Genomic DNA, 71,536 nt, shown 5'->3' with positions numbered 1-71,536 from the left:
AGGCTGTGTGGCCATTGTGTTCTAGTAACACTCACCTGTCATGTTTGCAGGTGAAATGTCAGGAGAAAATGCTGCTACAACACATTAGCCATATAGCCCAGAAACCATGCAACATCCCACTTTCTTGACTGTTTCAAAGGCTTCAGTGGGATGTTGTTGTGTGGTTTCCAGGCTGTGTGGCTATTGTGTTCTAGTAACACTCACCCGTCATGTTTGCAGGTGAAACGTCAGGAGAAAATGCTGCTACAACACATTGGCCATACAGCCCGGAAACCATGCAACACCCCACTTTCTTGACTGTTTCAAAGGCTTCAGTGGGATGTTGTTGTGTGGTTTCCGGGCTGTGTGGCTATTGTGTTCTAGTAACACTCACCCGTCATGTTTGCAGGTGAAACGTCAGGAGAAAATGCTGCCAGAACACATTGGCCCTACAGCCCAGAAACCATGCAACACCCCACTTTCTTGACTGTTTCAAAGGCTTCAGTGGGATGTTGTTGTGTGGTTTCCGGGCTGTGTGGCTATTGTGTTCTAGTAACACTCACCCGTCATGTTTGCAGGTGAAACGTCAGGAGAAAATGCTGCTACAACACATTGGCCATACAGCCCGGAAACCATGCAACACCCCACTTTCTTGACTGTTTCAAAGGCTTCAGTGGGATGTTGTTGTGTGGTTTCCAGGCTGTGTGGCCATTGTGTTCTAGTAACACTCACCCGTCATGTTTGCAGGTGAAACGTCAGGAGATAATGCTACTACAACACATTGGCCATACAGCCCAGAAACCATGCAACACCCCACTTTCCTGACTGTTTACCCAGGCATGGGTCAACTTTGGCCCTCCCTCCAGGTGTTTTGGACTTCAACTCCCACTATTCCTAACAGCCTCGAGCCTTTTTCCCTTTCCTTTTCTGTTTAAGCGGCTGAGGGGAAGAAGGAAGGGGGCTGGGGCTGTTAGGAATTGTCCAAGTTGTAATCCAAAAAACTTTGAGAGCTTCTGTTCAACCATGTCAAAGCTCCTTGCTTGAGCGGTGATCAGGGGCGGCTCGTCCATTACGCGAAGTAAGCGGTCGCAGAACACTTTTTTTTTTGCCAGGGGTGCAGAGGCACCTCTGTAAATGCCCCTCGACCGCCACTTGAGGACGAGCGCCCCCTCAGCTCACAACAGCCCTCTCCTCTCCCCAATCCGTGGGTGGGCCAAGGGGCGGAGCTGCCACGCCTGGCCCGCTTTGGGTCCGGAGGCGTGTCTGAAGACCCCAGCGTGCGCACCAAAAGTCGCCTCTTCTCCTGACTTTCTCTTCAGCCATTGGGACCGAGAGAGAGAGAGAGAGAGAGAGAGAGCCCCTCCGGCTGGAGGTATCTCCCACCTCCGCTCCCTCCTTTGTTTTTGCGCCTACCTTCAGGAAAGGTGGGCATTTCCACCTCTCTCTCTCTCTCTCTCTCTCTCTCTCTTGGTCCCAATGGCTGAGGAGAAAGGCAGGAGAAGAGGTGACTTGGGTGCAGGGGCGGCTCGTCCATTATGTGAAGTAAGCGGTCGCAGAACACTTTGGGTCCGGAGGCATATCTGAAGACCCCAGTGTGTGCACCAAAAGCCACCTCTTCTCCTGATTTTCTCTTCAGCCATTGGGACCAAGAGAGAGAGAGAGAGAGAGAGAGAGAGAGAGCCCCTCCGGCTGGAGGTATCTCCCACCGCCGCTCCCTCCTTTGTTTTTGCGCCTACCTTCAGGAAAGGTGGGCATCTCCACCTCTTTCTCTCTCTCTCTCTCTCTCTTGGTCCCAATGGCTGAGGAGAAAGGCAGGAGAAGAGGTGACTTGGGTGCAGGGGCGGCTCATCCATTATGTGAAGTAAGCGGTCGCAGAACACTTTGGGTCCGGAGGCATATCTGAAGACCCCAGTGTGTGCACCAAAAGCCACCTCTTCTCCTGACTTTCTCTACAGCCATTGGGACCAAGAGAGAGAGAGAGAGAGAGAGAGAGAGAGAGAGAGCCCCTCCGGCTGGAGGTATCTCCCACCTCCGCTCCCTCCTTTGTTTTTGCGCCTACCTTCAGGAAAGGTGGGCATCTCCACCTCTCTCTCTCTCTCTCTCTCTTGGTCCCAATGGCTGAGGAGAAAGGCAGGAGAAGAGGTGACTTGGGTGCAGGGGCGGCTCGTCCATTATGTGAAGTAAGCGGTCGCAGAACACTTTGGGTCTGGAGGCATATTTGAAGACCCCGGTGTGTACACCAAAAGCCACCTCTTCTCCTGACTTTCTCTACAGCCATTGGGACCAAGAGAGAGAGAGAGAGAGAGAGAGAGAGCCCCTCCGGCTGGAAGTATCTCCCACCTCCGCTCCCTCCTTTGTTTTTGTGCCTACCTTCAGGAAAGGTGGGCATTTCCACCTCTCTCTCTCTCTCTTGGTCCCAATGGCTGAGGAGAAAGTCAGGAGAAGAGGTGACTTTTGCTGCACACGCCGGGGTCTTCAGGCACACCTCCAGACCCAAAGCGGGCCAGGCAAGGGAGCAAGTGCGGCAAGTGTAGTTACTGGGATGTATAGTTCACCTACAATCAAAGAGCATTCTGAACTCCACCAAGGATGGAATTGAACCAAATATGGCACACAGAACTCCCACGACGAACAGAAAATACATATCAATGATTGGTTGAGGGGGGCGCCAAAATACTGTTTGCTTACTGTTGAAAATTACCTAGGGCCACCTCTGGCGGTGATGGCATGATCGTCAGCATAGATGAAACTCTCTGTCCCAAAGTTTGCCCATGCCTGGTTTATCCTCAACAGAAATTGAGGCAAGGAGTGGGGAACGCTCTGCAAATGTCTCTCTTTTGTGGAGCCTTCCAGACTCCGTTTTGCCGTTTTGTTAAGCACCCAAACGGAGACGTTTCACCAAAGCCCAGGGGTCAGCCGCTGCCTTGATTTTCTTGACCACTCAGCTGAAAACATGGGCTTTTTGCAAATTTTGGGGGTCAATCGCCTTTGATTCCCCTCATGTGCTTCTCCGGTCTTCCAAAGACACCGGCCAGTGTTGCCAACGGGCATCAGGGATTCTGCGAAATGGAAGTCCAAAACAGCGGATGGGTCAGCGGTTGGCCTGCAAGAGTGTTTGGGGGGTCAGCCATCGGCCTTGATTTTCTTGACCACTCAACTGAAAACATAGGGCAATTTGCAAATTTTGGGGGTCAATCACCTTTGAGTCCCCTCACATGCTTCTCCGGTCTTCCAAAAACACTAGCCAGCGTTGCCAACGGGCATCAGGGATCCTGCGAGATGGAAGTCCAAAGCAGCGGGTGGGTCAGCGGTTGGCCTGCAAGAGTGTTTGGGGGGTCAGCCACTGGCTTTGATTTTCTTGACCACTCAACTGAAAACATGGGGCTATTTGCAAATTTTGGGGGTCAATCACCTTTGATTCTGCTCACATGCTTCTCTGGTCAGGGATCCTGCAAGATGGAAGTCCAAAGCAGCGGGTGGGTCAGCGGTTGGCCTGCAAGAGTGTTTGGGTGGGGGGTCAGCTGCCGGCCTTGATTTTCTTGACCACTCAGCTGAAAACATGGGACTACTTGCTAATTTCAGGGGGTCAATCACCTTTGATTCCCCTCACATGCTTCTCCAGTCTTCCAAAAACACCAGCGTTGCCAACGGGCATCAGGGAATCTGCGAGATGGAAATGCAAAGCAGCGGGTGGGTCAGCGGTTAGCCTGCAAGAGTGTTTGTGGGGTCAGCTGCCGGCCTTGATTTTCTTGACCACTCAACTGAAAACATAGGGCTATTTGCAAATTTTGGGGGTCAATCACCTTTGAGTCCCCTCACATGCTTCTCTGGTCAGAGATCCTGCGAGATGGAAGTCCAAAGCAGCGGGTGGGTCAGTGGTTGGCCTGCAAGAGTGTTTGGGGGGTCAGCCACCAGCTTTGATTTTCTTGACCACTCAGCTGAAAACATGGGGCTATTTGCAAATTTTGGGGGTCAATCACCTTTGAGTCCCCTCACACGCTTCTCCGGTCTTCCAAAAACACCAGCGTTGCCAACGGGCATCAGGGATTCTACGAAATGGAAGTCCAAAGCAGCGGATGGGTCAGCAGTTGGCCTGCAAGAGTTTTGGGGGTCAATCACCTTTGAGTCCCCTCACATGCTTCTCCGGTCTTACTAGAAGCACCAGTCAGCGGGTTGGTCAGCGGTTGTCCTGCAAGAGTGTTTGGAGGGTGCACATGGCATTGCAGAAAGCCCTCCTCTATTTATTTTTGCAAGTGCCACTGGGCTGTGTGGGCAGAGGGGGGGGGGGCTTGTCTTCCTTCCTGTGCCCCCTCCCCTTTCTACACCTGGAATATTGTTATTTATGTTTTATAAAGACGAGATCTTTTGTGAACCTCTCTGTCTCTCTGTGTATGTGTGGATTGCCACTTTCCTGGGCTGGGATTTGGGGAGGGGAGGGGGGGGCTGAGGGAAGGGAAAAGGCCAGGGAGCAAGCCAGGTGCGTTGGGCTCCCCTCAGGTGACCTCCTTCCCGGCTTCACCTGCCTGGGATCTGTAGTGCAACGTGTCTGGGGGAGACTGATCTCCTCCCAGGAACGAGCAGCTGCTTTCCAAGACCTCAGGCGGAGGAAGGAAAGAAAGGAGGGAGAGAAGGAGGGAGGGCGCCCCTTTCTTCTTCTCTTTCTTCTCCTCCTTCCTCCTTTCTTCTCCCCGCCTGCCTTTGCTTTGAATTCCTGGAGAGACGGGTCTGGCACGGTGCGTGCGTGCAAAGCCAAGCCAAGCAAGGGGTGGGTGTTTCCTCAGGATTTCAAGGGGGGGGGGCATGGCGGGTGGAAGAGGGAGGTTCAAAGGGCCGGGGAGGGAGCCTGGCTGGGGCACCTGAGGCCAAGGCCTCGCTCTACCTGCCTTGCCCTCACCCAGCAAGACCTGCCGCTTTTCCCTTCCAAAAAAGGTAACGGAAGCCTAGGCTCAGAAGCGACCCCAAAGGGCCATCCAGCCCACCCCATTCGGCGAGGCAGGGACCCCCGTCAACACCCGGGAGAACCAGCTCTTCGTAGAACCATGGTGTTGGAAGAGATCCCAAGGGCCACCTAGTCCAACCCTGTTCTACCTTACAGAGGAAGACATGACCCAAGTGTCCCCCCAGCTCCCCTGGGCAACAGATAGTAGCAGATAGAATCAGATTCCACAGCTAAGCAGCTCTAACCACTGCTAGATTGTAGGGCTGGTCAATTCGTTTCGTTAATTCGTAATTCGTTAAAAAATTTGTTAATTTTTGATTTACGAAACGATTACAAAACTTTTTTTTTAACCTGGAAGTGTTTTTAAATATCGAAACGGCAGGCGCCAAAAAATTTTGTATTTCCGTCCATTTCGGAAATACGTAAGATGGCCGCCTGCCGATGCTTGCTGAGAGGGGCAAGCGAGCGGCGAGCGAGAGGGGCGGAAGCACTCTCTCCTGACATTTCACCCACATCTATGGCAGGCATCCTCAGAGGTTGTGAGGTCTGTTGGAAACTAGGCAAGTGGGGTTGATATATCTGTGGAATAATGTTCAGGGTGGGAGGAAGAACTCTTGTCTGCTGGAGGCAAGCGTGAATGTTGCAGCTGGCCAGCTTGATGAGCATCGAATGGCCTTGCAGCTTCATGGTCTGGCTGCTTCCTGCCTGAATGTTGCAATTGGCCAGCTTGCTTAGCATTGCCTATTAATAATAATAGCGAGCGGCGAGCAAGAGGGGAGAGCGAGCGGCGAGCGAGAGGGGCGAGCGAGCGGCGAGCGAGAGGGGCGGAAGCACTCTCTCCTGACATTTCACCCACATCTATGGCAGGCATCCTCAGAGGTTGTGAGGTCTGTTGGAAACTAGGCAAGTGGGGTTGATATATCTGTGGAATAATGTTCAGGGTGGGAGGAAGAACTCTTGTCTGCTGGAGCGAGAGGGGCGAGCGAGCGGCGAGCGAGAGGGCCCGCCAGAGTGAGTGCCTGCCTTCCCTCCTTAATAATAATTAATAATAATTAATCCCTATTCTACTAAATTAATAATTAAATTTAAAAAATATTTAAAAAATATTGGAAAAAAAAAGGGCGCCATCTTTACAAAATGTTTTGTAAATATTTACGAAATTTCGTAAATACCGAAACTTTTTTTTGGGAAAGTTTTGTAATTATTTTAAATATCGAAACAAAAAAAAAAACCCCAATTACAAATCGATTTTAGAAACAAATTTTTGCGTTGTTACCCAGGCCTACTAGATTGGACTATTGTAATTCACTCTACATGGGGCTGCCCTTGGAAACAGCCCGGTGGCCAGGATGTTAACTGGTGCTCCTTACAAGGAGAGGTCAACCCTCTCGTTTAAGGAGCTCCGTTGGCTGCCATTCATTTTCCGGTCCCAATTCAAGGTGCAGGTGCTTACCTACAAAGCCCTAAACGGTTTGGGACCCACCTACCTGCATGACTGCATTTTTGTATACGAACCCACACGATCTCTTAGATCTTCTGGAGAGGCCCTGCTCGCGATCCCACCTGCATCGCAAGCGCGATTGGTGGGGACGAGGGACAGGGCCTTCTTGGTGGTGGCCCCTCAACTCTGGAACTCACTCTCCAAGGACATCTGGCATGCACCAACACAGCAGTCTTTTGGAGGAGCTTGAAAACATGGTTGTTCCAGTGTGCCTTCCCAGAATAAGGGAACTCCAAGCAATTTGTCCCGAATGCACTTTATTAGAGATCTAGGATTGTCTGCACACCCCACCTATCTTCAAAATACCTATCCTATTCCACCTGGTCATGCCCAGCATTTTTTAACAATTATAATTATTACACTTGGCCCTGCCATAGGTTCTTTTAATGCGTTATGGTGTTATTGTTGATGTTTACCGCTTGTTTATGAGTTTATTTATTGTTGTATTGTTGTTGTTTTACTGATGTATTTGGGCTCGGCCTCTTGTAAGCCGCACCGAGTCCTTCAGGAATTGGTAGCGGGGTACAAATAAAGGATTAGTATTATTATTATTATTATTATTATTATTATTATTATTACCATCAGAGGAGCCCCCGGTGGCGCAGTGGGTTAAAGCGCTGAGCTGAGCGCTGAGCTTGTTGATCGAAAGGCCGCAGGTTCGATTCCGGGGAGCGGTGTGAGCTTCCGCTGTCAGCCCTAGCTTCTGCCAACGTAGCAGTTCGAAAACATGCAAATGTGACTAGATCAATAGGTACCGCTCCGGCGGGAAGGTAACGGCGCTCCATGCAGTCATGCTGGCCACATGACCTTGGAGGTGTCTACGGACAACACTGGCTCTTCGGCTTAGAAATGGAGATGAGCACCACACCCCAGAGTCAGGCATGACTGGACTTAATGTCAGGGGACTACCTTTTATTACCATCAGAACATTCTTCCTCGTGCTCACGTGGAATCCCTTTCCTTGCCATTTGAACCCATGTCTCCATTGTGTCCTAGGGCACTTCCAGACAGCACCAAACCACGCACATTAGTCAGAGGCCAAAAAAACCAGGACTTGAGAAGATGTCCAGATAGAGACCCAAAAGGAGGATCCAGGACACCTGGCAAGACAGCAAGCACCAAGGAAGATTTCCCCCTAATTTTCCCAAAATAAAGTCTCACCAAGTTGAAGGAAAGCCACCAAGAAATGTATTTAATTCCAGCTGGAACAGATGACGACCACAGTTATCTGCCCAGGAGCCGACATAACCCACTGGGCAGAGAAATACAATATTTATAGGAATACAAACTTCCCGCACCCGTCCCCTGAGCCAGCTCCTCACTGATTGGTTGGAATATCAGCTGGCCAGGAGGAGCAGCCAGGAGAGGCTGCGTTCTGTCCAATCAGAGCGCCAGCCCCGCTTTGGCCGCTCAGCCAATGAGGAAGCAGGAATTGGGCCAGTCGGGAAACAATCAAAGAAATGAGTGAATGATAGGATTAAGATGACTGGTATTTATATTCCGCCCTTCTCACCCCGCAGGGGACTCAGGGCAGATTACAATGCACATAAACATGGCAAACATTCAATGCCATGTAGACATACAACATATATAGACAGGCACAGAGGCAATTTAACATTCCAGCTTTTCCGGCTTCATGAGAGTATGCTCGATTCCGGCCACAGGGGGAGCTGCTGCTTCACTGTCCATTTGTGACACTGGATCCTTTGATGGAGTACTTCCTCATTCTTCTGCACGCTGCTGGAAGGTTTTATGGCATCGTAAATTAGTTAAATTAGCTTCCCCCCATAAAGCGGTACCCAAATTTCCTATGTGACAGATGCAACTTGTGTACCAAGTCCTTGATAGAGTACTTCCTTATTCTTCTGCACGCTGCTGGAAGGTTTTATGGCATCGTAAATTAGTTAAATTAGCCTCCCCGCATAAAGCGGTACCCAAATTTCCTACGTGACAGATGCAACTTGTGTACCAAGTCCTTGGAGTACTTCCTTATTCTTCTGCACACTGCTAGAAGGTTTATAGCATCGTAAATTAGCTAAATCACAGGGGTCAATTCAGCAGAAATTAAGATAGTGGTTAGTCTTAGAATTGGCCCAGATTAAAGGATCGCACCGGTTTGGAGTCGATCAGTTGACCCGCGGATACGGGGAATCGGTGGGTTTCCATATCCGCGGTTCAAAGGATCGCAGTTTCGGCTTCCCTGGGACGTTGCGGGAGCATCCCAGGTGAGCCAAGGATTAGCCTCCTCGCACAAAGGGGCACCTGAATTTCCTACTTGACAGATGCATCTGTCTTTCGGGCTGCAATGGGTCGACAGCAAGCTAGACTAATGACTGGAAGCTCACTCTGACCCAGGCATCGTAAATTAGTTAAATTAGCTTCCCCGCATAAAGCGGTACCCACATTTCCTACCTGACAGATGCAACTTGTGTACCAAGTCCTTGATGGAGTACTTCCTTATTCTTCTGCACACTGCTGGAAGTTTTTATGGCATCGTAAATTGGTTAAATTAGCCTCCTCACATAAAGCGGTACCCAAATTTCCTACGTGACAGATGCAACTTGTGTACCAAGTCCTTGATGGAATACTTCCTCATTCTTCTGCACACTGCTGGAAGGTTTTATGGCATTGTAAATTAGTTAAATTAGCTTCCCCGCAGAAAGCAGTACCCAAATTTCCTACGTGACAGATGCAACTTGTGCACCGAGTCCTTGATGGAGTACTTCCTTATTCTTCTGCACACTGCTGGAAAGTTTTATGGCATTGTAAATTAGTTAAATTAGCCTCCCTACATAAAGCAGTACCCAAATTTCCTACGTGACAGATGCAACTTGTGCACCAAGTCCTTGATGGAGTACTTCCTTATTCTTCTGCACGCTGCTGGAAGGTTTTATGGCATTGTAAATTAGTTAAATTAGCCTCCTCGCATAAAGGGGCACCTGAATTTCCTACTTGACAGATGCAACTGTCTTTCGGGCTGCATGGGTCGACAGCAAGCTAGACTAATGGCTGGAAGCTCAGTCTGGCTTCAAACTCATGACTAGTGATTTAATGCAGCTGGCTATCAGCTAGGTGTGCCACAGCCTGGTCCACAGGTATATGATAGGCTCCACCTGCTTGACCACCATCAGGTCTTCAGAGGATGCCAGCCACATTGGCCATATAGCCTAGAAACCACATAATACCCCTAGTTAAAATTGGGCCTGGATCATAAGCCAGACCCCAGCTCACCCTGTGGGTTTGCAACCTGGCCCCTCCTCCTCCTCCTCCTCATTTTGTGGGGCTGACGTGGCTTGGAGGGGGGGGGTCCTCGTTTTGGAAGCACCTGGAGGCCCCCAGGATGGGAAGCAAAGGAAGAGAGGGTGTGATTGGAGGAGGGGGGTGTTCTGCGTCTCTCACCTTGGCTGCCTGCCAGGAGCCTCTCCCACCTGCGTCCTGCCTTCACCTCAACCTCTTCCCTCTCTGGGCAAGGGGCCAAGTGGGGAAAGGGGGCTTGCAAGGCTTTGGGGGGCTCGCACAGCAGCCCCGCTTCCCAAGCAATGTCTTCCTGGGAGGCCTTCTCCAGGGACCATTTGGGGGAAAGGTATGAAGACAGGTAATGCTGGGAATATGCCTTCAGTTAGCAAAGTCCTCTTCGAGGCAGGCCTCACCTGAGTTCCCTTCCTGACTCTCAAACCAAACCAGGTGAGGCTTCTGGTGGGATTGCACCCATGTATAAGCACGGAACCCATGACCCGAACCAATGGATGAGAAGATTCTCTTACAATCTTAGAGCCAGCCATCCATCCATCCATCCAACCCCCTTCTGCCAAACTGGAAGACACAATCAAAGCCCTCCCAACAGGTGGCCATCCAGTCTCTCTGCTCAAAAACCTCCAGGGAAAGAGACCCCCAAGGAGGAGACCCCCTAATTCTCAGGTGGAATTGAACCCTAGAATCCTAGAGTTGGAAGAGACCTGGTGGGCCATCATCCAGTCTAATCCCATTCTGTCAAGAAGCAGGGCAATCGCGTTCAAAGCAGCCCCAACAGATGACCATCCAGCCTCTATTTAAAAGCCTCCATAGAGCCTCCACCACACTCCGGGGCAGAGAGTTCCACTGCTGAATGGCTCTTTCTCACAGTCTGGAAGTTCTTCCTCATGTTCAGGTGGAATCTCCTTCCTTTCCTGTCGTTTGAAGCCATGGCTCCATTGTGTCCTAGTCTTTCTCCAGGGTAGCAGAAAATGAGCTTGCTCCCTCCTCCCTGTGGCTTCCCCTTCTGAAGGTTAAACATGCCCAGCTCTTTAAACTGCTCCTCATAGGGCTTGTTCTCCAGAGCCCTGATCATTTGAGTCGCCCTCTTTCTCTGGACACATTCCAACTTAAGAGTCAACATCTCCCTTCAATTGTGCTCTCGAGCCAGGCATCATCGTCCCACATTCTGTCTCTTTGCATTTCGTTTTTCCTGTCAAAGTGGAGTATCTTGCATTTGTCCCTGTTGAACTTCATTTTGTTAGTTTTGGCCATTCATCTCTCTCATCTGTGGAGATCCCTTTGAATCCTGCTCCTGTCCTCTGGAGTCTTGGCTCTCCCTCCCAATTTGGTCCCGTCTGCAAACTGGATGATCCTGCCTTCTAAGCCTTCATCAAAGTCATTAATATTTATTGATTGATTTGCAGTATTTGTATCCTGCCCTTCTCAACCCCGAAGTTCTCAGTGGATCCATCACTCCATCGTATCCTCATCTCTGGAAGAAAGCCCCCAAGTTAAAAGTGTGATATGGCAGCCGAAAAGTCCAATGCAATTCTATGCCGGAGGCATCAATAGGAATCTAGTGTCTCCATCGTCCCTTGGTCGGACCTTTCCACCGGGAATAATAACACCATCTCTGGATCTGGGGTCCCTTCTGCATTGCCAAATAAAATCCAGATTAAGGGCTTTGAACTGGATTATTTGGCAGTATAGCCTCATAGAGAAGGCATGGGGCCCTCCTGCCATATGAAGGTCCATAAGATGCAGTGTTATTCCAGAAGAGAGAACGCTAGACACGCTTCCTGATGCGACCTAGAATGGCATTGGCCTTTTTAGCTGCTGCATCACACTCTTGACTCCTGTTCGCCTGGTCATGTACTAAACCCCCTTCTGTGGCCCCTTCTACACTGTCTTCCTATCCCAGATTATTATTTATCCCAGATTATCTGGCAGTGGAGACTCATATTGTGACGGCGTGAGTGGCGCAACCTATGTGTAGAACTGTTAGTTGCAAGATTTAAACTCAGTTCTTGTGGGTTTTTTCGGGCTATATGGCCATGTTCTAGAGGCATTTCTCCTGACGTTTCGCCTGCATCTGTGGCAAGCATCCTCAGAAGATGCTCACCTCTGAGGATGCTTGCCATAGATGTAGGCGAAACGTCAGGAGAAATGACTCTAGAACATGGCCATATAGCCCGAAAAAAAACCCCACAAGAACTGAGTGATTCCAGCCATGAAAGCCTTCGACAAAAGATTTAAACTGTTGTCTCATGCTTAATCCTGCCTTTTTACCCTGCTTATGTATAGTTGGATTGATTGGTTATTTATAGCTGTCAATCAGTGTTGTTTGCACCAGTTGAATTGCTTTCTCAAGCTCAATTATTTGGCTCCACCTCTTCCTGGAGGAGGGGAGTGCTTCCCTCTTTCATTCCACCATCAGATTTTCTACCAGATGGACGTGAGTAAGAGACTTGGCTCTAAAAGCCCCTGCTTAAATTACCTCTCAGCACCAATTCTAAGGTTTTTTACCCTTGGGACTCATGCTTATTGTCCTGGACAACATTGAGGAGACCCAAGAGCCTTCAAACCGGTTCTTTTGGCACCAGAGGAAGGTCTTGTCCCTTCAACATAGGCCTTTGGACTGGGGTTGTGTTTATTCCGATATTCACAGCCATTGAGGAAAGAGTAAACAGGAAATGCTTCTCAGCTGCAAACTCCTTGGACTTCAGAGATTTATCCCTGTTGAAACATCAAGCTTATGCCTGAGAAAGATAACTCATTGTGAACAATAAATACCATTTCGAGTTATCTGTTGTGTTTTGGTCTTTGGAAGTTCTAGTTTCCTATAGGAGCGTAAGAAGCAATCCCCTAGGGATTGATGCCACATCCATGCCTCTTTCACTAAGAGTTATAGCCCCCAGGCGCAACGGCACACATATAATCCAGTTCAAAGCAGATAACCTGGTAATCAGATCTTGGGATACAGAGACAGTGTGGAAAGGACCTAGGCCAAGGTTTTCCCTGACATGAAGTCCAGCCGTGTCTGACTCTGGTGCCCATCGCCATTTCTAAGCCAAAGAGCTGATGTTTTCCGTAGACACCTCCAAGGTCATGTGGCCACTGGCATGACTGCGTGGACCTCCGTTATATGGAAGGTGCCTACACGCCATGTAATCCAGATGATCAAAGCGTCTGCACTGAGTCTACGCTGCCATATATAATCCAGTTCAAAGCAGATGATCTGGGTTATTGTATATGGCAGTGTAGAAGGGGCCCATCAGTTTGCAGCCAGGTAGACAGGTGAGCGGCTGGGATGACGTCACAGGGTCAGGCGAGGACAGGTGAGTGCCTGCAGACCCCCGGCACTACCTGGGAAAAGCTGGCGAGCGGCCAGGTGAGGGGAGGAAGGGGAGAGGGAGGGGGTTACCTGCCTGCCCCACCTCCCCGCTCCTCAGGTGCCTTCCCCGGGGAGCTCACCTGGCCTGGCGGGGGGCCAAAGCACTCAAAGAGGGGGAGGGGGAGACAGAAGGGGCGCCTTACCTCGCATGACCCCCCTCCCAGGGGAGAAGGAAGCGGGTGGGCTAGGGGGCCTTTGGGCTATTTCTCTTTAATTAAAAAATACTCAAAGTGCCATTACAGGTAGACTGAGAAATGCGCTTGATGGCTGAGGAAGGGGTCAAGGATGCCAAGACTGCCTTTCAAGAAGTGCTGAAGGCCGCACTCAGCAGTGTGTTTCAGACCATCTCTACTCCTGGCTTGAAGTGGGTGGCAGAATAATTAGAACACATAAAAATACCATGAATACACATATTAAAATATATTTCGATAAAAGATACACATTAAAGTGTATTTCTATGTGGAAAAGATCTTGGAATCCTAGTGAACAACAAGTTAAACATGAGCCAGGAATGGGATGCGGCAGCCTAGTGCCTTGATCCAGGGAAGTCATGTGCCCCATGCTCTGTTCTGCCTTGGTCAGACCACACTATGTCCACTTCTGGGCACCACAATGGAAGAGAGAGATTGACTCTAAGTTGGAATGTGTCCAGACGAGGGAGACCAAAAGATGAAGGGTCTGGAGAACATCCCTATGAGGAGTGGCTTGAAGAGCTGGGCATGTTTTGCCTGCAGAAGAGAAGGCTGAGAGGAGACATGATGAGGGCCATGTATAAATATGTGAGAGGAAGCCACAGGGAGGAGGAGGGAGCAAGCTTGTTTTCTGCTTCCCTGGAGAAAAGGACGCAATGGAACAATGGCTTCGAACTACAAGAGAGGAGATTCCATCTGAACATGAGGAAGACCTGACTGTGAGAGGCGTTCAGCAGTGGAACTCTCTGCCCCAGGGGGAGTGTGGTGGAGGCTCCTTCTTTGGAGGCTTTGAATGGAGAAAGACTAGGATGCAATGGAGCCATGGCTTCAAACTACAAGAGAGGAGATTCCATCTGAACATGAGGAAGAACTTCCTGACTGTGAGAGCCGTTCAGCAGTGGAACTCTCTGCCCCGGAGTGTGATGGAGGCTCCTTCTTTGGAGGCTTTGAATGGAGAAAGACTAGGATGCAATGGAACAATGGCTTCAAACTACAAGAGAGGAGATTCCATCTGAACATGAGGAAGAACTTCCTGACTGTGAGAGCCGTTCAGCAGTGGAACTCTCTGCCCCGGAGTGTGGTGGAGGCTCCTTCTTTGGAGGCTTTGAATGGAGAAAGACTAGGATGCAATGGAACAATGGCTTCAAACTACAAGAGAGGAGATTCCATCTGAACATGAGGAAGAACTTCCTGACTGTGAGAGCCGTTCAGCAGTGGAACTCTCTGCCCCGGAGTGTGATGGAGGCTCCTTCTTTGGAGGCTTTGAATGGAGAAAGACTAGGATGCAATGGAACAATGGCTTCAAACTACAAGAGAGGAGATTCCATCTGAACATGAGGAAGAACTTCCTGACTGTGAGAGCCGTTCAGCAGTGGAACTCTCTGCCCCGGAGTGTGGTGGAGGCTCCTTCTTTGGAGGCTTTGAATGGAGAAAGACTAGGATGCAATGGAACAATGGCTTCAAACTACAAGAGAGGAGATTCCATCTGAACATGAGGAAGAACTTCCTGACTGTGAGAGCCATTCAGCAGTGGAACTCTCTGCCCCGGAGTGTGGTGGAGGCTCCTTCTTTGGAGGCTTTTAAACAGAGGCTGGATGGCCATCTGTCAGGGGTGATTTAAATGCAATATTCCTGCTTCTTGGCAGAATGGGGTTGGACTGGATGGTGGCCCAGGAGGTCTCTTCCAACTCTTTGATTCTAGGATTCTATGATTCTAAGAACTTCCTGTCTGTGAGAGCTGTTCAGCAGTGGAACTCTCTGCCCTGAAGTGTGGTGGAGGCTCCTTCTTTGGAGGCTTTGAAACAGAGGCTGGATGGCCATCTGTCAGGGGTGCTTTGAACGTGATTGTCCTGCTTCTTGGTAGAATGGGGATGGACTGGATGGTCCATGAGGTCTCTTCCAACTCTAGGATTCTATGATTCAGAGACTGGATGGCCATCCGTTGGGGGTGCTTTGAACGTGATTGTCCTGCTTCTTGGTAGAATGGGGATGGACTGGTTGATGGGCCACCAGGTCTCTTCCAACTCTAGGATTCTATTAAAATACACAAAGCACAAGGCCTTGCAGGAACCGCAACTCCCACAGCATTAAGCCCTGGAAGTTAAAGTGATGGCAAGCTGAGTTTGGGGCGCTCCCTATAAAGGTCTGCATGGACAACTCACTCAAAAGAAGACTGAACTGCGTGGCTGGATGGCCTTGAGGAGCCCCTTAGAATCATAGAATCAAAGAGTTGGAAGAGACCTCCTGGGCCACCATCCAGTCCAACCCCATTCTGCCAAGAAGCAGGAATAGTGCATTCAAATCACCCCTGACAGATGGCCATCCAGCCTCATAGAATCCTAGAATCCAAGAGTTGGAAGAGACCTCCTGGGCCATCCAGTCCAACCCCATTCTGCCAAGAAGCAGGAATATTGCATTCAAATCACCCCTGACAGATGGCCATCCAGCCTCATAGAATCCTAGAATCAAAGAGTTGGGAGAGACCTCCTGGGCCATCATCCAGTCCAACCCCATTCTGCCAAGAAGCAGGAATATTGCATTCAAAGCACTCCCGACAGATGGCCATCCAGCCTCATAGAATCCTAGAATCAAAGAGTTGGGAGAGACCTCCTGGGCCATCCAGTCCAACCCCATTCTGCCAAGAAGCAGGAATATTGCATTCAAATCACCCCTGACAGATGGCCATCCAGCCTCATAGAATCCTAGAATCCAAGAGTTGGAAGAGACCTCCTGGGCCATCCAGTCCAACCCCATTCTGCCAAGAAGCAGGAATATTGCATTCAAATCACCCCTGACAGATGGCCACCCAGCCTCTGCTTCAAAGCCTCAAAGAAGGAGCCTCCACCACACTCCCTCCGGGAAGGCAGAGAGTTCCACCGCTGAACGGCTCTCACAGTCAGGAAGTTCTTCCTAATGTTCAGATGGAATCTCCTCTCTTGTAGTTTGAAGCCACTGTTCCATTGCGTCCTAGTCTCCTTCCAATGTGAGGGGTCAATGGGAGAGCTTCCCTGTGGAAATCCACGCTGCTGTGGGTGGGTGGGTGGGGCGCAGGTGCATGCCAGCTCTGAAGAAATGCCCATCAGTTGTGCAACGTGCCACAAACAGGCTTCGAGATGGTGATCGTAATAATTAAAAGAGGTGCTGTTCCTCAACTAAGAGGTGCACCAGACCTCTATCTCCTTCTCCTCCCCGAAGTGCCAGCAGCGCCTTGGCTTCTCTGCCCAAAAAGTGGCATGCCAGCCGTGACTCAGAGCGCCTTCCTGCCCGTCGCCCGGTTCTCCCTGTTTCCTGCCTTCGCCTTCTTCCTCCTCTTCGCCTTGCATACATTATCCCAGAATTATCTTCTCCCCATCAAGCAGGGCTGTTCACGCTTTTCCAAGAGGGACTTTGTCTCCCTCTGAGGCTGAGAGAGTGGGACTTGCCTGAAGCCACCCCATTGGGTCTAGAGACATAATCCAAAGTTCAACCCAATAAAACACACTTTCTGAATTCCTTCTCTCTTTCCTTTTTTTCTCCCTTTCCTTCCTTCTTTCCTATTTCCCTCCCATCCTCTTCCTCCTTTTCCTTCTTCTCCCTTTCCAGTGTCCTTCCCTACTTCCTTCCTTCCCCTTTTTAATTCCCTTTTGCTTTCCTTACCTCCCTTCTTTTTCCTTCTGTTTTCCCTCCGTCCTTCCTTCCTTCCGTCTACCTTCCCTTCCCTCCTTTCTCTCCTTGGTTTTCCTTCCCTTCTTCCTTTCTTGCCTTTCTTTCTCTCCTGTTTTCCTTCCCTCTCTTCCTTTCCTTTCCTCCCTTCTTTTTCCTTCCTTGGTTTTCCTTCCCTCCTTCCTTGTCTTTCACTCCTGTTTTCCTTCCCTCCTTTCCTTCTCTTCCTCCTTTACTTTCCTTCCCTCTCTTCCTTTCCTTCCTCCCTTTCTTTCTCTGCCTTTCCTTCCCTCTCTCCTTTCCTTCCCTTCCTTCCCTCTCTTCTTTTTCCTTCCTTGGTTTTCCTTCCCTCCTTCCTTCCTTGCCTTTTTCTCCTGTTTACCTTTCCTTCTCTTCCTCCTTTACTTTCCTTCCCTCTCTTCCTTTCCTTCCTCCTTTTCTTTCCTTGGTTTTCCTTCCCTTCTTTCTTCCTTTCTCTACTGTTTTCCTTCCCTCCTTCCTTCTCTCCCTTTCCTTCCCCCTCTCCCTTTCCTTCCCTCTCTCCTTTCCTTTCCTTCCTTCTCTTCTTTTTCCTTCCTTGGTTTTCCTTCCTTCCTTGCCTTTCTCTCCTTTTTGCTTCCCCTCTTCCCTTCTCTTCCTACTTTCCTTTCCGCCTTTCTTTGCTTTCCTTCCTTTGCTTTTTCCTTCCCTCCGTACTTTCTTTCCTTCTTTCCTTCCTTTACTTTCCTTCCCTCCCTTCTCTTTCCTTGGTTTTCCTTCCTTCCTTCCCTCCCTGCCTTTTCTTTCCTTTCCCTCTCCATTCCTTCCCTCCCTCCATCCTTTCCTTCCTTGCCTACCTTCTCTTCCTCCTTTCCTTCCTGCCTTTCTTTCCTTCCTTCCCTAACTCCTTCCCTTTTCATATATTTCTTATGGCCAAGCTCTGGGGAATGGGCGAGAGGACGAGGGTTTTTCCTCCGCTCCTTCTCTTCCTCCTTGCATCACCCACTCCCGCATTCTTGCTCCCAATTACTCATCTGACAGGGAAAGGGTCTGATTCAGAGGTGTCAGGAGAGGAAGGCGTGTGCGGTGAGACCCCCGGCATGGAGAGCTGCAATCAGGACCCAAAATGACCTTCACCGGTGGAGAGCCCATTGGCCCAGAGTAACACAATGCATTCCCGCCGGGAGAAATGTACGGTGGGACACTTTGGCAATGAACATGAAGTGCTCAGAGATTGGGGGGGGGGGGGGGGGCTTGCCTTGAAAACAGCCCCTGTGGACTGGATAACGAGGAGTCTTTGTCAATGACAAGTCAAACATGAGCCAAGAGTGTGACATGGCAGCTGAAAAAGCTAGTGTGATCCTAGGCCACATTGAAAGGGAAGAGATCGAGGGAAGTCATAGCCACTCACTTCCATTTTGGACCAAAACCCATCCAGTTCTCTTAATGCTCTTGTATTGTCGTAGGCTTTCATGGCTGGAATCACTGGGTTGCTGCAGGTTTTTCGGGCTATATGGCCATGTTCTAGAAGCATTCTCTCTTGACATTTCGCCTTGACATTCCTATGGATGCTTGCCATAGATGCAGGCAAAACGTCAGGAGAGAATGCTTCTAGAACATGGCCATATAGCCCGAAAAACCTACAATAACCCAGAAAACCCTCTCGTTTGTCATGTTTTAAAGTCCCATGGAGCCTCCTTCCTTCGCCGGAGGTTTTTAAACAGAGGCTGGGTGGATGGCCCTCTGTCAGGAGGGCTTGGATGGTATCCAAAGGGACTTGATTGGTCTGCAGGGCCCTTGGGGGTCCTGCAAATCTCTTGGAAAAATCCTGCAAATCTCTTGGGAAGACAAGCGGGGAAATGTCAGCGTGCTGAAAGAAGCAAAGACCACCAGCATTGAAGCGATGGTCCTCCACCATCAATTCCTTTAGACCGGCCACATTGTCCGGATGCCTGACCACCGTCTCCCAAAGCCGTTGCTCTACTCCGAACTCAAGAACGGAAAACGGAATGTTGGAGGGCAGGAAAAGAGATTGAAAGATGGGCTCAAAGCCAACCTTAAAAACTGTGGCATAGTCATTGAGAACTGGGAAGCCCTGGCCCTTGAGCACTCCAGCTGGAGGTCAGCTGTGACCAGCAGTGCTGTAGAAGTGTCACAAATGGGAGGGCGAAAGAGAGAAATGTGCCAAGAGGAAGGTGCATCAAGGCAAACCTGACTGGGACCATCTTCCACCTGCCCTCACAGTGAGAGAACATGCAGGTCAAGAATAGGGCTCCACAGTCACCTACCAACCCACCGCCAGGACACCCAACTTGGAGGACAGTCCTACTCGGGATCACCTAAGTAGTAGTAGTAGTAGTACATTGGCAGAAATAGCCTTCCTTTGAGGCTGAGAGAGTGCGACTTGCCCAAGGCCAAGTGGGGATTTGAACCCAGTCTAAGACTGAAATCTTGACTCCAGCTTCCTCCCCGGGGGTCAAAATTCAGGAATTATACCACGTGGATCTGGAAAAAGACCCTCTGGCAGTTTTTATTGGTGAAAAATATATATATTTATATCTCTTTAGCCCCTGAGAGGCGTTTGCTCTGCACGGGACTCAGCCATTCTCCATCCAAGCCCAGGATGGAGACCCTGTCCACAAGGAACTTGGGAGTCTTGGTGCCAAGGAGGGGTCAACTGGGCACCTCTCGCCCTACCAAGGTCCCGGTCGGAGGAAGAGGCCTCTCTCTTTGGGCCAAAGGCCCCTCTTGGCTTCTCTGCCCATCACAAAGACCTCCAGAGAGAAGGTTGGGGATCAGGAGGCCACCCTGGTTTCCAGGAAGCTGCTCTGGGTTGCAGACCCCCCAAGTCCTGCCAGTAGTCCAAGTGTCCGGAGGAGGAAGAAGAGGAAAGGGGGGTCTTTGGCCTCTCTTTGGCCCCTTGCTTCCTTCCTTCCTTCCTTCCTCTCTCTCTTCCAAGGCAGATCAGCTCTCGAACCACTTGCCCCGCTTGGCCGGCAGTCCGCTCCGGCCACTGCCCAGGATGCGGCGCTTGTACTGCTCCACCAGCTGCTCAAAACGGGCCTCGGCCTGGCTGCCTCTCGCTTGCCGCTGCTTCTTCTTGGGCATCTGGAAGGGAGAGCAGTGGTAGGGAAATTGCTTCCAAAAGGGCATGGGAAAACTTGGGTCCTCTGGGTGTTTTGGGCTTCAACTCCCACCATTCCTAGCAGCTTCAGGCCCCTTCCTTTTCACACTGAGGCCTTCTCATACTGAGGCCTTCCTCACACTGAGGTCTCTCTCAGACCAACACTTCTCTCCGGGTGTTTTGGGGCCCTTCCTTTTCACACTGAGACCTTCCTCACACTGAGGCCTCTCTCAGACCAACATTTCTCTCCAGATGTTTTAGGCCCCTTCCTTTTCACACTGAGGCCTTCCTCACACTGAGGCCTCTCTCAGACCAACACTTATCTCCAGGTGTTTTGGGCCCCTTCCTTTTCACACTGAGGCCTCTCTCAGACCAACACTTCTCTCCGGGTGTTTTGGGCCCTTTCCTTTTCACACTGAGGCCTTCCTCACACTGAGGCCTCTCTCAAACCAACACTTTTCTCTGGATGTTTAGGGCTTCAACTCCCACCATTCCTAGCAGATTCAGGCCCCTTCCTTTTCACACTGAGGCCTTCTCATACTGAGGCCTCGCTCAGACCAACACTTTCCTCTGGGTGTTTTGGGCCCCTTCCTTTTCACACTGAGGCCTTCTCATACTGACGCCTTCCTCACACTAAGGCCTCTCTCAGACCAAAACTTCTCTCCGGGTGTTTTGAGCCCCTTCCTTTTCACACTGAGGCCTCTCTCAGACCAACACTTATCTCTGAGTGTTTTGGGTCCCTTCCTTTTCACACTGAGGCCTTCCTCACACTGAGGCCTCTCTCAGACCAACACTTTTCTCTGGATGTTTAGGGCTTCAACTCCCACCATTCCTAGCAGCTTCAGGCCCCTTCCTTTTCACACTAAGGCCTTCTCATACTGAGGCCTTCCTCACACTGAGGCCTCTCTCAGACCAACATTTCTCTCCAGATGTTTTAGGCTCCTTCCTTTTCACACTGAGGCCTTCCTCACACTGAGGCCTCTCTCAGACCAACACTTATCTCCGGGTGTTTTGGGCCCCTTCCTTTTCACACTGAGGCCTTCCTCACACTGAGGCCTCTCTCAGACCAACACTTATCTCCGGATGTTTTGGGTCCCTTTTCACACTGAGGCCTTCCTCACACTGAGGCCTCTCTCAGACCAACACTTTTCTCTGGATGTTTAGGGCTTCAACTCCCACCATTCCTAGCAGATTCAGGCCCCTTCCTTTTCACACTGAGGCCTTCTCATACTGAGGCCTCGCTCAGACCAACACTTTCCTCTGGGTGTTTTGGGCCCCTTCCTTTTCACACTGAGGCCTTCTCATACTGAAGCCTTCCTCACACTAAGGCCTCTCTCAGATCAACACTTCTCTTCAGGTGTTTTGGGCCCCTTCCTTTTCATACTGAGGCCTTCCTCACACTGAGACCACTCTCAGACCAACACCTCTCCAGGTGTTTTGGGCCCCTTCCTTTTCACACCGAGGCCTTCTCATACTGAGGCCTTCCTCACACTGAGGCCTCTCTCAGACTGACCTCTCTGGGTGTTTTGGGTCCCTTTCTTTTCACACTGAGGCCTTCTCATACTGAGGCCTTCCTCACACTGAGGCCTCTCTCAGACCAACACTTCTCTCCAGGTGTTTTGAGCTTCCAACATTCTTAGCAGTTTCAGGCCCCTTCCTTTTCACACTGAGGCCTTCTCATACTGAGGCCTTCCTCGCCCTGAGGCCTCTCTCAGACCAACACTTCTTTCCGGGTGTTTTGGGCCCCTTCCTTTTCACACCAAGGCCTTCTTATACTGAGGCCTTCCTCACACTGAGGCCTCTCTCAGACCAACACTTCTTTCCAAGTGTTTTGGGCCCCTTCCTTTTCACACCAAGGCCTTCTTATACTGAGGCCTTCCTCACACTGAAGCCTCTCTCAGATCAACACTTCCCTCCGGGAGTTTTGGACTTCAACTCCCACTATTCCTAGCAGTTTCAGGCCCCTTCCTTTTCACACTGAGGCCTTCCTCACACTGAGGCCTCTCTAAGATTGACACCTCTCTCACACGGAGGTGAACTAACACTGAGGCCTACCTCACACTGAGGCCTTCTTCCCACTGAGGGTTCTCTGACTGACACATCTCTCACACTAAGGTGAATTAACCCTGAAGTCTTCTCATACTGAGGCCTTCCTCACACTCAGGGCTCTCTCAGACTGACATTTCTCTCACACTGAGGTGAACTAACACTGAGGCCTTTTCATACTGAAACCTACCTCACACTGAGGCCTACCTCACACTGAGGCCTCCCTCAGACTGAGGCAAACTAACACTGAGGCCTTCTCATACGAAGACCGTAACTTAGCAAACTTTTGGTTAAGGAAACAGGAATGTTCAGGATTTTGTTTAGGACAAACTATCATTTAGTTCACACAGCATGCTGCCATGTTTTGTAAATGAAGCTAGGCATGAATTCCCAGAGCTACTGGATGTAGGAGAGCCAGCATGATGTATTAGTTTGGGTGTCAGTGGTGAGAAAGGGAAAGGGCCTGAGGCTGTCAGGAATTGTGGGAGTTGTAGTCCAAAACACCCGGAAGGCCCAAGTTTGCCTACAGCGCATTCAACTGACTGGCCCTCAGCTTTCTCTCTCACTCCACGACTTCTCTAAGTTCAAACAAAAGGGGGAAAAATGTCTCCAAAGATTACTTTTTTCCCCATTCAGACACAACTAGAGAGAGGCACAGACCGAAAAGGAGGTGAAGGAAGGAATGGCCACGAGGTCACAAACAAACAACATGTGTCCCGAAGAAGTTGCATTTTCCGTCACGAGTGAGGATGGGAGAAAAAAGAACAGAGAAAACAAACACAACAACAATCAGCATTCAGGGATGAGGGGGAAATAAGGGATTCCCTCGGCCTAGCTTAGTTCTAGCTACCTGCTCCTCATTGAGGACTAGAAACTTGAGCAGAGTGCGGTTGAATTCCAACAACCAGCCCCTGAGAGTCTGTGCCAGGTGAGGGGGGCAGCAGAGTGACCCCCAGGCCTCCCCCTTTCCCCCCTCCAGCCGACTCACCTGCTTGGGCTCCTCCTGGGACGCCTTCGGCCTCTGCGGCCGGGTGGGGACGGCCACCTTCTTTGCCGGGGGCAGCTTCACTTTGCCCTTATCGCGCTGCCTGTCGAGAGAGAGGTCACTCCGAGTCAGAAGGGCCGCCACAGCCAGGGTTTCCTCCCTGCCGGACCCAGGGCACAAGACCAAATGCCCCGGAAACAGACGCCAGGGAGGCATGTGTCCGTATAGAATAATAGAATCAAAGAGTTGGAAGAGACCTCCTGGGCCATCTAGTCCAACCTCATTCTGCCAAGAAGCAGGAATATTGCATTCAAAGCACCCCCGACAGATGGCCATCCAGCCTCTGCTTAAAAGCTTCCAAAGAAGGAGCCTCCACCACACTCCGGGGCAGAGAGTTCCACTGCTGAACGGCTCTCACAGTCAGGAAGTTCTTCCTCATGTTCAGGTGGAATCTCCTCTCTTGTAGTTTGAAGCCATGGCTCCATTGCGTCCTAGTCTCCAAGGAAGCAGAAAACAAGCTTGCTCCCTCCTCCTCCTCCCTGTGGCTTCCTCTCACATATTTATACATGGCCCTCATCATGTCTCCTCTCAGCCTTCTCTTCTTCAGGCTAAACATGCCCAGCTCCTTAAGCCACTCCTCATAGGGCTTGTTCTCCAGACCCTAGTCTCCAGGGAAGCGGAAAGGAAGCTTGCTCCCTCCTTCTCCTCCCTGTGGCTTCCTCTCACATATTTATACATGGCCCTCATCATGTCTCCTCTCAGCCTTCTCTTCTTCAGGCTAAACATGCCCAGCTCCTTAAGCCACTCCTCATAGGGCTTGTTCTCCAGACCCTAGTCTCCAGGGAAGCAGAAAACAAGCTTGCTCCCTCCACCTCCCTGTGGCTTCCTTTCACATATTTATACATGGCCCTCATCATGTCTCCTCTCAGCCTTCTCTTCTTCAGGCTAAACATGCCCAGCTCCTTAAGCCACTCCTCATAGGGCTTGTTCTCCAGACCCTAGTCTCCAGGGAAGCAGAAAACAAGCTTGCTCCCTCCACCTCCCTGTGGCTTCCTTTCACATATTTATACATGGCCCTCATCATGTCTCCTCTCAGCCTTCTCTTCTTCAGGCTAAACATGCCCAGCTCCTTAAGCTGCTCCTCATAGGGCTTGTTCTCCAGACCTTTTATCATTTTAGTCGCTCTCCTCTGGACACCCCCCATGCACATATGGGGCACCCCCCATGCACATGATCCTTCTCTGGGAGGAGGTGGGAAGGGGGGGGGGTTAGGTAAAGAGCAGATGGTCCTCTGTTGGGGAGATTTTATTGTAAAGGCGGAAGGCCACTATAGACCAAAAATAATACAGCTATATACTCACAAAATAATTCAGCTAGATACTCACAACCATGTCTCTCATATCTATGCTTGTAATACTAACACATTCAGTGTACTGGCATCTACTACAAAGTATACTCCATGCAATTCTTGTGTTCTTGGCTCTCCCAGCAGCCTTGGACACAGTTGACCACCATCTTCTGACCCACTGCCTTGCTGCTGTTGGGGTGAGTCAGGGGGAGAGCTTTAAACTGGCCGTCCTCCTTCCTTCACAACCGTGGACAGTGAGTGGGGAGGGGAGGCCTGGTCTCCGAGAGGTCCCCCCCCCCTCTCTCTCTCTCTCTTGTGGGGTTCCTCCTCAGGGGGCCATCCTCTCCCCTCTGTTGTTGTTTAACATCGATATGCGACCACTTGCTCAGCTGGTCCAATGTTTTGGGTTTGGCTCGAGAGCAGTACGTGTGAAAAAGATCTTGGAGTCCTCGTGGACAACAAGTTAAACATGAGCCAGGAATGTGATGTGGCGGCAAAAAAAGCCAATGGGATTTTGGCCTCAGGCATCAAGAGGAGCATAGTGTCTAGATCTAGGGAAGTCATGCTACCCCTCTATTCTGCTTTAGTTAGACCACATCTGGAATATTGTGTCCAATTCCGGGCACCACAATTCAAGAGAGATATTGACTCTAAGCTGGAATGTGTCCAGAGGAGGGCGACTCAAATGATCAAGGGTCTGGAGAACAAGCTCTATGAGGAGCGGCTTAAGGAGCTGGGCATGTTTAGCCTGAAGAAGAGAAGGCTCAGAGGAGATATGATAGCCATGTATAAATATGTGAGAGGAAGCCACAGGGAGGAGGAGGGAGCAAGCTTCCTTTCTGCTTCCTTGGAGACTAGGATGCAATGGGACCATGGCTTCAAACTACAAGAGAGGAGATTCCATCTGAGCATTAGGAAGAACTTCCTGACTGTGAGAGCCGTTCAGCAGTGGAACTCTCTGCCCCGGAGTGTGGTAGAGGCTCCTTCTTTGGAAGCTTTGAAGCAGAGGCAGGATGGCCATCTGTCAGGGGTGCTTTGAATGCAATATTCCTGCTTCTTGGCAGAATGGGGTTGGACTGGATGATGGCCCAGGAGGGCTCTTCCAACTCTAGGATTCTATGATTCTATTATTCTAATTGGCGACTCAAGGTGGTTTCCAACAAATCAGTATACATAAAAGGCATCAATCTGAGAGAGCCCTCAGTGTGAGAAGGCCTCAGTGAGAGAAAGGCCTCAGAGTGAGGTCTCTTCCAACTCTTTGATTCTAGGATTCTACCCTGCTATACATTTATGGGGAGGGTCTTTGGTTAATAAGCCCACTTGCCCAGAATGCCTTTCTGCTTGGACTGGACAGCCCATGGGGGCTCTTCCAGTTCTATAATTCACACACACAACACATGACAAGGCAACAGGAGAAGCAGGAAATGGGGGAACATATCCTCAGGAAGTGGGAGCAGGCATCCTTCCTGCTGCCCTGGAGATGAGGACTCAATGGGTTCAAACAACAGGGAAGGAGATTCCATTGAACATCAGAAATAACTTCCTGACTAAAAGAAGAATCATAGAATCAAAGAGTTGGAAGAAACATCATGGGCCATCCAGTCCAGAGCTGTTCAGAAGTGGAACTCTCTGCCTCAGAGTCTGGTGGAAACTCCTTCCTTGGGGGCTTTTAAACAGAGGCTGGATGGCCATCTGCCAGAGGGGCTTTGAGGGTGCTTTCCCTGCATGGCAGAAGGGGGTTGGACTGGATGACCTTTGAGGGGGTCTCTCTCAACTCTATTAGTCAATGTTTCCAAGGTAGGAAGAGCCCCAAGGAGACCCCCCAACCCCACCTTGCTCCAGAGCCCCCACCTGCTGCTGAGCAGAGTCCCGAGAGAGAGTGTCCCTCCCTACCTGATTTTGGGGCCCCGGTGGGAGGGCAGGGCCAGGACCTTGCGCCGCTTCTTGCCGTCGGGCAGCTCCACCTGCTCCACCACTCCGCGTGTCTGGAACCCGGACCACGGCGTGGCGGGGCCTCCTTTTGCAGGAGGGGGCTTCCCCACAGAGGTCTCCTCCCTGGGCCTCTTTGCGGCTGGGCCCCTCTGCTCGGTGGCGACGGAAGGGGGTCCCTTGGGGCCCTGAGGAGCCCGCTCTGCTCCTTTTTGCTTCCTTTTCCACTTCTTTGGCCCCGGAGTTGTGCTGTTTGTGGGCGCTGGTTCAGGGGCCCCAGTGGGGCCCCGAGCGGCTTCCTTCTGCCTCAGCTTTTGCTGTCGAGAGAGAAGAAGTGTAAGGGCACATCAGTGCAATTTGCGGGCCAACTTGCTTCTTATCATAGAATCAAAGAGTTGGAAGAGACCTCCTGGGCCATCACCCAGTCCAACCCCATTCTGCCAAGAAGCAGGAATATTGCATTCAAAGCACCCCTGACAGATGGCCATCCAGCCTCTGCTTCAAAGCTTCCAAAGAAGGAGCCTCCACCACACTCCCTCCGGGGCAGAGAGTTCCACTTCTGAACGGCTCTCACAGTCAGGAAGTTCTTCCTCATGTTCAGATGGAATCTCCTCTCTTGTAGTTTGAAGCCATTGTTCCATTGCGTCCTAGTCTCCAGGGAAGCAGAAAACAAGCTTCCTCCCTCCTCCTCCCTGTGGCTTCCTCTCACATATTTATACATGGCCCTCATCATATCTCCTCTCATCCTTCTCTTCTTCAGGCTAAACATACCCAGCTCCCCAAGCCGCTCCTCATAGGGCTTGTTCTCCAGACTCTTGATCATTTTAGTCACCCTCCTCTGGACAGATTCCAGCTTGTCAATATCTCTTTAATGGGCTTTTTCTTAATCCCTCCTTATTATCCAACATTTTCGCTTATCTAACATTCCGCCGGCCTGTTTATGTTGGATAAGTGAAACTCTACTGTATATATTACAATTTCCCTTAATACAAATAATTTCCCTTAATACAAATATATTAAATACAATTACTATTAATATAATGTTTTTGATTATGAGCTGCTTTGAGTTTCCATATGGGGAGATTAAGTGGGATATAAATAAACTAGCTGTCCCCTGCCATGTGTTGCTGTGGCCCAGTCTGTTGATCTCTTTCGCTGCAATTCAATCATCCCATTAACTAACTTCAGACACAGTTGTTGGGAAGGAACAGGGTAGAAATACCAGAAATAAATCAAATAAACGAATGAATTAACTCTTTCACAGCTAGCAGCATGGAGATTTAAAAGTTGTGCTCTCTCTCTCTCTCTATATATATATATACACACACACTAGCCATCCCCTGCCACGTGTTGCTGTGGCCCAGTCTGTGTATATGTTTTGTTTGTGTATATGTGTGTGTATATATGTGTTTTGTGTATATATGTGGTTTTGCGCATGCGTTGTAATGTAATTTTTGTTTTTTGGCTTTTCAAGTCTTTTCTGCTGTGTTTTTCAGTGTTTTGATGAGAGATGGTCACTCACTGACCGGATAGGTGTTTTGTGTCCAAATTTGGTGTCAATTCGCCCAGTGGGTTTTGAGTTACGTTAATCCCACCAACAATTATAATTAGTGGTCCCTTGGCATCCAGCTCATAAGTCGATATTGATAATTATGCGGCTTCCTCACAAATACAATGAAATAATTATATATTTCATATTACATGTAATATTACTAATAATATCACAGTATAGTGGTATAGTACAATATGGGAATGCATGGTGCTATGCTAATAATATAATGTATTGTATTTACATATAACTTGTAAGCTGCTCTGAGTCCCTTTCGGGGTGAAAAGGGCGGGATATAAATGCCGTAAATAAGCAACTAAATAAATAAATAAATGTGCTGTGATCTGTCCTGAGTCCCCTTGGGGAGATAGGATGGAATATAAATAAAGTTATTGTTGTTGTTATTATTATTGAAACACCACAAGATGAGTCCACAGTAGACACTCTTCTGGCTGTTGTACTGGATCACACGTCAGACGCTTCCCAAGTGTCTAGGGCTGTCCGATGTATCGACGAATAATGCGTGCAGATCCAAGTAGGGTGGCCCTTTGCAGCTGGCAGGTGGTAATTCTGTCAGCTCTGATTGTGTTTAAGTGCAGGCCAAGGTCTTGAGGCACTGCACCCAGTGTGCCGATCACCACTGGGACCCCCTTGACTGGTTTGTGCCACAGTCTTTGCAGTTCGATCTATAAATCCTCATATTGTGTCAGCTTTTCCTATTGTTTCTCTGAAATCCTGCTCTCGTCTGGGATTGCAACATCGACAATCCATACTTTGATGATGATGATTATCATCATCAGAACAGAGAAGCATCCCGAGCTCTGAAGATCACCTGGGAAGGAATCCCACTGGAACATTGCAGCGCACCCAAATACCTGGGAGGAGTCACTCTGGACCGTTCTATGACCTACAAGAAGCACTGCCTGAACATCAAACAAAAAGTGGGTGCTAGAAACAACATCATAGGAAAGCTGACTGGCACAACCTGGGGATCACAACCAGACACAGTGAAGACAGACCACAAATTTTGAATGCGTCCACCTGAGGGTGGGTGACCGGGACAGAATAGGGATTCTGCTAGTGTACCGTCCACCTCGCTGCACTACAGTCTCCCTACCTGAGCTAGCGGGGGTGGTCTCGAGCCTGGCGGTGGAGTCCCAACGGCTTCTTGTGCTGGGGGACTTCAACATCCACGCCGAGGCAACCCTCACAGGTGCGGCTCAGGACTTCATGTCTGCCATGGCAACCATGGGGCTGTCCCAACAAATAGCTGGCCCCACCCACTGTGCTGGACACACATTGGACTTGGTTTTCTGCCAGGGATGGGAGCAGGGTGGCGGTGTGGAGGAGTTGTCCATTTCTCCGTTGCCGTGGACCGACCACTTCCTGATTAGATTTAGGCTCACTGCGCCTCCTAACCTCCGCAAGGGTGGAGGACCCATTAAGATGGTCCGCCCCAGGAGGCTAATGGATCCGAACGGATTCCTGACGGCTCTTGGGGAGTTTCCCGCCACCGCGGTAGGTGATAATGTCGAGGCCTTGGTCGCTCTCTGGAATGGGGAGATGACCAGGGCTATTGACAAGATCGCTCCGGAACGTCCCCTCTCAAGTAACCGAGCTAAACCAGCCCCTTGGTTCACTGAGGAGCTGGCAGCGATGAAGCGAAGGAAGAGGGTTCTAGAGAGCGTGTGGCGATCGGACCCAAGCGAGTCAAACCGAACACGGTTTGTGTCCTTTTTGAGGGCATATGCCGCGGCAATAAAAGCCGCAAAGAAAACTTTCTTTGCGGCCACTATTGCGTCTGCAAAAAACCGTCCGGCGGAGTTGTTCCGGGTTGTCAGAGGTCTTTTAACTCCCCCCATTGATGGGAGCCCTGACAACTCGGCAGCTCGCTGTGAAGCATTTGCTCGGTTCTTTGCAGACAAAGTCGCTTTGATCCGTTCCGGGCTGGACGCCACATTAGATGCAGTCTCCGTGGATGTGACACAAGCACCTGCTTGTCAGATTTTGTTGGATTCTTTTCAGTTTGTGAAACCCGAGGATGTGGACAAGGTACTTGGAGGAATGAGACCCACCACGTCCATCCTAGACCCCTGCCCATCCTGGCTTCTTAAGGAGGCCAGAGGGGGATTGGCCGAGTGGGTAACGGTGGTGGTTAATGCCTCCCTTCGGGAAGGCAAGATTCCAGCGAGCCTAAAACAGGCTGTTATAAAGCCGCTGTTGAAGAAGCCATCACTGGACCCCACTAAATTGGACAACTTTCGGCCTGTTTCCAATCTTCCCTTCTTGGGCAAAGTCATGGAAAGCGTGGTGGCCTCACAACTCCAGGTATTCTTGAGAGACACGGATTATCTGGATCCGGCACAGTCTGGTTTCAGACCGGGACATGGTACCGAGACGGTCTTGGTCGCCTTAGTGGATGATCTGCGCCGGGAGCTAGACAGGGGGAGTGTGTCCCTGTTGGTGCTCCTGGACCTCTCAGCGGCCTTCGATACCGTCGACCACGGTATTCTTCTGGGGCGCCTTGCAGAGATGGGTCTCGGGGGCAGTGCTCTGCAGTGGCTCCAGTCATTTCTGGAGGGTCGTACTCAGAAGGTGTTATTGGGGGACTCCTGTTCAACACCACAGCCTTTGACCTGTGGGGTTCCTCAGGGTTCTATCCTGTCCCCCATGCTGTTTAACATCTACATGAAGCCGCTGGGTGAGATCATCCGGAGTTTCGGGGTGCGGTGTCACCTGTACGCAGATGACGTCCAACTCTGTCACTCCTTCCCACCTGCTACTAAGGAGGCCGTCGAAGTCCTGAACCGGTGCCTGGCCGCTGTAATGGTCTGGATGAGGGCGAACAAACTGAAACTAAATCCAGACAAGACAGAGGTACTCCTGGTCAGTCGCAAGGCCGAACGGGGTATAGGGTTACAGCCTGTGCTGGACGGGGTCGCACTCCCCTTGAAGGCGCAGGTTCGCAGCTTGGGTGTGACCTTGGATTCATCGCTGAGCCTGGAGCCTCAGGTTTCAGCGGTGACCAGGGGAGCATTTGCACAGCTTAGGCTCGTGCGCCAGCTGCGCCCGTATCTTGGGAAGTCTGACTTGGCCACGGTGGTACACGCTTTGGTCACATCCCGCCTCGACTACTGCAACGCTCTCTACGTGGGGCTGCCCTTGAAGACGGCCCGGAAGCTTCAGCTAGTCCAGCGCGCGGCAGCCATGTTGTTAACGGGAGCTGGACGCAGGGAGCATACAACGCCTCTGCTGTCCCAGCTCCACTGGCTGCCGATCTGCTACCGGGCCCAATTTAAGGTGCTGGTGTTATCCTACAAAGCCCTAAACGGTTCCGGCCCAAAATACCTGGCAGACCGCATCTCGGCCTACGAGCCCACGAGGGCCTTGAGATCATCCGGGGAGGCCCTTCTCTCGGTCCCGCCTGCCTCACAGGCACGTCTGGCGGGGACGAGGGAGCGGGCCTTCTCGGTGGTGGCCCCCCGGCTATGGAACACCCTCCCTGCTGAAGTTAGACAGGCGCCCTCCCTGATGGCCTTTCGTAGGGGCCTGAAAACATGGCTCTTCGAGCAGGCCTTCAACTGAGTGTATTGAATGACATTGGAATGAACTAGGACTACGAATTTCGGCTATGACCCCAGGACTCGACGAAGCGGATTTTTAGTATAAGTATATGTTATGTTGTATCTGTCTAGTTTGTATCGTCGCGATTCACTGTACACTGTCTTCTTTGTTGTTGTTCACCGCCCCGAGTCGCCCTCGGGCTGAGAGGGGCGGTCAATAAATGCTAGAAATAAATAAATAATAAATAAGACATCTGCCCTTGCGCTGTGCTACTCTGCTGCTGAGTATGCATGCCCAGTGTGGAACACATCTCACCACGCTAAAACAGTAGATGTGGCTCTTAATGAGACACGCCGCATTATCACGGTGTGTCTGCGCCCTACACCACTGGAGAAATTACACTGTCTAGTCGGTATCACACCACCTGACATCCGCCGGGAAGTAGCAGCCAATAGTGAAAGGACCAAGGCAGAGACATCTCCAGCTCATCCCCTGTTTGGGTATCAGCCAGCACGTCAACAACTTAAATCAAGACATAGTTTTCTTAGATCTACAGAGACACTCGCTGGAACACCTCAGCAAGTGAGAGTCCAAAAGTGGCAGGCCCAAACCCAGAGCCTCAGTCCATGGCTGATACCCAATGAGAGACTCCCCCCTGGGCACACAGAAGAAGACGGGGAGACTTGGAAGGCGCTGAACAGACTGCGCTCTGGCACCACGAGATGCAGAGCCAACCTTCAGAAATGGGGCCACAAAGTGGAATCCACAACATGCGAGTGCGGAGAAGAGCAAACCACTGACCACCTGCTGCAATGCACCCTGAGCCCTGCCACATACACAATGGAGGACCTCCTTGCAGCAACACCAGAGGCACTCCAAGGGGCCAGAGACTGGTCAAAGGACATTTAACCAACTACCAAGTCTGCAAAATCTGTGTGTTTTTTTCTTTTTCTTTTTAATCTGTGTGTTTGTTTTGCTCTGTTAGAACTGTAATACAATGGTATGGTTGCTGATGACACGATAAATAAATATCCTGCTGTCACCTGGGACTGCAACATCAACAATCCATACTTTGATGATGATGATGATGATGATTATCATCATCACCATCATCATCATTACTATTCCCTGAAATAAGGTGTATAGTTCAGCCATGTTTACGAGCCCTGTCCAGGACTGGCTCTTGAGGAACCAAATAGATGGCTTTCCTTCCTTCCTGTCTGGAAAAGGGGTTCCTCCTGGGTTTGTCAACAGGCTGTCCCTGCCAAAACATGTCACCCCCACTCCAGAAGGCACGATGGACAGCCCCTCCCATGCCCCCCGCTCCTCTTTGTCTTACCAGGCTGCGTTGTGCTCGCTGCTCCTTCAGCCTCAGCTTCCGGCGATCCTCCAGGGAGAACTCCACAATGGGGCGCTGGGGGGAGAACGGGGATCACAGGGTCAGAGAGAGAGAGGTGGGGGGAGTTACCTCAGAGCCACAAAGGACCCCCTCCCCTTCTTCTGGACAGCCCCCCACCCCCCTCTCTCCTAGGCCCCTGCCTCTGGGGATGGAATGCTGGAACGGCCTCTCCTGCAATGTCTCCGAATGAACCACAGGTTCACTGTAATCGGGGTGTGGTACCCGAGTGTTGAGACTGTTGCCTACAAGTTTGTAGTAACCCTGTGTTGAGTTGATGAGGGTGGGAAGTTGGTGGATTGAGATAGCCAAGAGTGTTTGTGTATAGGGTTGCTATGAGTTTTCCAGGCTGCATGGCTATGTTCCAGAAGCATTCTCTCCTGACATTTTGCCCACATCTATGGCGGGCACCCTCAGAGGTTAAGAGGTCTGTTGGAAATTAGGCTAGTGGGGTTTATATACTTGTGGAACAATGTCCAGGGTGGGAGAATTTTTTTGTGTGTTCAGTTATAATAATATGATATTATAATTATATATTTATATTACATGTAATATTACTGATATTGCAATATAATGGTATAGTACAATATAGTAATATTTTATACTATGCTAAATAATATAATATATTGCTAAATAATATAATATATTGTGTGTATGTATATGTGTGTGTGTGTGTGTGTGTATGTATATATATATACACACACACATAGATATACATATACATACACACACACACACATATATATAGTAAGCTGCTCTGAGTCCCCTTCGGAGTGAAAAGGGCAGCATATAAATGTCGTAAATAAATAAATAAATAAATATTGTGATTTTATATTATTTGTTCTGCTTATTTATATTGTTTCGTGTATTTTATTTATTTTTTTATTTATATTTTACTGTTGTATATTTGTATTGTTGTATTGCTGGGCTTGGCCTCATGTAAGCCAACCCGAGTCCGCTTGGGGAGATGGTGGCGGGGTATAAATGAAGTTATTATTATTATTATTATTATTATTACTCTTGTCTATATTACATGTAATATTACTAATATTGTAATATAATGGTATAGTACACTATAGTAATGTTTTATACTGATATTGCACTATGCTAAATAATATAATATATTGCTAAATAATATAATATATTGTGTGTATGTATATGTATGTGCGTGTGTGTGTGTGTGTGTGTGTGTGTATGTATATATATATAGTAAGCCACTCTGAGTCCCCTTCGGGGTGAGAAGGGCGGCATATAAATGTTGTAAATAAATATTGTGATTTTATATTATTTGCTCTGCTTATTTATATTGTTTCTTGTATTTTTTTTATATATATATATTTTACTGTTGTATTCCTTTGTTGCATTGTTGGGCTTGGCCTCATGTAAGCCGCCCTGAGTTTGCTTGGGGAGATGGTGGTGGGGTATAAATAAAGTTGTTGTTGCTGTTACTCTTGTCTGCTTGGGGCAAGCCTGAATGCTGCCATTGATCACCTTGAGTAACACTGAACAGCCTTGCAGCTTCAAACCCACCTTCCACACTCACCCACCCACTCTCCACACCCACCCACTCTCCACACCCACCCACCCACTCTCCACACCCACCCACCTACCCTCCACAAACCCACCCACCCACCTTCCACACCCACCCACCCACCCTCCACACCCACCTACCCACCTACCTTCTGGTCCCCAAAGAGCTGGGGGTTGTTGTTGGTGTGGCGCAGGGCGGCCAGCGCCTGGTCGTGCTCCTGGAACTCCACAAAGGCGTAGCCCAGCGACTGGCCCTGGCCCTTCCGGTCCCGCATCACCCGGCACTAAGGAGGGAGGGAAGGCGAGAGGGAGAAGGAAGAGGAAGAGAAAAATGGGTCACATCACACGACCACTGACTTATTTATTGATTTATTTAAAACATTTATATTCCGCCCTTCTTCTCACCCTGACTCAGGGGACTCAGGGCCGAGCACTGCATATATACGGCAAACACTCAATGCCAGGACATGAATTCATTCTATGCATACGTAAACATTAAAAACATTTGTCTCAATATTAAATACACTGTTTTAAACCGTTTTGTTCATCTGCATGGAATCGAATTTGACAGAAGGCTTGCTGTCCTGAGTTGCCCTTCAAAAACAGCCTTTAGACAATGTTGAAAGTAAAAGAAAAATGAATCCAGGAACATGAAAGGCACTGCAGACTACTTCAACCAGAGAAATCAGCCATAGCAGAGCACCTGAGGAACCAACCTGGACACAGCAGATGATTTGAGAACACAAAAATGCTGGACCACTCTCACAACCACCATGACAGACTACACAAGGAAGCTACTGAAATCCACAAGAAGCATGTGGACAATTTCAACAGAAAGGAAGAAACCATGAAAATGAACAAAGTCTGGCTACCAGTATTAAAACATTCTAAAATTGCAACAGCAAAAACAGCAGAGAGAAAAACAGGCAGGGACATCTAATCACCTTTCAAGAAGAGTTTGCTCCAGGCACAGTCAGCCCATTGTACGCTAATCAAGGTGGTCAGTTGAAAGATCCACACCCAGCCCAACTTACAAAAGCCCTTTGTCCCACCCTGGTCATTCCACAGATATATAAACCCCTTTTTTCCCAGTTCCAACAGACCTCACTACCTCTGAGGATGCTTGCCATAGATGCAGGCGAAACGTCAGGAGAGAATGCCTCTAGAACATGGCCATATAGCCCGAAAAAAACCCACAAGAACTGAGTGATTCCAGCCATGAAAGCCTTCGACAATACATTAAAAGAAAAATGCTTTACTTCAGCAAACACAAAAGGATTAGCAAATGCAGTTGAAAAATGCAGAAGAAAGCAAGGAAGTCTTAATGGAGACACAAATTAAAGTCTCTTACAAAGTCCCAAAAGAAACAGCAGTCTTTCATGATCACTACGTCCTAAGCAGCAGACACAAAGCAGGTTCAATTGGAGTAAAAACATCAGTATCAGAGTCGTTGTTACCAGCGAAAGCTGACTGCTCCTGCTTCTGACTTATAGCGCTCAATTCCTCACGTGGGAGGTGCTAGGGCAGTGGCTCCCAACCTGGGGTTAGGATTTCTGGGAGCTGAAGGCCAAAAACATCTGGGGACCCCAGGTTGAGAACCACTATGCTAGGGCATCTCCCAATTAGCTCTACGTTTCTAGCAGCTATCCTAGCTGAATGCCATTTGTGCTCTGTCTCCTTTTGTTGTTACCAGCGAAAGCTGACTGCTCCTGCTTCTGATTTATAGCCCTGAATTCCCCACGGGGGAGGTGCTAGGGCAGTGGCTCCCAACCTGGGGTCCCCAGATGTTTTTGGCCTACAACTCCCAGAAATCCCAGCCAGTTCACCAGCTGTTAGGATTTCTGGGAGTTGAAGGCCAAAAACATCTGGGGACCCCAGGTTGAGAACCACTGTACTAAGGTGTCTCCCAATTAGCTCAGCGTTTCTAGCAGCTATCCTAGCTGAATGCAGTCTGTGCTCTGCCTCCTTTTGTCTCTCTAGAAATGTGGGCACTTGTAAAACCTCATTGTCTGATTCTTCTTCTCCCTCCAATTCCTGAGCACTTCCCTGCTCCCCTTCCTCTTCCAAAGATGAGGAATCCCTAACCCCTGCAAGAGGCCATAACTGCACTTCCTCTGGAAGAAATGCGACAAGACCTGCGCCCCATTTCTGATTGCAAGCTCACCTCCTTGATCCGGACGCCGCCGCCACCACCGCGCCCCTTGCCGCCCGCTGCCTGCAGCATGAGTGCCCGGAGGCGCCTGTCGTCGACGCTCTTGGGCAGGTTGTGGACGCAGAGCCTCGTCTGGGAGACGAAGATGTTCTGGTCCTTCAGCTTCTGCCGCTTCAGCTCCTCAAACTGAAAGAGGGAGAGAAAGGGGTGCTTTGTCTAGGGCCACACAGAGAGGGGGGCAGCCTGGCATTGAGCAGAACATGACCTCCAAGGAACCCGGACCACATGAGGCCAGCCCTTGAAAGCGTAGGAAGCAAAGCAGCGCCAACACTAGATAGATAGATAGATAGATAGATAGATAGATAGATAGATAGATACGTTTTATTGATTGGCCTATTGGCCGTATCAAAACATTTAACACATAAACACATTTAACACATAGTCATACATACAACATACAACCCTCGGTATGAGAGAGGTTAAAATAAACAAACTGTTGGCAGATCCCGTTCAGGTCAAATGTCAGTGTCACCTCCACAGTTTACCCCAATTGATTCTAAATGTGCAATTCTCAGCTGTGTTGCTTTGAATAGAAAAAGGGTCGTTTTGTGTGTTATTTTAGGATTCTGGCCGGCCAACAAAAATGAAGTTTTAATATGTGGATCCCAGTGTGTTTTGTGAATAATGTATGGTCCAAGGCAATGGTCTCTCTCTTTCTTATACAGCTCACAGTTGAACAGAACATGTGTGATATCCTCCACCTCTGATGATCCACAAATACAAACTCGTTCGTTGTATGGAACTTGATTAAACCTTCCGTGTTTGACCATTGAATCCAGCTGCTCAAAACGAGCTCTGGTCAATACCCTCCTGAGGTGTTTAGGCATTTCTGTTTTTAGATATCGAGCTGTTTGGAAGGTATGCTTAAAGCAGCCTAACCATTTCAATGAGCCAGCTTTACTGAGGGTAGCGATGTCTTTTTGGCCTTCTATATCCAAAACTGGTTGAGCAACTATTTTTGGGTCTAGCTCTTCTAAGAGGTTCGGATACCGAGTCGGAAGTCCACAGCTCCTAATGTATTTTGACAGGAGAACTAGCCAGGAGGTCTGATGTTGATTTTCTATCTGCTCTAACAGGCACAGTTTTGGGAGTCTATCATTTGCCATGGCAGTCAGTTTTGACCAGTAGTTGTAGGCCCTGATTTTGGATAAGCCATCCACTGTATATACTCCCAGTTCCGCTCTTACTGCGGCAGCTGGGGTCGTCCTGTCCACTCCTAGAAAACTTCGCAGGTGCTGGGATTGTGATTGCTCTAATAATGGTACCTGGTTTAGACCCCAAACTTCAGCTCCATATAAGAGCATGGGAGTAACCTTTGCCAGCGCCAACACTAATCTTCAGAGCAATGAGAGACAGAGGGAGACCAGGTGCCTGCCCACCGCCTTGGTTTCACCCCCATTTCCTAGATCCATGCAGGTCAAAATGTTTTGCACGTAGCGGTCACTCCCCACTTCTTCTTCTTCCCCCCAAAAGTCTTTATAGCACCGGGACTGTGGCGCAGCTGGCTGAGTGTCAGCTGCATTAAGATCACTTCTGACCACAAGGTCATGAGTTCAAAGCCAGCCTGGGTCGGAGTGAGCTTCCAGCCAATTTGTGTAGCTTGTTGTCGATCTTTGCAACCCGAAAGACAGTTGCATCTGTCAAGTAGGAAAATTAGGTACCACTGATGTGTGGGGAAGTTAATTTACCATGGCGCAGGTGTCTGAGTGTCAGCTGCATTAAAGTCACTTCTGACCACAAGGTCATGAGTTCAAAGCCAGCCTGGGTCGGAGTGAGCTTCCGGCCAATTTGTGTAGCTTGTTGTCGACCTTTGCAACCCAAAAGACAGTTGCATCTGTCAAGTAGGAAAATTAGTTACTATCTACGTGTGGGGAAGCTATTTTATTTAATTTATGAGGCCATAAAAAAGATTCCAGCAAAGCATGCGGGGAATGCGGAAGTACTTCATCAGTGTCGTATATGGACGATGAAAGCGACAGCTCCCCTGGTGTCCAAAAAAGTTAAATAGCCTCTGAGTGTCTCTCTATATCTGTTGTGTGTCTTTGACATTGAATGTTTGCCATATATGTGTACACTGTAATCCACCCTGAGTCTCCTATGGGGTGAGAAGGGCGGAATATCAATACTGTCAATAAATAAATAAATAGTGCACCTTTGTGGCCCTATGTCTGAGAGGAGAGCAGCGAGGGCCAGGCTGCCCCCCAACCCTCCCCCCACCACCCATGCCTTGGGACTCACCCGCGCCCGCTTGGCCAAGTCGGCTTCGCTCAGTCCCTCGGCAGCTTTGGTTCCAGCGCGGATCACTGCAAAGAGGAGGAAGGGGCACAACATGAGATGGTTAAGTAGGTCAGAGGCGTGCTGGCCTCTCAGAGCGGGAAGGGGGTCCAGAGGGGGAGCATTTATTGTTCAAGTTCTTAATCATAGAATCCAAGAGTTGGAAGAGACCTCCTGGGCCATCATCCAGTCGACCCCCATTCTGCCAAGAAGCAGGAATATTGCGTTCAAAGCACCCCTGACAGATGGCCATCCAGCCTCTGTTTCAAAGCGTCCAAAGAAGGAGCCTCCACCACACTCCCTCCGGGGCAGAGAGTTCCACTGCTGAACGGCTCTCACAGTCAGGAAGTTTTTCCTCATGTTTAGATGGAATCTCCTCTCTTGTAGTTTGAAGCCATTCCTCCATCACGTCCTAGTCTCTAGGGAAGCAGAAAGGAAGCTTGCTCCCTCCTCCTCCCTGTGACTTCCTCTCACATATTTATACATGGCTATCATGTCTCCTCTCAGCCTTCTCTTCTTCAGGCTAAACAAGCCCAGCTCCTTAAGCCGCTCCTCATAGGGCTTGTTCTCCAGACCCTTGATCATTTTAGTCGCCCTCCTCTGGACACATTCCAGCTTAGAGTCAGTATCTCTCTTGAATTGTGGTGCCCAGAATTGGACACAATATTCCAAGTGTGGTCTAACCAGAGCAGAATAGAGGGGTAGCATGACTTCCGTGGATCTAGACACTAGGCTCCTCTTGATGCCTGAGGCCAAAATCCCATTGGCTTTTTTTGCTGCCACATCACATTCCTGGCTCATGTTCCCCTTCCTCCCCACGAGGACTCCAAGATCTTTTTCACTCGTATTGCTCTCGAGCCAGGCTTCATTGTCCCCCATTCTGTCTCTTTGCATTTCGTTTTTTCTGCCAAAGTGGAGTATCTTGCATTTCTCTTATGCAGTATTTTTGGAAGGCCTGAATTGAGGAGCCACACCCTCCCCACCTCTGCTCTACAGGAAGCCCACCTGCCACCTCCTGGCCCCCAAAGCGGCCCACTCGGGACTGCTAACTGAGCTGCTAGAAACAGCGAAGGCAATACATGGAGCAAACAAAGCAAAACGGTGGGCCTTTGTATTGCCAAGGGTTTTCACACTGGGGTGTTCTGTACTTTCTGGGCTGTATGGCTGTGATCTAGCAGCGTTTTCTCCTGATGTTTTGCCTGCATCTGTGGCTACTGAGGACCAGGTTGTGGCACAGCTGGTTGGGAGTCAGCTGCATTAAAAATCACTACTGACCAAAAGATCATGAGTTTGAAGCCAAGTGGGTCGGAGTAAGCTCCCAACCATTTGTCTAACTTGCCGTCGACCTTTGCAGCCCGAAAGATAGTTGCATCTGTCAGGTAGGAAATTAATTACCACTTATGCGGGGAGGCTAATTTAACTAATTTACCATGCCATTAAAAAACTCTCCAGCAGCATGCAAAAGAATGAGGAAGTACTCAATTGGTGTCACAAGTAGACGGTGAAACAACAGCTCCCCCAGTGACCGGAAATTTAAAAAAAAACCATACCCTCATGAAGCTGGAAGTTAAATGTTTGGGTTGTTGTAGGTTTTTTCAGGCTATATGGCCATGGTCTAGAGGCATTCTCTCCTGACGTTTCGCCTGCATCTATGGCAAGCATCCTTAGAGTCCCACCTCGGAGTCTAAGATCTACTGGAGAGGCCCTGCTCTCGACCCCGCCTTTATCACAAGTGAGACTGGTGGGGACGAGGAGCAGGGCCTTCTCAGTGGTGGCCCCCCGCCTGTGGAACTCACTCCCCGGGGAGATCAGATCAGCGACCTCCCTCCTCTCATTCAGGAAAAAGCTGAAAACTTGGATGTGGGACCAGGCTTTCGGAAACTCTGGCAGCTAAAAAAGAAAGACCATAATGATGGGCAAATAATGAAGAAATCCACTGGACCTATGGAATGCGAAACACTGACCATGAGACTGTTTATTGTTGTGCTATGGTGCTATATATTGATGTTTTTAATCTGTTAATTGTTTAATTATTGTAATTGTTTTTATATTTGCATGTATTTGGATAAGGGCATCGAATTGTGCCTTCTTTTTGTAAGCCGCCCTGAGTCCCCCCTCGGGGGTGAGAAGGGCGGGGTATAAGTAGCAGAAATAAATAAATAGTGAGGTCTGTTGGAACTAGGAAAAAGGGTTTATATATCTGTGGAATGACCAGGGTGGGACAAAGGACTCTTGTCTGCTGGAGCTAGGGGTGATTGTTTAAACTGATCATCTTGATTAGCATTTGATGGCCTGACTGTGCCTGGAGCAAACTTTTGTTGAGAGGTGATTACATGTCCTAGTTTGTTTCCTCTCTGTTGTTGTGCTGTTGCAATTTACCTCTGAGGATGCTTGCCATAGATGCAGGCGAAACGTCAGGAGAGAATGCCTCGAGACCATGGCCATATAGCCCGAAAAAACCTACAACAACCCAGTGATTCCAGCCATGAAAGCCTTCGACAATACAGTTAAATCTTTATTTATTTACCATATTTATATACTGCCTTTCTCAGCCCGAAGGTGACTCAAGGCGGTTTGCAATCGGCATAATTCAATGCCCCCAATAACATAAGATATAATTAAAACATTAACCTATAGTATAAATTATATAAAAACAATAAAAGCAATAAAAAACAATAGCCTCTGTGTGTCTGTCTATATATGTTGTGTGCCTATGGCATTGTCTGCCATGTATATGTCCGTTTTGATCCACCCTGAGTCCCCTGCGGAGCGAGAAGGGCGGAATATAAATACGGTAAATAACAAACAAACAAACAATGTAAATAAATAATAATAAATACTGGCATCTCCAGAGGAAGATCTGAAGGAGCAACAGCACCAATGGAAATGCCAGGACAACATCTTCCTTTCAGATCTGGCCACAGATACAGGTGAAACGTCATAGAATCAAAGAGTTGGAAGAGACCTCCTGGGCCATCATCCAGTCCAACCCCATTCTGCCAAGAAGCAGGAATATTGCATTCAAAGCACCCCTGACAGATGGCCATCCAGCCTCTGCTTCAAAGCTTCCAAAGAAGGAGCCTCCACCACACTCCCTCCGGGGCAGAGAGTTCCACTGCTGAACGGCTCTCACAGTCAGGAAGTTCTTCCTCATGTTCAGGTGGAATCTCCTCTCTTGAAGTTTGAAGCCATTGTTCCCTTGCGTCCTAGTCTCCAAGGAAGCAGAAAACAAGCTTGCTCCCTCCTCCTCCCTGTGGCTTTCTCTCACATATTTATACATGGCTATCATATCTCCTCTCAGCCTTCTCTTCTTCAGGCTAAACATGCCCAGCTCCTTAAGCCGCTCCTCATAGGGCTTGTTCTCCAGACCCTTGATCATTTTAGTCACCCTCCTCTGGACACATTCCAGCTTAGAGTCAATATCTCTCTTGAATTGTGGTGCCCAGAATTGGACACAATATTTCAGGTAAAGTGGTCTAACCAAGGCGGAATAGAGCATGGGGAGCATGACTTCCCTAGATCTAGACACTAGGCTCCTATTGATGCAGGCCAAAATCCCATTGGCTTTTTTTGCCGCCACGTCACATTCCTGGCTCCTGTTCCCCTTCCTCCCCACGAGGACTCCAAGATCTTTTTCACACGTACTGCTCTCGAGCCAGGCATTGTCCCCCATTCTGTATCTTTGCATTTCATTTTTTCTGCCAAAGTGGAGTGTCTTGCATTTGTCACTGCTGAACTTCATTTTGTTAGTTTCGGCCCATCTCTAACATCTTCCTTTCAGATCCGGCGACAGATACAGGGGAAACGTCAGGAAAAAATGTAGTTGCATAGAATCTGTATGTCTGTGTGTCCAATGCCCAATTTATTTATTATTCTTTGTCTAAATATGTTTCCGTCATCTGATGTCCCCTCTCAGACTGGAAATTGCAATAAAAAGAACCTATGCTTTAAAGGCACTGAAAAGTCATTCATGACAGATACAGGTTAAACGTCAGGAGAAAATGCTGCTAGAACATGGCCACACAACACCTCAATGGGCCCTTGGCTTCCACTGGGTCAAGTCCCAGGATTCCCTGTGGATACCAAAATCCATGGATGCTCAAAAAATAAAAGTAAAACCTTTTAAAAACTATTTCCAAGCCGTGGAGGGTGATGGCCGGCATCATTAAAGCCAGGCAAGGAAACACTTCAAAAGCCTTGGTGTGTAATAACATCATCATCAGCATCATCAGCATCGTTACTCAGCCGGGAGAGCAGGGGGGGGGGGGGTCCAAGGGGACAGAGGGAGCCGGCCCCGCCCTCACCTCGGCTGACCTCCTTGCGTCCATGCCCTGCCCCAAAGGGCCTTCGGCATGACGCATCCCTCCTCGCTGCAAGCCAGAGCCTTGCCTAAGGCACCCACCGACCAATCGGGGGAAACCCCACAAGCCTTTTTTCTGGCCGGAAAACCACAAGCATTTTCCAAATTCCAAAAGGGACGTCATGCGGAAGAGGGAGCCGGCTGGGGTCAGGCCTTTCCTAGGAAGGGAGCACACACTCCTGTACTCAAAGGGCAGGAACCCACCTCAGCATTGGGAGGAACTTCTCCGAAAGAGTTGCTTGAGGATAGAATGCATTCCCCTTTGGAGGCGGCCTTCCCACTAAGGGTTGGGTTTGGGTGGGTCTCTCTTGGGATCAGGAGTGCAAGAGTTGGGCCTCACTGGATGCTAGGATAGGGTTGGGCTAGATGGCCCTTGGGGTCTCTTCCAACTCTATGGTTCTATGAAGAGCATTACTAGTATTATTATTATTATTATTATTATTATTTATTATACATTTCAGTTTATTTATAGCCCACTTTTTCTCTCCACAAGATGATGATGATGATGATTATTATATTTATACCCTACTACAAGGAGACTCAAAGCAGTTATACTGGGTGTTGATGGAGTGTCCCTGCCTGGCAGAATGGGGTTGGACTGGATGGTCTTTGGGGGTCTCTTCCCACTCTATGAAGAGCTCGTTACAAGAGAGGAGATTCCATCTGAACATGAGGAAGAACTTTCTGACTGGGAGAGCCGTTCAGCAGTGGAACTCTCTGCCCCGGAGTGTGGTGGAGGCTCCTTCTTTGGAAGCTTTTAAGCAGAGGCTGGATGGCCATCTGTCAGGGGTGATTTGAATGCAATATTCCTGCTTCTTGGCAGAATGGGGTTGGACTGGATGGCCCAGGAGGTCTCTTCCAACTCTTTGATTCTAGGATTCTAGGATTCTATGATTATTACTATTATTATTATTTTACTGATACATAGATCTATATGCTGGATTTCATATCACAAAATCACAAATCAAACACTCCCCAAGCGTCTAGGACTGTGTGGTGTATGGCTATTATTATTATTATTATTATTATGTTTACATTTATTTATACAAGGATATGATGATTATGTTTATTTACACCCCACACCAAGGAGGCTCAAGGCAGTTCTGCTGAGTGTTGCCTGGCAGGATGGGGTTGGACTGGATGGCCCTTAGGGATCTCTTCCAACTCTTTGAGCTTATGTACCCAGAGAACCAATCAGAGCACGCAGAGAATGAGGCAGACCCAGTTCCTGACCCTTTCCCTATTGCCCCCAGCTCTGGCCAGCACTTTTGTCCTGGACATTGACCCACAGGCAGCCAGGTGAGATGGGGATGCCAAGGTGGAAATGGCAGCTCTCAGATTAAGTTGCATGTGACCTCCACTCCAGAGGTCAAAGGGCAGTCTGGCCGGCCCCACAGCCCCCCTTCGCCTTCCTCCCCCCCCCCCCCGGGCCCCCCACTCACGGCCTTCTCTGGCCAGGTAGAGGTTCCTGGTGCCGGTGGGCTTCTTCTCCTTCTTGCTGCGCAGCTGCTGGGCTTCCTCTCGGCTGACGGCCAGGTCCACCCTCAGGCGGCGGCCCCCCAGGAGCAGACCCCCGCCCTGGCAGGAAGAAGGGGGAGGGGCCACCGTGAGTGACACAAAATGGACCCCAACACGGAGGGAGGGATGGCATGGCACTTTGGCAGGATAGGAGAAAGGCACAGGCAGGGGATGGGGAACACCTGGCTTGGAAAAGGGGATCGAGGAAGGACTCTTAGAGGAACACAAGCAGAACGCACGTCAAAAAATCTCTAGGAAGACTTTCATTTGTGTCGATGCACATCATGAGGAATCTTGCAGACAGGACTTGATTTTAAACACGAAGCTCATTTGTGCTTCATGTAATCCCCAAGTTAGAATCCTCTGACTTACAAACAACTCATTGTTGAGAACAGGGCTAGAACAAGAGGAAGTAAGAAGAATCTTCCCCTCGGAAGGAAGGAAGGAGGGAAGGAAGGAAGGAGGGAGGGAAGGAAGGAGGGAAGGAAAGAAGGAAGGAGGGAAGGAAGGAAGGAAGGAGGGAAGGAAGGAGGGAAGGAAGGAAGGAAGGAAGGAAGGAAGGAAGGAAGGAGGGAAGGAAGGAAGGAAGGAAGGAGGGAAGGAAAGAAGGAAGGAGGGAGGGAAGGAAGGAAGGAGGGAAGGAAAGAAGGAAGGAGGGAGGGAAGGAAGGAAGGAGGGAAGGAAAGAAGGAAGGAGGGAAGGAAGGAAGGAGGGAAGGAAAGAAGGAAGGAGGGAAGGAAGGAAGGAAGGAAGGAAGGAAGGAAGGAAGGAAGGAAGGAAGGAAGGGAGGGAAGAAGAAAGGAGGGAAGGGAAGAAGGAAGGAAGGAAGGAGGGAGGGAAGGAAGGAGGGAAGGAGGGAGGGAAGGAAGGAGGGAAGGAAAGAAGGAAGGAGGGAAGGAAAGAAGGAAGGAGGGAAGGAAGGAGGGAAGGAAGGAAGGAAGGAGGGAGGGAAGGAAGGAAGGAGGGAAGGAAAGAAGGAAGGAGGGAGGGAAGGAGGGAAGGAGGGAAGGAAGGAAGGAGGGAAGGAAAGAAGGAAGGAAGGAAGGGAAGAAGAAAGGAGGGAAGGAAAGAAGGAAGGAAGGAAGGAGGGGGGGAGGGAGGGAGGGAGGGAGGGAAGGAAGGAAGGAGGGGTGGATTTTGGTCAATGAGTTTCATGCAGACACTGACAGAGAGGCTTCGGTGCAAAGGGCAGATTCTCATGAGAATGTTCCTGTCAGGCCTTGGGAGAAAGGTTTATTCCTTCCGCCTGTGAGCTCTCCAGATTCTAGTTTGGAAAACAGCCTGGCACCTGCTAAAGTTAATGAGGAGTCAGATAAGCAGAGTCGGCAGCTGGAGATTAGCCAGAATCGACAAGAGGCCTAGTGTTTACGTAGATCCAAAAAAATTTGTCACTTAATGTCAAAGACTGGGGGAAAACGAAACCAGTTCTTGGGATTTAAGGTTTGCCTGTAGAAAGTCTTGTCAGATCAGGCATCCTTTGGAAACCAAGGACAAGCCTCATGGAATTCCTGGTCAAGTGGTCTCGTCTTCATGTTTTTTTCCTAGCCTTTCAACTTGACTAGCAGCGTCCAGTATGTTCTTGCTCCTTGGTTGATTCCTGTCTGGATTATCAGTGCCTTGGATTATATTTTATGCCTTTTAAACATTGCTTTTGATTGCTGTGTTTGGACAATGTGTCTTCTTGCTGCCTTTGAATGCCTTACTGTTTTTTGGAATCTTATCTATCTTTACAAGCATTTATTTCTACTGGCTGTTTTTTTTTTTTTTTTTGCTAAGCTTTAATAAAAAGGATTGTTCCTTCACTCAACGTGTGGCTATTTATATAGTCAGAAGGGCTATTTCCTGTTCTGGAGTGCAACACAAGCATGGGGTGGCCACCTGCTTGGAGCGCTTTGAGGAGAGGGCAGGACTGGGTGCCCCCTTTATTTATTTATTTATTTGCAGTATTTATATACCACCTTTCTCACCCCTGGGGGGACTCAAAGCAGTTTACACATAAACAATGGCAGAATTGATCAGCAACACACATCCCAGTGTTCCTTTCTCTTCCCACTGGTGTGGAATTTGCATTTCCCTCCCCCAACTGCCTCTCGCTTCACCCTTTCCTGTTCTTTTCTATGGCACACAGCAAACAGAGAAAATGTTTCTCTTGTCACCCCTTGGGTGCCCCTTGCAAGTACCCCGAAGGCCTCACCTCGCTCTCATCCTGGGCCTTTTGGAGGCATTTCTGGGCGCCTTCCTGAGTCAGGAACTGGGCAAAGGCACAACCTGCAGAAGAGGAGGAAGGAGAGAGACTGAGGCACAGAGGGAGCAAATGGAAACCACAGCAAGGCCGAAAACACATTTTGGAGCGAGGCAGGAGGCACCACACACCCAGCCACCAAGACCTTTCCTCCTTGTTTATGTGTATATGTCTGTGCCTTGCCTATGCTAGAGGATCAAGTCCAGGGTGACCAAAAGACATCATGGATAGTGGCTCTAAATAATGAGTTGGCTAAAACTGGCCTGCCTTTACAATTTTTGAACAATCTAGGACCTAGGGCAAAACAAGTGCTCATGCAATGCACTCAAGATATCTACGCTCAGTTGGACCTAGCTGTCAGGAGTCAATTTCTGACAACATAAAGACATTCCCTCCATGACATCCTGACTGAACCATCCTGGCTGAATCAATTCTCTCTCTGTGACATTTTGAGGGCGCTGGAAACCTTGTATTGGAACTTGTGAAACAACAAGCTCTAATAAGGAAAGGGGAGATGGGCAGTAAGAAGGGGAGATGGGCAGGAAAGGTGTATAAAAGGAAGTAGTGGTGGGAAAAATTCATGAGTGTCTTTCTTTGCTGCAGAGATACAAGCAATATATCCATTTCAAAGCAAAACCGGCTTGTGAGTGGTTATTTAATATTGCTATATAGATCCTACAGTCTGACACTAGCAAGCATAGGTAGGTCTTCTGACACAAGGTTTTTAGCTTCCCACAAAAGGAATATTCATTTAGACCACTCTCTGAGTATTCCACTCCCGCATCCCTTAAGAAGAATATATACTAGGGTCAGGTTTGAACAACTCGGTATTATGATGCAAACCGGGCATTACTGTAACATCCCGAGAAGGGAGCGATTCTGCGTCTGGGGAGAACAAACTGTGGAAGATATCGAACATTTCTTGATTGGCTGTCCAGCATATGCTGTACTGCGATACAGGTATTTACATCCAATATTATCCAACTTTAGGTCCCCCAACAGAACTGGGGGACCTAAGAGCCATAGCAAACTACTGGAAGCGAGAGCGAGCTTGTGCTGGAGCTCGCTCCGAAGCCCTGCCTTCCCCCCCCCCCCCCCAGGCTGCTCTCTCTCTTGCTAGTGTGCCTGTTTTCCCTTGCTAGGGAAGCGATGCGAGTGTACTCTCGCAGTTGGCAGAATTCAACTGTGAGCGTACGCTCGCATCCCTGCCCTCTGCAATGGAAAACAGGCACTCTAGCAAGAGAGAGAGAGAGAGAGCAGCCTCGGGGGGGGGGGGGGGAGGCGGGGCTTGGAGCAATCCCGAGCACAAGCTTCCTGTAGTTTGCTGCGGCACGAGCGTATGCTCGCAACGCTGCCCTAGCAAAGGGAAATAGGCGGAGAAAGAGGCGGAGAATCGCTCGTGCTGGCTTAGTTTGCTCTCGCAAAATCCTAGTTTGCTACGGCTCTAAGGAGAGGCAAGATCCACCATAATCAGAGTAAGCCTTTTTAGTCTGAAAGCTCTCAAGAAAATAGCATATTTCCTGAAGGAAGAAACCAGGAAAATAAGACTCTGACTGTAAATAGAAGGTCAGCCACTGTCTTGTCCTTTTTGCCTTGTCTTTTACGCTGTATTTTGAAACAGTCATATGACTGGTCAAATAAATACATTTGTATTGTTTTGTATATGTTTGTGTGTGCACGTTGGTATTCTTGTGGCACCCAGCAAACCATGCATTTTTATTTTCAAAAAGCAACACCAGGCCCCAAATTTCCAAATATACACTTATTTCAAAATGTTTGATTTAATTAGTCAGATTGTTTAATATGTGTGTACTTGTACCACTTTCAGTTTTTAAACTAATTCAAGAGGGGTTTTCTATTTCTGCATGCCACCCTGACACCTGATTGCCATGAGCAATAACAGAATGCTGTCCTGAGGTGGCTTTGAAGCAACTGATTTCGAAGTGGATAGAAGTGATTTTAATGTTTGTATATATTTATGGTTTCATGTCTTGGCATTGAATGCTTGCCGTATAGATGTTGTGCTCCACCCTGAGTTGGGGTGAGGAGGGCAGAATATACATGTGATGCCTGGCTCGAGAGCAGTACGTGTGAAAAAGATCTTGGAGTCCTCGTCGACAACAAGTTAAACATGAGCCAACAATGTGATGTGGCGGCAAAAAAAGCCAATGGGATTTTGGCCTGCATCAAGAGGAGCCTAGTGTCTAGATCTAAGGAAGTAATGCTACCCCTCTATTCTGCTTTGGTTAGACCACATCTGGGATATTGTGTCCAATTCTGAGCATCTCAATTCAAGAGAGATATTGACAAGCTGGAATGTGTCCAGAGGAGGGCGACTAAAATGATCAAGGGTCTGGAGAACAAGCCCTATGAGGAGCGGCTTGGGGAGCTGGGCATGTTTAGCCTGAAGAAGAGAAAGCTGAGAGGGGATATGATGAGGGCTATGGATAAACATGTGAGAGGAAGCCACAGGGAGGAGGAGGGAGCAAGCTTGTTTTCTGCTTCCTTGGAGACTAGGACGCAATGGAACAATGGCTTCAAACTACAAGAGAGGAGATTCCATCTGAACATTAGGAAGAACTTCCTGACTGTGAGAGCCGTTCAGCAGTGGAACTCTCTGCCCCGGAGTGTGGTGGAGGCTCCTTCTTTGGAAGCTTTTAAGCAGAGGCTGGATGGCCATCTGTCAGGGGTGATTTGAATGCAATATTCCTGCTTCTTGGCAGAATGGGGTTGGACTGGATGATGGCCCAGGAGGTCTCTTCCAACTCTTTGATTCTATGATTCTATGTTTCAAATAAATAAATAGTAATAAATAATATGGTGGGAGGCAAGTATTTTAACTAAATAACAGAACTGTGAAGACAAAAAAAAAAATCAAAAGTTTATGCCACGACATCCCTACGCAGGTCCTAGCAGAGGAAATGGGTGGCGGCCTCAACACAGGACTTTGCAGGGGTCGTTTCAGGATGGAACATGGAGCTCATGGCGATAGTGGAAAATGATGCGTATACATATCTAACCACCTCCTTATTGGGTCCCAGCATTTCTCTGATTCAGTGCTTCTCATCTTGGGGAAGTGCTCCCATTCCAGATGTGGGGACGAGAGACAGGGACTTCTCGGTGACTGCTCCCTGGCTATGGAACTCCCTTCCTGGTGAGATCAAGTCGGCTTCCTCTCTCCTGTCCTTTAAGAAGGATGGTCAAAACTTGGCTGTGGGACCAAGCTTTCGGGTCAGGGCAATAAAGCAGCAATAGGAAAGATGACCAGGCCAATTAGATGGGACGTGGATGACTAGGACGGTTTTAAATGGTGTATTTTAATATTGAGATAAATGTTTTGAATGTTTATGTATGTATATAAGAATTTGTGCCCCGGCATTGAATGTTTGCTGTTTGTATGTTGTGCTCCACCCTGAGTCCCCTGAGTCGGGGTGAGAAGGACGGAATATAAATGTTTTCAATAAATAATAAATAAATAAATGTGCAGCCAGGGATCTACTTTATCAAAGATGGCAAATAGCACTGTGTTTGGCAAGATGCTGAGGATATTATCATCTAGTGCCCGGCACACACATACACACTTTGGCCACTGCCCACCCACTCGCCCGCCTGACCTTTGGAGTGCTCGGTGTCGGGGTGCATCACGATCCGCACGTACTTGAGGTCCCCAAAGGGCTCCAGCAGCTCCCCCAGCTCCTCCTCTTCTGTGTCGAAGGAGAGGTTCCTGGAGGAGAGAGAAGCAGGGAGGAGGACTGGGATTAGGGTCGGCCCTGTTTCGCCAATTCCTGCAATCCTGTCCTATTGTTCCTTCACATTTGATGTCACCTCCTGGGGCTCGGCTGTCAGGAGTCAATTTCTGATGGCATGAAGACATCACCAATTCCCTCCGTGACATCCTGACTGAATCAGCCTGGCTGACTCAATTCTCTCTCTGTGACATTTTGTAGTGTTGGAAGCCTTGTATTGGAACTTGTGAAGCAACAAGTTCTAATAAGGAAACTGAGAAGAGGGGGAGATGGGCAGGAAAGGTGTATAAAAGGAAGTGGTGGTGGGGAAAAGTCAGTAGTGTCTTTCTTTGCTGCAGAGATACAAGCAATATATCCATTTCAAAGCAAAACCGGCTTGTGAGTGATCATTTAATATTGCTATATAGATCCTACAGTCTGACATCAGCTGAGACCTCCATCCTGGGCCCGGAGCCCCAAACCCACCTGATGAAGACTGTCTTTCCTTCGTTGACATCCGAAGGGAGCTTCTTCCGGCCCTTCTTGGGCTTTGAAGGGGCTTCTGCATCTGAAACAGGAAGGAAGGAAGGAAGGAAGGAAGGAAGGGGGAAGTCAGTCCACTGGGGCTCAAAGCTCTCTGCTCCAAAGGCAAATGTTTGCACAAACTACACCACAGGAACTAGCACAGGTCATGTTACATGTGTCCTCAAGTCACCTGTTGACCGAGAGAGACCCCTTGAATTCTCTAGGGTTTGCTAAGGCCAAGAATCCCCAGAGGTGATTCTGCCAGTTCCTTCGTCTGAAACATGTCCACCACTGAGGGCCTTCTCGGTGGTGGCCCCTTGATTCTGGAACTCTCTCCCTAAGGACATCAGGCATGCCCCAACGCTGGCAGTTTTCAGGAGGAGCTTGAAAACGTGGTTGTTCCAGTGTGCCTTCCCAGAATAAGGAAACTCCAAGCAAGATATCCCCAAATGCACTTTACTAGAGATCTAGGAAATCTGCACGCCCCATCCCCCTCCAAATACCTATCCTTTTCACCTTCTCACCTGGTCATGTCCAGCATATTTTTAAATTTTAATTATTACATTTGGCCCTGCTATAGATTTTAATGCGTTGTGGTATGTTGTTAATGTTTATTGCTTTGTTTTGAGTACATTTGTTGTTGCATTGTTATTGTTGTTGTTTTTACTGATGTATGTGGGCTCGGCCTCTTGTAAACCGCACCGAGTCCTCCGGGAGATGGTAGCGGGGTATAAATAAAGGTTTATTTTATTATTATTATTATTACACTACCTGAGATTGCTCAGCAGTCTCCCATCTCAGTGCCAACCAGGACTCATACTGCTGCGCTTCCAAATAGTGCCTTGCATCTAAATGCCAAAACCGCCCACCAATGAGAACGTCTTGTTGCCTGAAAGGTTCAAGGCCGGAGGTCCGCTTCCAGGAAGAGGTTCAGATGACAAACCCCACTTATTTTGCTCCTGGACCATCATTCCAGTTTCACCCTCCCTATAAAAGTCCTTCAGGCCAGTATAGGTCAACACCTTTGCTTTTTGGAGAGGAGGGCGAGGTCAGTCAATGGAGTGGCTTAAAGCATATGGAGAATGGGACCACAACCACAACAGACCTCCATTCCAGTCACTTCGTTTGTGGTTTCATTGCCAGTAATGGGACCGCAACCAAACTCCCAAGTCTAGAGGCAAATCATTGCCAGTAATGGGACCGCAACTGAACCCCCAAGTCTAGAGGCAAATCAGAGAGAGATATCCCTCCCTGTGGGCTTGCGGTCAGTTCTGCCCTCAGGCCAAAGGATTAAGGAGGGTTTTGGCCCAAGGCAGCAAGGCTCTTCTGGGGTAAAGCCTTTCAAAGGGCCCAACAGTGCCTGCCCCACGCACCAGAGGCCTGCCTGGCCCCTCAGGAAAGCCCAATCCCACCTTCTTCTTCTTCCTCTTCCTCCTCCTCTGAGTCATCTCCATCCTCTTCCTCTAAGTCTCCATCCTCTTCCTCCTCACTCTCAGCCTCCGATTCCTCAGAGTGCTTGGCCTTGTGGGGCACTTCCTCCTCCTCTTCCTCCTCCTCGCTCTCCGCAGGTGGGACTGGTTTCTCAAAGTACCTGCAAGCAGAGAGCGGTCAGTAGCAGAGACCTGTCTCCCCAGGTCTGGAGAGTCCCAGCAATTCCTGCTTATGTTTACAAAGCATTATTTTCTGTATTATCAGAAGGACTCCAAGATCTTTTTCACACGTACTGCTCTCGAGCCAGGCATCCCCCATTCTGTATCAATGAAATGCAAAGATACAGAATGGGGGATGCCTGGCTCGAGAGCAGTACGTGTGAAAAAGATCTTGGAGTCCTCGTGGGGAGGAAGGTAAACATGAGCCAACAATGTGATGTGGCGGCAAAAAAAGCCAATGGGATTTTGGCCTGCATCAAGAGGAGCCTAGTGTCTAGGTCCAGGGAAGTCCTGCTCCCCATGCTCTATTCCGCTTTGGTTAGACCACTTTACCTGGAATATTGTGTCCAATTCTAGGCACCACAATTCAAGAGAGATATTGACTCTAAGCTGGAATGTGTCCAGAGGAGGGCGACTAAAATGATCAAGGGTCTGGAGAACAAGCCCTATGAGGAGCGGCTTAAGGAGCTGGGCATGTTTAGCCTGAAGAAGAGAAGGCTGAGAGGAGATATGATAGACATGTATAAATATGTGAGAGGAAGCCCCAGGGAGGAGGGAGCAAACTTGGAGACTAGGACGCAATGGAACAATGGCTTCAAACTACAAGAGAGGAGATTCCATCTGAACATGAGGAAGAACTTCCTGACTGTGAGAGCCGTTCAGCAGTGGAACTCTCTGCCCCGGAGTGTGGTGGAGGCTTCTTCTTTGGAAGCTTTTAAGCAGAGGCTGGATGGCCATTTGTCAGGGGTGATTTGAATGCAATATTCCTGCTTCTTGGCAGAATGGAGTTGGACTGGATGGCCCATGAGGTCTCTTCCAACTCTTTGATTCTATAATTCTATGATCACTTATCAGCAATAATAATAATAATAATAATAATAATAATAATAATAATGCCTCTAGAACATGGCCATATAGCCCAAAAAAACCTACAACAACCCAGTGATTCTGGCCATGAAAGTCTTTGACAATACAATAATCTATACAAATAAAAATATAATGTTTGTTTGTGTGATTCACAGAACTCAAAAACCACTGGAGTCCTCGAGTCCCTTTCGGGGAGATGGTGGCGGGGTATAAATAAAGTATTATTATTATTATTATTATTATTATTATTATTATTATTATCATCTGTCAAGTTCCTGCAGAGAAGAGTAACTAGCCAACAAAGAGTAGGTTGTAGGTGTGGTTGTCCCTAAAGCAGCCAGAATGCAGAACGTCTGAACCATGACGCGTTGCTAAAGCTCTAAACGGTTCCGGCCCAAGATACCTAACTGACCGCCTCTCGGCCTATGAGCCCATGAGGACTTTGAGATCTTCCGGGGAGTCCCTGCTCTCGATCCCACCTGCGTCACAGGCACGGCTGGCGGGGACGAGAGATAGGGCCTTCTCGGTGGTGGCTCCTCGGCTGTGGAACACCCTTCCCGTGGACATCAGGCTAGCCCCCTCCCTGTTGATATTCCGCAGGAAGTTAAAGACCTGGCTGTTTAAGAAGGCATTTGATCAAGAAGTGCAATGACTGGTAACTTGACCATAGGAATGGAACAACGGAAATGGTATTGGATTGTGAACTTGACGATGAGACGACTCGGAATGGCTTTGCAATAATGTTGATGTTTTTGATGAGATGTTTTGATAATGATTTACTGCGGATTGTTTTTCACTATGTTTGTATTTTGCACCTGTTTTTCTATGTTGTAAACCGCAATGAGTCGCCATTAGGCTGAGAATTGCGGTATATAAGCGTAGTAAATAAATAAATAAATAAACAAACACAGCCAGCTGCTTCTTCTCTTGATCGTAGACCTCTTGAGGGAGGGGAGATGGAAGATGGATGGGGCTCCATCCACTGCTTTAAATTAGTTTATGAACCCCTGGAAACCTGCTTGGTTTTGGCAAAGGGAGAGCAGACTGGGCCCAGTTACACATCTGCCCAGAGCAAACTATGACCACCACCCCTGTTGGGGTTCAGCCTGATCCTGATCTGTGTGAACAGGACTCTCCGATAGTTTTTCAAACTGAGCAAGCTTTCCCTGACCCTGACAGTGGGGAATCTGTTGTTGATACAGAGCTTAGTGGGAATGAAAACGAAACCCAACAGTTAGAAGAGAATGTTTTGGAAGTTAGTCGTGATATCTCCCCACTTGGGCTAGATAATGAGCTCCGGAGAGAACAAATAGTGAGAGATAGATTTGTCTCCTTAGTCTGTACGAAGGTCACAGCAGCTTCAGCAAAAAGAGACAGAAAAGTCAAGGGGCGTTTCTAAGAATAGCTTCTTTGGTTGAAGAGCATCCCTGCCGGGTGCTTCTTTAGGTCAAGCAACGTTTGGGACTGTGGCTGGTCTTGGCAGAATTCCTGTGTTCCATGGCCAGTAATCCCAGAGGCTTCTGTTTCCAAGTTCATGGTTAGTAAAAGGCTAACAGAATCTTGGTTATTGTTTTGTGGCTTTTGAAGTTTTACTCAAGTTCAGAGATTCTATTGACTCCTGTGTTTTTCTGTGTTCATTTTACTCTGCATTTACCTTTCTTTTGTAACCAATTTTTCATCAATAAACAAGGATTGCTTTTCCTACAGTCCAGAGTGGTGGATTTAATCTTATGGTCTTGTTTCTTGAACTGGGATGCAACCCCCCCCCCCCCCCACCCCACCCCGGGCCACACTCTCACAGCAACCACACACAGCCAGATGCAAAGCCTGCCCATTGCACGTCATCCTCCTTTCTGCTTACCTTCCCTTCTTCGCTGGCTTAGGAGGCACCACATCCTCTTCTTCCTCCTCCTCCTCCTCTTCTTCCTCGCCCCCGCCAGTGTCTTCCTGCGGGGCCTTGCTAGGCTTCTTCTCTGCCAGCCCTGATGGGAAGCACAAGGAATCATAGAATCATAGAATCAAAGAGTTGGAAGAGACCTCCTGGGCCATCCAGCCCAACCCCATTCTGCCAAGAAGCAGGAATATTGCATTCAAATCACCCTTGACAGATGGCCATCCAGCCTCTGCTTAAAAGCTTCCAAGGAAGGAGCCTCCACCACACTCTGGGGCAGAGAGTTCCACTGCTGAACGGCTCTCACAGTCAGGAAGTTCTTCCTAATGTTCAGATGGAATCTCCTCTCTTGTAGTTTGAAGACATTGTTCCACTGCGTCCTAGTCTCACTCCAGGGAAGCAGAAAGGAAGCTTGCTCCCTCCTCCTCGCTGTGGCTTCCTCTCACATATTTATACATATGGCTATCATATCCCCTCTCAGCCTTCTCTTCTTCAGGCTAAACATGCCCAGTTCCCTAAGCCGCTCCTCATAGGGCTTGTTCTCCAGGCCCTTGATCATTTGAGTCGCCCTCCGTGGACACATTCCAGCTTAGAGTCAATATCTCTCTTGAATTGTGGTGCCCAGAATTGGACACAATATTCCAGATGTGGTCTAACCAAAGCAGAATAGAGGGGAAGCGTGAGACGGAGATGGCCCTTTTGTATTTCAAGCCGTTTTGCTTTTGAGGCAGGAAATACCTGCAGGTGAGGGCTGTCCCCTCCTGTTGCACTCCAGGACAGGAAAAGCCCTCTGACTTTAAACACCACACCGTTGAATAGGGAAACAATCCTTTTATTGAAGATAATTAAAAAGCAGCAAACGTAAAAAGCACTTTAAAGAAATAGGGAAATCCAATTAGGTAAGAAGATAAGCAGGAACAAAATAGTCCAGGGAAAAGTTCAGCAAAGACCATGAAAGCAAAGTCCTCACTTCCCTAATAAAATCCAGAAAACCATGAAACAATAATCCAAGGCACGTGTATGCAATCATAAAATCCAAGAATCCAAACCATCAAACAAGAAGTACTTAAGCATGAATCTTCCAAGCAAGGCTTCCATGAAACAAGGACAAGAACTTGATTCCAAACGATGCTTCATCTGCCTATGTTTCCCACACTTAGAACTTTTATCCTTGTTCAGCTATCCCAAGCACTCAGAAATTGGTTTCACTTTAGCTGAGATTCCCTTATCTTTTTCTGTCGGAGCCTGGCAGAACGCAGAAGCCACTGTTCGGCCTGTCTGTTTTGACTAATCTCCTGCCATCTATCTATTTGCTCATTAATTTCTGCAGCTGGGCCAAGTGCCGAGTTGTTTTCAAGCTCCAAATCCTGGGAACTCTCTGGTAGCAATTCAGGGAGTACACCACCATCCCCACACCCTTCAGGGGCATTCTCATGGGAAACTACACTTTGAACAAGGATCTCCTGGTCATTCCCTGCATCAATATCACTGACCAAACCATTGCCATCTTGAAACTCATTGACATCACTCCCCACATCCAAAGCACCCTGATCCTGAAACACAATCACAGGCTGAGCTCCAACACCTCCCTGCCTTCTCCTCACCATCACATCCAGGGTTCAGAGGTCAACCATGCTGCCCCTCAAAGAAGATCAAGCAGAAGCAGGTGGTACTTACCGGCTGGAGAGGCCGCCGCTTGCATGGCCTGGTACTTCTCTCGGGCCACAGCCCAGTCTACGGCCACCGGACGCTCTGGGAAGAGAATGGGAAGAAGAAAGGCCGGCTTGAATTAAGACCCACCTGTGGCTGGGATTCAAGGGCATATGTGTGTGTGTGTGTGTGTGTGTGTGTGAGGAAACAGGGGCCAGGAGATGCTCAGGATGTCTGAGATCCTACGTGGCCACTCCACGCTCAGGCTGAGGAAATGCTCAAAGCCCTTGCACATAGGATTGCATGGTTTATTTGTACATAATCACACACACACACACCTCCCTCATACCATCCCACCTCTTAAGGCACTGGGACCATGGCACAGCTGGCTGGGAGTCAGCTGCATTAAGATCACTACTGACCGAAAGGTCATGAGTTCAAAGCCAGCCCGGGTTGGAGTCAGCTTCTAACCAATTCGTGTAGCTTGCTGTCGGCCTTTGCAGCCCAAAAGACAGTTGCATCTGTCAAGTAGGAAATTTAGATACTGCTTATGCAGGGAGGCTAATTTAACCTCTTCTGGCCAGAATACCCTCAAGAAAAATCTGGAATGTTATATTTATTTATTTATTTATTTATTTATTTATTTATTTGATGCATTTATTAACCGCCATTCTCAGCCCTACAGGGCGACTCATGGTGGTGTACACACATATAGAAGACACTTTACATATTGCTTCTGTGCCTGTCTATATATGTTGTTTGTCTATGGCATTGAATGTTTGCCAATGATATGTACATTGTAATCTGCCCTGAGTCCCCTGCGGAGTGAGAAGGGCAGAATATAAATACTGTAAATAATAATAATAATAATAATAATAATAATAATAATAATGTATTGTCGAAGGCTTTCATGGCCAGAATCGCTGGGTTGTTGTAGGTTTTTCCGGGCTATATGGCCATGTTCTAGAGGCATTTTCTCCTGACGTTTCACCTGCATCTATGGCAAGCATCCTCAGAGGTTGTGAGGTGAGGATGCTTGCCATAAATGCAGGTGAAACATCAGGAGAAAATGCCTCTAGAACATGGCCATATAGCCCGGAAAAACCGACAACAACCCAATAATAATAATAATAATAATAATAATAATAATAATAATGTGTGATCCAATTCAACAGCCAGCAGAGTGTCTGCTGTGGACTCATCTTGTTGTGTTTCTAATAATAATAATAATAATAATAATAATAATGATAATAATAATAATAATATCTAACTTTTACAATAAAATCAGTTGAAGCGAGTAAAACCATATTCAAAAAAATCATGTAAACATTCTAAGAACATGCAAAACTCTTTTCAAATTTGCCACTAAGGTCTGGATGAAACAATTAGCCCCAAAGACTTAAAGGGCTGCATTCCAGTCCCGCAGAATGACACCAATGTCAGAGCCAACTGGACTCTGCAAATGGAGGCAACAAAAAAGGCCTTCTTCCCATAATGCATTGTCCCGTCCCCAAAGGCAAGGACCCCCAGGAAGTTGGGTATAGGTCTAACATATTCAGACTGAGTAGCCCAGCAAACTGGTGTCTGAACCAGAGCCACTTCCAGGTCAGTGTTTGCCAGGCCTCTGGATCCTTCTAAGTACCTCCCAGCATCACCAACAAGGAGAGGGAGGCCTAAGCCCGGAAGCCTCAAGGCCGGTGGCCCACCGAGGATCAGCTACAGACCTCCCCCTTTAAGGAAACCCTCGGGACTCACCCTTGATCTCCTTCATGTTCATCCCCTTCAGGGCCTTCCCTGCTTCCAGGATATTTTTGAACTGCACAAAGGCAAAGCCACGCATTTTTCCATCTGAAAGAGAAGAGCACTCTGTCACGAAACGGATGGCACAACCAGAAGATGGAAATCAACTCCAAAGCCCAGCATCCTTGATCAGGACTGGCTCGGGCTGCATCAGAACACCCGCTTCTCGGGCCTGCGATCCCTCCGAGTCTGCAGAGCAAATCAGGGCACGAGGGAGAGCCTGGTTCAAAGCCCTCAACATGCTTCCCACAGCCAATTGTGGAAAAGGGAGCTCAGAAGAGGATCTTGTCCCCAGATTTTGGGATTCATAGTTCGCACAGGAAACGCAGGGATCTATATATGTCACCAGTCCAGGTATCTCCCTTAAAATGCCTGGAGATTCTGTGTTCGTTCTCCAGCAGTATCATACAAGGAGCAGGACGCTGAGGGTGTATTTAGTGTATTTTATTATTTGGATTTAACTTTAAACTAGAAGCGTGTGTGTGTGTACGTGTGTGCATGTATATATATACACACACACATACATATATATATACACACACACACACATATATATAATGGTCGATGACCAGCACCAAAAAATGAACTAAATACAATTAAAATTACCTTTAAAAATCACCACCCCCAACATCCTGCTTCTAGTTTAAAGTTAAATCCAAATAATAAAATACACTAAATACTATATATATATATATATATTACTAGCCATCTCCTGCTCAGTCTGTGTATATGTATTTTGTGTGTGTATATATTTATATAAATGTGTGTGTGTATATATATATTTGCATATATGTGTAAATATGTTGTTTTGAGCGTGCATTTCAATGCATTTTTGGGGGTTCTTAAAGTCTCTTCTGTGGTGTTTTTCAGTGTTTTTATGAGCGATGGTCACTCCCTGGACTGGTAGGTGTCTTGTGTCCAAATTTGATGTCAATTCACCCAGTGGTTTTTGTGTTATGTTTATCCTACAAACAAACATTACATTTTTATTTATAGAGATTTAGTGTATTTTATTATTTGGATTTAACTTTAAACTAGAAGCAGGATGCTGGGGGTGGTGAGTTTTAAATGTAATTTTAATTGTATTTAGTTCATTTTTTGGTGCTGGTCATTGACCGTAATATATATGTCTATGTGTGTGTATCTATATCTATCTATATATATATATATCTATATATATATATATCTCCATACACAGAGAGAGTATTTAGTGTATTTTATTATTTGGATTTAACTTTAAACTAGTACATTAATATTTAATTGGCTTTATTTTGATTAGATTGTGTGGTTGTTGGCTGCCTTGAATCCCCATGGGACAGGAGTGTGACTGCGCTCTCCATCATCCACACCCTGGAAACTACCACCCAGCAGCATTTTCCCCCTGGCAGCCATCTTGACCTAGGACACTAGGGACCTCTTGGCAGCTTTCCATCCACCCCCCTCCCTCTCCCCCCTTGCTCCAGCCAGCCATACCTGGTTTCCTGGGGAGGGTGACTTCCAGCACAGTCCCAAATGGAGAAAAGACACTCTTCAGGTCCTCTTCTGTACACTAAGGACAAATGCCAATGGCAGAAGGTGCATTAACAGAATAAAAGGAGGTTTAGCACAACTGATAAATCACCAGCAACTAGGAGATCTGTCAACCAAAAGGTTGCAAGTTCGAAGCCCCGGGTTGGCGTGAGCAGTCGACTGTCTGCCCTGATCACTGTTTACCTAAGCAGTTCGAAAACAGCTTTAGATGTAATTAGAGAAATTAGGTACCGCTAAAAGTGGGGGAGGTGTTTTACGACCCTGAAATGGCCCTGATTCACACAAACAGAACTGGGCATCACCCAGGGGAGGCTGTGTTGTGTTGAAATTATTTTAACAGTTCTTAATGGTTATATGTGATTTCCCAACAATTCCATGTTTGATTCTATTTTAATGTTTATAGTGCTGGGAGCCACATTCGAGTCTTGTTTTAAGACAGGAAAGAGATCTAAAGATATAACAACAACAGAGGGGACCCCCACTTCTACCTGCCCCACACACAATAATGCCCTACACACAATAATAATATTCCTGCTTCTTAGCAGAATGGGGTTGGACTGGATGGCCCATGAGGTCTCTTCCAACTCTATGATTCTATGAGACTCCTCTGCCTTTTGCTCCTACCTTGAAACTCAGGTTGCGAATGATCAGCCTGGCCTTCTTTGACGCTACTTTCTTCTTTGGCGGCTTCTGCACTTCCTGGGAACCTTCAGAAGCCTCTAAAACCAAGAAGACACATCAGCAGGTCACACAGGGAGGGAAGGTGCAATGCCATAATAATAAAAAATATAATAATAATCTTTATTTATACCCCGCCACCATCTCCCCAACAGGGACTCGGGGCGGCTAACATGAGGCCAAGACTGGACAACATATTACAGCAAAATAAAACCAAAACATAAGCAACAAGCAACAGTATCAAAATTACATTAAAAAAACATATGAATACAATAACAAAATAATATTCCAATAAACACAAGCACATACAAAGCCCGTAAACAAAGCGGCACCCCTGGCATGAGACCCAGGAGCAAGTCCCTTGATGCCATTTTGGGAAGAAGTATCTCTGACATTTTATCCCACAGAAGTGATGTAAAACCCACCCAGAAGGAAATCTCACCAACCCACTAGGCTGTTTGTCTCACCACTACAATACTTTGGCAATATTTCCTCACTGTGCCCCCAATCTATCTCCTAACAAACAGCTCAACACATGCCTCCAGCTATTTGTCTCAACCATTTTTGTCACCAAATCTTCTGAACTAATCTTCTTGGACAGAAACACCCAGAAGAAACAGCAAAACGTGGCAAGAAGGGCGTTATTTTGGCCACCGGAAACAACAGAGCTGAAGAGACTGCCTGGAAAGAAGCATCATTCGTGTGTCCCATTCCAGGAACACCAACTCTTGCAGGTGACAAAGGCAGGAAACAATGAAGGCACTTATGCTTACCGGCTTTCTTCTTCCCTTTCTGCCTGGGTTTTGGATTGGCAATCGTCGCGCTGATCTTGCGGTTCCCAAAAGAGGTGACCTCCTGGATGGCTCTCTGGGCATCTTCTGGCAAGGAGAACGTGACAAACCCAAAGCCACGACAGACTTCGCTGCCTATCAGAGAAAGGGGCAAGCAGGGACCAAAGGTTAGCAACTCACTGCCAGGAAGTGCCAACCATTATCCCGCGATATACCCTGTTTGGATATCAGCCAGCACGCCAACACTGTCAATCAAGAAATAGTTTTCTAAGATCTACAAAGACATTCGCTGGATCACCTCAGCAAACAAGAGTCCAAAAGTGGCAGGCTCAAACCCAGCACCTCAATCCATGGCTGGTAACAAATGAGAGACTACCAACTGCTTGGTTCGCTCCTGATAGATAAATAAATGTATTTATTTACTGTACTTATACAATGGGATTTTGTCCTGCATCAAAAGAAGCCTAGTGTCTAGATCTAGGGAAGTCATGCTCCCCATGCTCTATTCTGCCTTGGTTAGACCACATTACCTGGAATATTGTGTCCAATTCTGGGCACCACAATTCAAGAGAGATATTGACAAGCTGGAATGTGTCCAGAGGAGGGCGACTAAAAGGATCAAGGGTCTGGAGAACAAGCCCTATGAGGAGCGGCTTAAGGAGCTGGGCATGTTTAGCCTGAAGAAGAGAAGGCTGAGAGGAGATATGATGAGGGCCATGTATAAATATGTGAGGGGAAGGAGGGAGCAAGCTTCCTTTCTGCTTCCCTGGAGACTAGGACGCGGAACAATGGCTTCAAACTACAAGAGAGGAGATTCCATCTGAACATTAGGAAGAACTTCCTGACTGTGAGAGCCGTTCAGCAGTGGAACTCTCTGCCCCGGAGTGTGGTGGAGGCTCCTTCTTTGGAAGCTTTTAAGCAGAGGCTGGATGGCCATCTGTCAGGGGTGATTTGAATGCAATATTCCTGCTTCTTGGCAGAATGGGGTTGGACTGGATGGCCCATGAGGTCTCTTCCAACTCTTTGATTCTATGATTCTATGGTTCGCTCCTGATAGATAAATAAATATATTTATTTATTCATTTACTGTACTTACACCCTGCCCTTCTCACCCTGAAGGAAGACTCGGGGCAGCTTACAAATTATGGCAATAATTCAACACCAGATTCAGATAATAACAGTATCAATAGAACACAATATTGTAAAATGTAAATATATATATATATATATACATACATATCCCCTGTTCGGATATCAGCCAGCACGTCAACGCCTTAAATCAAGAAATAGTTAGGTTCTTGTGGGTTTTTTGGCCATGTTCTAGAGTCATTCTCTAGAGCATGGCCATAGAGCCCGGAAAAACCTAACACAACCCAGTGATTCCGGCCATGAAAGCCTTCGACAATACATTCACATTACAATTCAAAGCAGTAGCAAAATTAGAGTTATGAAGTAGCAAAGCAAATAATGTTATGGTTGGGGATCACCACAATATGAGGAACTGGATTAAGGCGTCGCAGCATTAGGAAGGTTGAGAAACACTGATCTACAGAGACACTTGCTGGAACACCTCAGCAAGCAAGAGTCCAAAAGTGGCAGGCTGAAACCCAGCACCTCCATCCATGGCTGGTAACAAATGAGAGACTACCAAGTGTCTGGTTAGGAGTTATTGTGGGAGTTGTGGGAGGGTCGCGGTGTGCGGTGGGGTTCTGTGAGGCCTGTCCCTCCTTTCCTGTCCTCTTACCGGGCTTAGTGACGGCCACGGCCCTGCGCACAGGCCCCACGCGGCCGAACTCCCTCTCCAGGTCCGGGCCCTTCGCCGAAGCCGGCAGCCCACGCACCAGCACCGTCCTCCCCGCCGCCGACGCCATGCCTCCACGCGCCTGCCTGCCTCCCTTCCTTCGGCTCCCACGCGCTACCGGATTCTCCCAAGCGCCGCCATCTTGGTCCTACCTCGAAAGACGCACGGCCGGAAACGCGGGCAGCGCACTTCCGGTTCCTTCCTCAATAGAGTTCCGGCGGAGAATGACGTTGTCCTCTTTCCCACCGCTAGGGGGAGCCGGCTCTGCGCATGCGCTCTCTTTGGTATCCCGAACCACAATCGGAATTACTCGGCTGGGGTGTGTTCGTGCTTCCCACCGCTAGGGGGAGCGGAATCTGCGCATGCGTTCTCTTTGGTGCTCAAACCACATTTGGAATTACTCGGCTGGGGTGTGTTCGTGCTTCTCACCGCTAGGGGGAGCCGGATCTGCGCATGCGCTCTCTTTGGTGCTCGAACCACATTTAGAATTACTCGGCTGGGGTGTGTTCGTGCTTCTCACCGCTAGGGGGAGCCGGATCTGCGCATGCGCTCTCTTGTTGCCAGGACCAAAACAAGCAGTGCCTTTGCACGTGGCTCAGATTGTTCTGTTGACATTATGATCCCAATTTAAGCTGGATCTGCACTGCCGGTTAAGGCAGTTTGGAATCGCGTTACGTGGTCAGTGCAGACCCTGCTAAAGCGGGATACAAATATATTATTATTATTATTAAAAGTGGGGCATAAATAAATATAATAATTTTAAATAATAAATATAATAAAATATAATAATTTGGCCTTTATTATTATTATTATTAAAAGGGACATAAATAAATATAATAATTTTTATAATAAATATAGTAAAATATAATAATTGGGTCTTTATTATTATTATTATTATTAAAAGTGGGGCATAAATAAATATAATAACTTTATAATAAATATAGTAAAATATAATAATCAGGTCTTTATTATTATTATTATTAAAAGTGAGGCATAAATAAATATAATAATTTTTATAATAAATATAGTAAAATATAATAATCTGGCCTTTATTATTATTATTAAAAGTGGGGCATAAATAAATATAATAATTTTTATAATAAATATAGTAAAATATAATAATCAGGTCTTTATTATTATTATTATTAAAAGTGGGGCATAAATAAATATAATAATTTTTATAATAAATATAGTAAAATATAATAATATGGCCTTTATTATTATTATTATTAAAAGTGGGGCATAAATAAATATAATAATTTTTATAATAAATATAGTAAAATATAATAATATGGCCTTTATTATTATTATTATTAAAAGTGGGGCATAAATAAATATAATAATTTTTATAATAAATATAATAAAATATAATAATTTGGCCTTTATTATTATTATTATTAAAAGTGGGGCATAAATAAATATAATAATTTTTATAATAAATATAATAAAATATAGTAATCTGCTCTTTATTATTATTATTATTATTATTAAAAGTGGGGCATAAATAAATATAGTATTTTTATAATAAATATAATAAAATATAGTAATCTGGCCTTTATTATTATTATTATTTTAATTATTAAAAGTGGGGCATAAATAAATATAGTATTTTTATAATAAATATAATAAAATATAATAATCTGGCCTTTATTGTTGTTGTTGTTGTTGTTATTATTATTATTATTATTATTAAAAGTGGGGCATAAATAAATATAATATTTTTATAATAAATATAAAATATAATAACCTGGCTTTTATTGTTGTTGTTGTTATTATTATTATTATTATTAAAAGTGGGGCATAAATAAATATAATAATTTTTATAATAAATATAATAAAATATAATAATCTGGCCTTTATTATTATTATTATACGGATGTCCCAGTCCTCAAACACTCTGCTTCATTTCCCCGCTTGTCTTCCCAAGAGATTTGCAGGATTTTCTGGAAGCAGCGCTGATGGAATCGTTCCAGGAGTTGCATGTGACTTCTGTAGACAGTCCACGTTTCACAAGCATAGAGCAGGGTTGGGAGGGGAATAGCTTTATAGACAAGCCCCTTGGCCTCCCTACCAAGGATACCTGTTCCAGACATGTTCATACAGTGGGAGTTGAAGTCCAAACTACCTGGAAAGGGGGGGGGGGGAGTTTGGCCATACCTGTACTAGTATGGGTGCTCCTGCTCTCTGGATTCCAGGATTAATGAGCATCCACACTGCAAGTGGAATGCAGTTCAACACCACTTCAGTAGCCATGGCTCCTGGGAGCTGCCTTCAGTCTCCTTTGCAAAAATGCTGCCAGGGCCTCTCTGGACTACAAATCCCAGGATCCCAGAGCACTTAGAATCCTAGAGTTGGAAGAGACCTCCTGGGCCATCCAGTCCAACCCCATTTTGCTGAGAAGCAGGACAATCGCATTCAAATCACCCCCGACAGATGGCCATCCAGCCTCTGTTTCAAAGCTTCCAAAGAAGGAGCCTCCACCACACTCCGGGGCAGAGAGTTCCACTGCTGAACGGCTCTCACAGTCAGGAAGCTCTTCTAATGTTCAGATGGAATCTCCTTTCTTGTAGTTTGAATTGCTACGCTCTTCCCTTAGGCATCCTGGGATATGTAGTTTGGAGGAGCACTAGAGGCCTCTGGCTGGGCATTCTGTATCTCCCAAAGGCGCAAATCCTGGGATTCCAAGTGAATTTGCCATGGCATTTCAAGGGGAATTATTATTATTATTGTTGTTATTATTGTTATTATTATTACAGGTACATAACATCGCAGCACACGTGCACATTAAGTCCAAATATCAGGATATCTGACTCTTCCCAAGGGAATTATTATTATAATGATTAATATCTTGCACATGCGGCCCGCTCATTGTTATGTTATATTATTTTATTTTACTGTGTATGATTTTGCTTTATTGTCTTTGTACTCATATGTTGTATGTATTTTACTGTGTTGTTATTGTGTTTTGGTTTTACCTTATTGTAATGTGCTGTTGGGCTTGGCCTCACGTAAGCTGCCACAAGTCCCCGTTGGGGAGATGGCGGCGGGGTATTAAATAAAGTATTATTAGTATTATTTGTATTATTATTATTATTATGCTATGAATTTGACAACCGTGAAGCCAATTTGATCCCACTTATGGACCTGTTCTATGGGATTTGTAGTTTTGCCAGGCATTTAGAGTCCCTCTCCCTTGGAGGTCCAGTTCAGGCCTGTGGAACTTGTGCCGTCACGCCTGAGGGTTATAGCTCTTAGTGAAAGAGGCATGGACGTGACATCTTTCCACAGGGGATTGCTTCTTGCCCTCCTTTAGGAAACTGGAACTCCCAAAGACCCAAACACTATAGATAACTCAAAATAGGTTTTGTTGTTCACAAAAAGTTATATCTTTAAGGCAATAAGCTGGAAGTTTCAAAGGGGTGAAGGGAATATACATTACAGTCTCTGGTTGTCTTGGGTCCAAGGAGTTTTGCAGCTGAGAAGCTTTTCCAGGTCCCTCTTTCTCAATGGCTGTGAATGCCGGAGCAATCCACAACCCTAGTCTAAATAGCCTATGTTTGAAGACATAAAGTCTTCCTCTGGTGCCAAAAGAACTGGTTTGGAGGCACTTGAGACTTCCCAACGTCGTTCAGGCTGATCTGAACATGAAGCATAAGTCTCAAGGGTAAGGACCTCAGAATTGGTGCTGAGAGGTAACTTAATCAGGGGCTTTTAGAGCCAAGTCTCTTACTCCCGTCCATCTGGTAGAAAATCTGATGGTGGAATGAAAAAGGGAAGCACTCCCCTCCTCCAGGAAGAGGTGGAGCCAAACAGTTGAGCTGAGAAAGCAATTCAACTGGTGCAAACATTGATTGACAGCTATAAATAACCAATCAATCCAACTATACATAGGCAGGGTAAAAAGGCAGGATTAAGCATGATACAACAGTTTAAATCTTGCAACTAACAGTTATACATATAGGTGGTGTCACTTGCGCCGTCACAGAACTACAATCCCCAGGATCCCTATGGAAGGAACCATGGCATCCAAAGCCTTCTCAGTGATTCAATAGGGCCGATGCTATCTGATGAGGAAGAACGACAGTCTATTGCATTTGCAATCTTGCTGGGACCCGATAATCCATTCAGAACTCTTTATATTTTCTTTCTCTCCCGGACTAGCCTGCCCCTCGTCAGCCATTGGAGAGCATGAATCTGCATTGGAAGCAGGGAACGCTTTCCTATTGGCTGGCGGGCGCCACAGTCCCGCCTCTGCAAGGAATCCTCCCTCAGCTGTTCATGATGTCAGTGGAGCTCAGCCAATCACTGCAGAGCTGGCTCCAGCTGGGGCAGGAATGGGAATTTCAAAGGATCTGACTGTATAAAAATGCTTGCTTCTCAATGTTATGGCATCTCAGCTTCCTTTGGCGTTATCACCGCGAGCTGGCATCACTTCCACTGAGATTTCTTGATTGGGGAACATTGGACTAGCGTCTTCGTCTCGCCAGGTGCACGGATCCACAGGTGACCCACTGCTGGTATTGCCCACCCACTTAACGAATATCCACACTTCGGGTTTCGCTATCCGCGGCCTGGGTCTCACTTTCCGCGGCCGCTTTAAATTGCTCGATTGCTCAATTTCAGTGGGAAAGGAGTCTCTGAGAGAAGTGGATAGAAGGTCCCACAAAGCCCCAGAGCATGTACAGAGTGTCTTTGCTGTATCATTCATGTTCTACTTACCCCAAAATCTTGCAAAGCTGGGCATGAGGCTGCCAGGCTTGTGTGTCTGTGTTTGTGTGTGTGTGTGTGTGATGATCCCCCTTGGCATCGCTCCCAGATGGACGCTTGGATGGAACTCTCCTTTGGCGCCTGAGTGACCGCTCCCCGCATTATTCAGCCTGGAGCCCCCATTGTCCGGTGCGCCTGTGGCCTGAGCAGGAAGCCAGCCCTGGAGCTGTCTTTGCACACAACTCTGCAGACCTGGATTGGCTTCAATTCCAAAAGACGCAACCGTGGAGTGTGTGGCTTCTCAGACAGCGACACAACCCCAATGCCTTGCAAGGGAAGCCCAGGGGCTTGGAAGGAGCAGCAGCAAGAGCAAGCGTGGAAAGAAGCCCACCCTGGGTGTTGTCAAAGGCTTTCATGGCTGGAATCACTGGGTTGTTGTAGGTTTTTCTGTGCTATATGGCCATGGTCTAGAGGCATTCTCTCCTGACGTTTCGCCTGCACCTATGGCAAGCATCCTCAGAGGTAGTGAGGTCTGTTGGAAGTAGGAAAATGGGTTTATATATCTGTGGAATGACCAAGGTGGGACAAAGGACTCTTGTCTGCTGGAGCCAGGTGTGAATGTTTCAGCTGACCACCTTGATTAGCATTTGATGGCCTGGCAGTGCCTGGGGCAATCTTTTGTTGAGAGGTGATTAGATGTCCTTGTTTGTTTCCTCTCTGTTGTTGTGCTGTCGTAATTTTGGAGTTTTTTAATTCTGGTAGCCAGATTGTGTTCATTTTCATGGTTTCCTCCTTTCTGTTGAAATTGTCCACATGTTCCTTGTGGATGTCAATGGCTTCTCTGTGTCGCCTGACGTGGTGGTTGTGAGAGTGGTCCAGCATTTCTGTGTTCTCAAATCATATGCTGTATCCAGGCTGGTTCATCAGGTGCTCTGCTATGGCTGACTTCTCTGGCTGGAGTCGTCTGAAGTGCCTTTCTTGTCCAATCGGGGACATCTAGTCACCTCTCAACAAAAGATTCCCCCAGGCTCAGCCAGGCCTTCAAATGCTAATGAATGTGGTCAGTTGAAACATTCCCACCTAGCTCCAGCAGAGAAGAGCTCTTGGCCCCACCCCAGTCATTCCACAGATATAGAAACCCTTTTTCCTATTTCCAACAGACCTCACTACCTCTGAGGATGCTTGCCATAGATGCAGGCGAAACGTCAGGAGAGAATGCCTCTAGACCATGGCCATATAGCCCGAAAAAACCTACAACAACCCAGTGATTCCGGCCATGAAAGCCTTCGACAATACATCTAATCACCTCTCAACAAAAGATCGCCCCAGGCACTGTCAGGCCATCAAATGCTAATCAAGGTGGTCAGTTGAAACATTCCCACCTAGCTCCAGCAGACAAGAGTCCTTTGTCCCATCCTGGTCATTCCACAGATATAGAAACCCTTTTTCCTACTTCCAACAGACCTCACTACCTCTGAGGATGCTTGCCATAGATGCAGGCAAAACGTCAGGAGAGAATGCCTCTAGAACATGGCCATATAAACCTACAACCACCCTGGGTTGTTGTGAGTCTTTCAGGCTGTCTGGCCATTTCTCAGCAGCATTCCCTCCTGACGTTTCACCTGCATCTGTGGCTAATGGCATCCTCAGAGGTCTGTTGACAGTGAAGCAAGTGGAGCCACACCTTGATACACCTGTGGAATAATATCCAGGGTGGGAGAAAGAACCCTTGTCTGTTTAGAGCAAGTGGACAGCTTGAGTAGCATTGAGTAGCCATTAAGGTGCAAAGTCAATCAGTGAGGGTATTTATTTATTTATGTATTTAGTACATTTCTATATCGCCCCTCAGGTTTCCGGTGACTTGAGGCAGTTTACAAGGCAAGAATTCAATGCCACCAAGGACACAATTACAATATACAATATATCTGCATAGAGGTGGCCTGGCTGTTGTTGCCTGAAGGCACCCTCTGTTTGGGAAGTGTTAACTGGCCCTTTATTGTTTGCTGTCTGGGGTTCTCCTCTTCCGGAGTGGTGTTGACTACTTATTGTTTTGATCCGGGTGAGTTTTTTTACAATATTGGCAACCAGATTCTGTTCATGTTGAAGACAGTAAATAATGAACACTATTGATACGGCACTGTAGAAAGGGCCTCAAAGCAGATGATGTGGATCATCTGATTTGATCATCTGGATTATATGGCAGTGTAGAAGGGGTCTAAGGCTGGATCTACACTGCCATCCAAAATCCAGATTGTCCACTTTGAACTAGATTATATGACAGTATAGACTCATAGCAAAGATGCCCCTGGTTGAAATATAATAGCAGATAATGTGGATTATCAACTTTGATAATCTGGATTATATGGCAGTGTAGAAGGGGCCTGAGACACAAAGTAGTTCACAGTATTATATTGTGTCTACTTCTGGGCACCACAACTGAAGAGAGATATTGACAGGCTGGAATACTGTCCAGAGGAGGGCGACTCAAATGATCAAGGGTCTGGAGAACAAGCCCTATGAGGAGTGGCTTAAGGAGCTGGGCATGTTTAGCCTGAAGAAGAGAAGACTGAGAGGGGATATGATAGCCATGTATAAATATGTGAGAGGAAGCCACAGGGAGGAGGGAGCAGATCAGGGGTCTGGAGAACAAGCCCTATGAGGAGCGGCTTAAGGAGCTGGGCATGTTTAGCCTGAAGAAGAGAAGGCTGAGAGGAGATATGATGAGGGCCATGTATAAATATGTGAGAGGAAGCCACAGGGAGGAGGAGGGAGCAAGCTTCCTTTCTGCTTCCCTGGAGACTAGGACGCAAGGGAACAATGGCTTCAAACTACAAGAGAGGAGATTCCATCTGAACATGAGGAAGAACTTCCTGACTGTGAGAGCCGTTCAGCAGTGGAACTCTCTGCTCCGGAGTGTGGTGGAGGCTCCTTCTTTGGAAGCTTTGAAACAGAGGCTGGATGGCCATCTGTCAGGGGTGATTTGAAT

The 71,536-nt window shown here is 47.8% G+C and overlaps 1 protein-coding gene across 1 annotated transcript; it reads right to left on the bottom strand.

Moving 5' to 3' along the window:
- Window positions 1-19,775: 19,775 nt before the first annotated feature.
- RBM28 (RNA binding motif protein 28) lies at window positions 19,776-64,031 on the bottom strand. Its single transcript, XM_067469435.1, has 19 exons — window positions 63,787-64,031; window positions 62,025-62,177; window positions 61,198-61,292; window positions 60,517-60,592; window positions 58,999-59,091; window positions 57,271-57,345; window positions 55,564-55,684; window positions 52,599-52,777; window positions 51,148-51,229; window positions 50,551-50,660; window positions 46,889-46,962; window positions 44,619-44,754; window positions 38,781-38,845; window positions 36,495-36,668; window positions 34,480-34,614; window positions 32,744-32,818; window positions 26,256-26,608; window positions 23,018-23,117; window positions 19,776-19,967 (listed from the first exon to the last, which is right to left on the bottom strand). Exons 1-19 carry the CDS (start codon window positions 63,911-63,913, stop codon window positions 19,824-19,826), a joined length of 2,367 nt encoding a protein of 788 aa, XP_067325536.1. The 5' UTR covers window positions 63,914-64,031; the 3' UTR covers window positions 19,776-19,823.
- Between the last annotated feature and the right edge of the window lie 7,505 nt (window positions 64,032-71,536).

Source organism: Anolis sagrei, chromosome 5 (assembly GCF_037176765.1).
Source record: "Anolis sagrei isolate rAnoSag1 chromosome 5, rAnoSag1.mat, whole genome shotgun sequence".
In the NCBI taxonomy this organism is placed as follows: Eukaryota; Metazoa; Chordata; class Lepidosauria; order Squamata; family Dactyloidae; genus Anolis; species Anolis sagrei.
This window is presented reverse-complemented; position numbering and strand designations above follow the sequence as displayed.

Excerpts from the sequence above, each read along its gene's own strand:
- RBM28 (XM_067469435.1), bottom strand. The coding sequence starts at position 63,913 with ATGGCGTCGGCGGCGGGGAGGACGGTGCTGGTGCGTGGGCTGCCGGCT. Across the intron at positions 36,669-38,780 it reads ACTTGGCCAAGCGGGCGCGG|TTTGAGGAGCTGAAGCGGCA; the intron begins GTGAGTCCCAAG and ends TCCCTCTTTCAG. Across the intron at positions 19,968-23,017 it reads CCCAGGAGGAGCCCAAGCAG|ATGCCCAAGAAGAAGCAGCG; the intron begins GTGAGTCGGCTG and ends TCTCCCTTCCAG.